Below are 68,854 nucleotides of genomic sequence, written 5' to 3'. Positions count from 1 at the left end.
CGACACATAGACTTTCATCGCTTCCGTGCCCGTGTGCATCCCTAGGTGATCCAGCTGGCGACTCCCTTCCCAACAACCCTTCGTTTGATGGTGCACAATACCCAACCTTCCAAACAGCGCCGAGAGCCGCTTCCGCGCCCTTTTGCAATCCTCCCGTGTAGAAGGGCGCCCATACCGACAAGGTGCTACCAAAAAGTCGTCGATATACGGCAGCACCCTGTAGCCCAATTTCTCCCGCATGTAGCGCACCAGAGGGCGGAACAACCTGGTGAACCACAGCACAGAGCGCCCCATCCAAAGGGGAGAGCGGCGCAACGGTAGAAACAACCCCCGTAGCCGAACACGAAGAGGTCGCGCATGTCCGGATGCACGTAGAAGTGCCGGTATCCACTCTGCACATCCCATTACATCAACATGTCGTTCTTCTGAATGTCCGCCGCGAACGAGGGATTTGTCTCCATCTTGATGCTCCCCTTCGGGCAGTGCTTGCTCTGCCGGTGGAAGTGGATGACAAACCTCCCCTTCCGTTCCGCTCCCTCCCCTTGCCACACAACAAACGCCGAAGAAACCATCTTTCCCGCGGCCAAAATTCCCTGCGCATCTTCCCACCCGATCTTCTCGTACACCCCTCGCAAACGTCCTTCCTCCAAGTCCTTCGTCGCAAATGCCGTGTCTTCTTCCGCCTCGGGGAGTTCCGACAGCATCAATCCATCCGTAAACGGCTTCCCGGGCATGTCCCGGATACCGTATCGTAATGCCCGGACGAGATAGTCCGACGCCTTGAGCTCCGATGACCATACGTCGGCCCTCGTAGACGTCCCTCGCCACAACAGTAGTCCCCCGGACACTTTGCTCCTGCTTTGCCCCTTAGGGCGCCCGTCACTCTGACTGGGCGGGCCATCGGGGCCCGCCCCCATCCCCATAGCCGCGTCCGCTCGCCCTCTCCAATCTTGCCTTGGCGAGCTGCTTTGCGGCCTCAATCTCCAACTTAGATGTGAGGGCCTCCCGTGCTGTACGGTAAGATTCGGAGAACACCGCCTCCTGTCCCTGTTCGACAAGACAGGACATCTGTCTTGCCATCTCAACTCCTTGATCCGTCAGATCCTGGAAGTACTGGGCGCGCATCGACAATACCTCCAACGCAGCCTTGAACGAGTTCTGCGCCAAAGCAAACCTCTTCCCGAGATCTTACAGGTCTCCATATTGTCCCTTAGCCACTTCCGACGCAGCCAGGCCAAGCTCCGTCCACACTCCTGCCGCGTTGACGTACTCCCATTCTTTCGCGGATCGTCGGTCCTTAGACCGCAGCTCGGAGAGGACTGCCTCTGTAGGGGGCTGAAATTACCCCATATGGGTTACCGACACGTGAGGCCCCCTTTCAAACACACTCCCCTCGCCAACCAACTTGAGAGAATTCAATTCCATGACGACCGCGCCGTAATCACGACGTTCCAGCTTTTCAGTCGCCCACGCGACCTGCACCGCCACCCCCGCCGTAAGCGGGTGCTTGCAGTCGTTGTTATCGGCCATGGGATTCTCTTTAGCACGCTGTGGGTGCTACGCAGAATGTGTCACCGCCCGAGAAGTGGAGGGGGAAATTCTCAGAAAGAGAAACAGACATGCCCCAGAACGGAGACGGTGGCCTCGGAGAAGGGCTTAAAAGTGGGACGACGACGGCGACGCTCGGCATACTGTCATTACACTGTCAAGGCCGCTCGCTACTCACCGGATGATTCTTCACCCGCTTAACATACTGCGTACACTGACGCAGTGATGACTTGCTATGTGGGACTGAACTTTCACTTCCTATTGATGATTTAGTATTGTTTGTATGAGAGTATAACGATCTTTTATGGTCGTATTGTAGTTCCTCGCAATTTGGTTTATGTGAGCGAACTGGGTTGGGGTAGTATAAAAGGGTAGGCTTCTGACTCGACTAGCGAAAAGAATGAAGAGCCCAGCGAAAAAGCAGATACACACAACACATCAAGGTCAGTAGCTTCCGTCCGTCGGAAGACCTGGATGATTAAAACACTGTTCGTCGGTGTCACCGTTTTTCTAATTACTGTATTTTCCAGCCTGATTTTTCAGTATTTCTACATTCGCGAATCAAGAAATCTGGGAATTATTCAGAGGGCAAGTTCGTGCCGCCAATTCTATTTATCCAATTTTGTGCAAAATCAATCAAAAATCAATTTCGTTACGTGGAATAACTGTGACTAAGGTTTCTCCAAACCACACAGCCGTCGCGTCGCCGCGCTGCTTCTGTCACATCGCCGCTGCGCCTCAATCACACCGCGCCGCGTCGCTGCGCCTCTGCTACCAATCCGCCGTCGCGCCTCAATCACACCGCCACCGCGTCGCCGCGCCGTTGCTGCCACACCGCCGCCGGGCTACCACCACACCACCGCCGGGTTTTTACCACACCGCCACCGCGTCGCCGCGCCGTTGCTGCCACACCGCCGCCGGGCTACCACCACACCACCGCCGGGTTTTTACCACACCGCCGCCGCGTCGCCACCAGTCCGCTGCGCCGCTGCCGTACTGCCGCCGCATCGCCGCGCGTCGCAACCCCACCGCCGCTATGCCATCTCCATATTACCGCTGCACCGCGCCGCAGCCGCAACTTCACTGTGTCGCCGTCTCACCGCCGGATTTTTTGGGACTGAAGGAGTTGTCATTGGTAACTGTTGGGATCGGAGACAAATAGAGTGTCGAACACTTTGCTCGAGAGCGGTAGACCCGGGAAACCGGTGACGCGAGCTGGCGACTTGAACCTGGTGTGCACTTCTCTGGCTGGAGCCCCACCGGTCCTTCGGGGCGGATAACGGTGTACGGTCGAAAGACCTGGTGTTTCCGGGCGTGGGAATTGAAGGGGGTGTCGTGCGCTGAGTAGTTGTTCTCGCTCTATTTTGTATCCGACGTCGCGCAAGTTTCCTGCAAGTGACCAGACAGCCCGAACCAGTTCGCTGGTTGCTGTGGACTTCACGTAAGGATCGTCGGGCCTGCTCCTCTAACGCGGGAGTTAGTAGACAGCTGAAGTCGTTAATCGTCCCGGACGATCTCCGGGCGCCGAAAGTCGGACTTTCTCTACCTGTTGGAGCTACAGGCACCGAGGGCTGTACCCTAACAAGAATACCCAAGGGTAGAGGACCCGAGAAGATTGAACAAACTTGTGCTTACCGGACAACGCCTTTGTGCTACTTGCGCAATACGTCATGACCAATCTAGCCAGTGACTCGTCATTCCTAGAAGGAGGAGAGGGCTCGGCAGATGCCTACGTCTTTATGCAAACACTATCCGCTTCAGCGTTCTCTGGTCTTTGTAGCATAAACACCCCCAGACGACTGGAGGTGTATGCGCAGTTCGACCTGTAGACCCCGGATCGGAGAAGGGGTGAAGCGGGTCAACCAGCTACGGAACCGGGCTCGGGCCCAGGTAGCGGTGGTAGAGCGGGAGCGAGCAGGGACGCGCGCACGCACGAGCGGATCGACGCCTCGACGCCCCGGAGCAGCACTGGGTGACGTACCAGTGCTGACGGGCGGAGGCGGTTCCGTGCTCGCTCGCGTGCTGCGCGTCCACTCCGGCTCGGCTCCGACTAAACGCGCGCGAAGAGCGAAGGCGACGTTTAGAATAAGCTGGGTGGACTGACCTTGGCGGTCGGTTGAGGACCAGCCCGTGCTTGTCCCTCCCCGCCGCCGTCGGTCCGCACCATATTTAATATACAAAACAATCTATCATAACACTACAGTACCGAGGTACTGTAGTGGACTACTGTAGTGCAGGTCGGCCTGCACTGTAATGCTGTCAGCTATGTCGAGGCTGACAGTACACGTATTACCCGTGGTGCGTGCGCGCTTCGTTCGCGCGTGGTACACGTGTGCACGTGTATGCGCGTGTCTCTTGTCCCCGTGGTGTACACGTGGACACGTGCGGTTGTACTGTAGAGCGTCGAGCTCTACAGTAGGGGATCCTGTTGTTGATCTAATCTAACTAAACAGGCCCCAGGGGGGGTTATACTACAGTCTTAATGAAATTCAAAGGGGATTCGTAACGTCTATGCGCCTCCTTGACGACTCTGGTCAGGAGGGTGTGACTTTACTTCGCTCTCTCGCAGACTTCTTTCCTCCTGCAGTGCTATTCAGCAAGGAACTTCGTGCACTCCCCTCAATTTATCCGGAGCTACGCAATTACTTAGACACTAAAGGTTGTAATTTAACCCAACATTCATCTCGTCGCATCATGATGACATTAGCCACTAATGTCTATGAGGAGCAGAAAGACAAGCAGGCTGCAGTTGATATAGTTCAAAGCGTCATGGAAGCAGGTCGTCGTAATAGAGAGAACGTCAACCATCCGCGCACTCCAATATCTGTCTCCCCTTCCGCAACCGAAGCCTCCAATTCTCGAGGAAGTTCTATCGACAAGTTCGCCCACAATGTCGCCATGCGCCTTAAGGAGAAAGACAGAAAAATTTCTGGAGCAATTGGTGAATGTTGGATGGAGTTCGTCGACGCATATAAGCAAATAACTCGTGATTATGGTCTCAGCCAAACAAACGTGATTATGGTCTCAGCCAAACTCAGAAGCTTCAATATATGCATAATCTACTAAGACAGGATCCGAAACGTTTTTACCTTGACAAGGTAGACGGATACGCGACCAGCTTTAACCAAGCTGTAGACATTATCGAGTCTGAATATAAGTCGAAGGTGCGCCAGACGAAGTTTAAGAATTACCTTAATACCTCACGACTTACCAAGTTTATCTCTGAGGGATTCGAGGTATCAGAGGCTTTGGATAAAGTCCATAATATCATCAACAATCTTGCCCGACCAGCCCCCGCCTCGCATCGAGGGGAAGCTCATAAGATAGAGTTCCTCCACAATGCTGTGGTGGGTTACGAATAGTCTAAAGATCCTCTCACTCCTATCGGCACAAACAGTCTTTCCTTCGAAGAGTTATATGAAAACTATATTTGAAAACGTCCTGCAGCTCGAGAAGGAATCCAAAGTTGCTAAGCTTCGCGACAAAGTCGCGGGTCACCAAAGTGATGCTGTAGCTAATGGTGAGGACATACATGGTATGTTGTATACAAGTCAGGGTCGCTATGGCCGCAAACCTCCGCAAGTTAACACACGCGGACGTCGAGCAGTTTCATCTGGAACTAATTCGAAGGTGCCAAAGTTCGATCCCCTGTCTGGTTCCAGATGCTTTAACTGTGGCAATCCCAACCATATGTTGAAAGACTGCCCCAATCCTTTGAATGTTGCTAAAGCAGCATCGAGCAAGCTTGAGAATTACGCGAAGAAAAAGAGGGCAATGTCCGCCAGCGTTCAACTGGTACTTGCAGAAGTATGTTACCAGAGGGATAATAGCCTCCAGGTGAACGACACCCACCACAACGACTCACCCGAGTCAGATGGATCCGAAGGCACCATTCCAGAAAAGGATTTATTTGAGAGAGTGCTTCATGATGTCAACGTTAACTTCTCGAGGACATCTCCGACTGGCCAAAGAGCAGCGAAGAAGGGCACTTGGAATTCCGCAACTGGATGTCGTGCACTGAGGGGGAAGGGTGGGATCCCCCTCTGGCAGAGCGCGCGCGTTCGGGGGGCGCGTGTAGGGGGGTTATCGGGAGACCACCCGTAAGGGACCGGTACGGGGCCGGGCGCGAAGCGCAGTAGGGAAAGTAAGGAAAAAAGTGGGAAAACAGAGCCTAGGAGGGGCGGAGCGGTAGAGACAGCTGTCGCGCGGAGAGTCGGGCTTGGCGGGACGACGCGCGCGGTAGAGACAGGAGGGAATCGGGACGTAGATGGCTCGCGGGGTACCGTCGTGGGACGGGGACCGACGCGAGGCTACGACTCCGTTCCAAAAACCCGAGTTCTAGACCCAAAGCTTCGTGCCGTCTTTACTTAGGGTCGAGCGTCGACTATATACTAGTCGACGTCGTAATAATAATAATAATTATTATTATTATTAATTAATTAATTAGAACACGGCAATAATTACCGGCGTACCAGCCTCAGCGCTGTACAGTACGCAATTCCCCCTGTATAGGGTTATGATACCCGCCTACACGTGGGAATCGACACGCCTAGACGTGGAGTGACAGACTGTCCGTACTTCGACAGGGCTTACACCCGGCCATGCCTGGGTGGGTAGTTACACGATTACACGTGGTACATGTACACGATCATACGTATGGTAACACGTGGGATGCGCACCCGGGAGGGTGGCATCCCGCGTAAGCCTCGCGATTGAGGGAGGCGTAACAGTGCACTACATAGCCCCCCTCTCAGAGTAGAGCGTCCCCGCGAACTGTATTCCCGGCGATTTCGCTAAGTATGCGTACAGTATCCCGGTCGATGACCGCCCTGATTTCCGCCTAGTGGGTACAGTATCTCGGGTGGATGCCCGAATTGATTTCCGCCAATTGGCGTACAGTATCTCGGGTCGATGCCCGAATCGATTTCCGCCAAGTGGCGTACAGCACCCCGGGCAGATGACCGAATCGATTTCCGCCAAGTGGCGTAAGTGTCCCGGGTCTAAGCTCGATATGACCCGTCGGCGGAGCGGAAGGTGTTCCGACTACGGGGTGGTCGAGTGTGTTCGTACGCCTCGCGAGTGTAGCCGGCGAGTATAGTCAGCTGGTGTCCGATGCAGGGCGCCATGTACGTGGGGATATACGCCCGAGATGGCGGAGTGTGGCCTCGACCGAGCGAGTTGTGGGGGCGAACCATGAGCGACGCCCCCCTCCTGTTCGAGAGGGCTCCCTTCCTCTCGGCGGAGGGTCTGCGAGATCCGGAGCTAGTCCGTGCGTACGCCACTGCGTCGGGCGAGCTCCCGGGTGACCTTAGTTTGCAAGCCGTGTTCTCCCGCGATTTTACCCACGGATTGGTCGTGGAGAGGGAATTATTGCGCCCCGAATGTCGGCGGACGGACGCCGAGTCGCGTGAAGCGTTCGTGAGTTTTCTCCGGCATCGCATTCGCCGTACGCCGTGTAATCGGTTGGTCCCGCGAGCGTGGGGCTCGACACGTGGGCGTACAGGTCGGAGGCGGACCGGGGTTATGTCGCTAATTTACGGCGGGTAATGGAGGGTCTCCGCGATAGGGAGGAGGTACCCTCAGTCTCGTTGATGGCCTGGGACACTCCGTTGATGCCCCCCGGCTATGACGTCGAATTGGAGAGGCGGCGAGATCCCGTGATGCATGGGGAGCTGAAATTCGAGCGTCGTATGAGAAACCGAATGGGGGTATTCATCGCCTATGAGTGGGTCGAGGTAACCTCGTTCGAGCGAGAGACGTTGCACACTCAGTACCCCGAGGTACCGACGTGGTTTGATCAGTATGAAGTCCCGGCGGACTTCATAGCTGAGCTCCCTCTGTGCCTACTGTACTATGGCCTCGGCATGATGGAAGATCCTCAGTCGCCAAAATGGATGGTGTTCCTGAGTGAGTGGATCGCGATTATAGCCAAGCGCTTCATCTGGTCCACGTATGATGGGCGCCTGTATGTCCTCCCTACGGCCGTGGTGGAGTGGTTGCGGAGGCTCGACCTGACGAGGGTACTGGGGTCGGCGGCGCTACAGGAGCGTCTACTCGCCCTGTTGGATATCCACGACAGTGTTGACTGGCCTCGGGTTCCGTATAACCAAGGGCACCATTATGACAATCATCGCGTGAGGAATCACTCCCCAGGTCGGAGGTATGATGCCGGCACCCCGCTAACGGGCAACTGGGTGCGTATCGCGGCCGGGACCTTGGACGTCACCCAGCCCGAGCTGATGCGCGGGCGACCGGAGCAGGCCACTGGGGGTGGTGTCGGAATCACGCGCGTACGAGTCCGGGAGGAGACTCCCGGGGGCGATCCCGAACGCGGGGCTCGAGAGCCCGTGCGGGTGAGGGCCAAGCACGGCGAGCGTAGAACTTCGGCGGATGTTGTGATGGCCGAAGGTGAGGCGACCGGGACGCGCGTAGGGGCCCCGGTCGGGGAGGGACGCCATCCGACGGAGTTGTCGGAGGCGGACTTGCGGGTGCTCCTGCGCAACCCGCGGATGGTGGCTGCGGTACGTCGCCTTGTGGCGGAGGGCGGCGCAGAAGAGGGCGCCGTGGCACCTCGGAGCGCGTCGCTCTCAGCGGCCGTCTCCCCGGCGAGGGAGACGCCCCTGCGCGTTGTGGCGGAGGGCAATTCCGACAGGGTCGTCGAGAAGGGAACCTCTGCTTCCCCTACAACGGAGAAGGACGGCGGTGTAACTCCTGGCGAGCCTCGCGAGGTGCTGCCGGAGGAGGAAGTCGGGGACTATGTGGAAGAGGTCTAGCCCGCGTACGCGTCGCTGTAGTCCTCCATATGCGAGTTACGCCCTCGAAAGTGCGAGTAATAGTCCCTCGATTGTCGAGTTACGCCCTCGAGAGTGCGAGTAATAGTCCCTCGATTGTCGAGTTACGCCCTCGAGAGTGCGAGTAATAGTCCCTCGATGGTCGAGTCATTTAGTGCCAGGCCTCGAACCTGCGAGGTAGTCTAACTCGCCCCACGGAAGTGGGGACCGAGATCCTGAATAAACCTCGTTACATGAGGGGAAGCCGCTAGATCCCGACGTGCGGACGAGCGCGCGGTACACCCTCTCAGCGCTGTACACGTGGCGTAGAGGGAAATCCGCCTTGAGTTGGCGAGTTCGGCTTCTCATCGGGTGGAAGAATCACAACCTCGAATTGACGAAGGGGGGTCCCTCGTTCAACGAGGTAATAAGTTGTTACCGCCGTAACCGCGGGTCATGCCTCGATCGAGCGAGTATTAGCCCCTCGGCTACGAGTTAGGCATTCGGCATCCTCTTTCACCGCGAGTCATGACCCTGGTATATGTGCGAGTTCCCTCCTTGGTACGGGAGGCGGCCTTTCCCTTCGACACTTCGAACTGACGAATCCCGTCCTTCTGGCTTCTGCGAGGTCACCGTCCTCGTTGTACGAGATGTTATCCGCGGCCTCTTCTGCCGGGGCTAATGCTGCATACCGACGCTGTCGGGCCGGTCCCATAGTGACCGAGCGGGTACCCGCAGGTGCTTGCGTCAACAGTAACGTACGACAGTATTGTAGTCAACGTGGTGGGCTGGTTCCCAGGTGTCGTCGTCCGTAGAATAGCCATACCAGTGAACGCGAAACACCGGAATTCCGTCCGAGCCGGCGGCATGCCCGGAGAGGGATTCTACGACGTACTCGGTGGGTAACACTCCCGGGGAGGTCGGAGAACGCGGCGGAGGTGGGGCCGGCGACGGTGGTAGGCCAGCGCCGCTGATGTTAAAGGCACACCTCGCGGCAAGGGCCGGTATGGCCTCCGACAGGGCCTGTTGGACGGCTCGCCTCGCGGGTGTCGGTGCGGAAGGTTCGCGTGTCTCTCGCAAGGGAGCAAGCGTGGCCCGATCGTGTAAGCTGCCCTTCGCCCATCTTGGCGGGACGCCATTTCTCCCTCGGGCGCGACACGTGTCATTGGAGGTCGCGGCTCGGGGGCGTGTACGCGCATTCCCGGGCGCCCCCGGCGCACTGCGGGGTGCCCGTTTTTCTCTCGCCGATGCAGTAGCCGTAGCCCTTGGGTTCGACGATAGAACCTCCTTTACCTGGGGGGGGGGTGGGAGCGAGTCGAGATATAACCCGCTCCGGGGTTTCGCTGGTCAGGGCATCCATCAGTCCCGGAGCGTGCGCGGGGGAAGGCGCCGGGGTGGCGGTGTCCTCCGCCGCCTCGAGGTCGTCAAGCGGTAGATTACCCAACTGTCCCTCAATGCCTCTCCCTCGGATGGGAGTCGTGTCCGACGACGGGGGTTCCCCATCATCGCGCTGATCCGCCAACGAGGGCGCAGCGCCCCCTACCGCATTTCATAGCGGGGGGGCCTTGACGACTTTATCTCGAGAGATTCTGTCCTTCAACCCGGTGCCTCGAAGGACGGTGACAGTATGGTCATCCACCTTTACCACGGGGAACGGTCCCTCAGTGCGCGGTGCGAGTTTGTTTTTCACCCGATCCTTGTCGGTTCGCTCCTCTGAGCGTAATGCCGCTTCTCGGTTAACGAGGACTTGGTCCCCTACTTGATATTCCGGCGTAGGGAGTCGAATCCGCTTGTCAAAGTCGTTCTTATAGCGTTCCTGTCCGGCGCGTAGGTTCTTGTCAGCCGTGGCCATGAGGCCGCGCAACCACGCGAGGAAGCGGAACTTGAAATGCGCCCGTGAGGCGGAGGGTTCCAACAGCGGAGTTTGCTGTAGGGACAGCGGACTCGGCGTTCGGGATAACACCAGCTCAAATGGCCTCATGCCGATCATGCGGTTGACCGTGCAGTTGTAGCCGTAGGTGAGGGCATCCGTGTACTGGTCCTAGTCACGTTGGTTATCGGCCAGATAGTGCCGTAGAGTTGAGACCAACGTTCTGTTGAATCTTTCCACCTGCCCATTAGTCTGGGGGTGATATGCGGTTGTGAACACACTTTCAATAGAGAGGATTTTGCACACTGCGAGGAAGAACCTCGAAGTGAATTGACTCCCGTTGTCGGAGAGGAGCTTCACTGGGGCTCCGTAAACGAAGACCCAGTGTGAAATGAACTCCTGAGCTACTGTCTCGGCGGTGATTTTCCGTAAGGGTACGGTTCGGGTTAACTTGGAGTAACGGTCCGTCATCACCAAGAGGTAACGATGTCCTCTTGGGGTTCGGGGTAGTTCTCCAAGGATATCAATTGCGATGTACTCCAGGGGGCCTGATGGAGGGAACGTCTTCAATTCTGAGTTGTGTTTACGCAATTTGGTGCTGGCCTTGGCGCAGTCGGGACACATCCGGACTGTGGAATAGGCATCGACCGACATGCTTGGCCAGTAATACCGCTGCCGGAGCGTGTAGAATAAACGCCGACCTCCAGGGTGACCTGAGGTGGCGGGATAATGCGATAAATACAACACCCTGTCACGGAGGGTTGTTGGGACGACAATTTGTTCGACACCATCCAGGTGGGCTTTCCGACAGATTAAACCTTCTGTGTTGATGAAGAACCGTGACAAACGGAGTTGGGCGGAACCCTCCCCCTTCGCAAGACGGGAAGCCACCTCCTTACACAGGGGATCGGAGAGTTGCTCCCGCGAAAAATCGTCGTGCGTCAGCGCGGCCTTTGATGCCGGGGGTTCCAAGGCATAACAGCCGGATGTCACGTCGACCTCAGGGTCGTCATCATTTTCCTCTGTGAACAGAGGATCGTCCTCAAGGTTCAAAGCTGAGTAACAAGGTATCTCCTCGTCCACCGGGACGGTAGTACCCCCCGTGGAGGGTATACGACTTAAAGCGTCGGCAAGGCAATTCTTGATTCCCTTCACGTAGGTAACGTCGAAGTCATATTCGGCAAGGCGCAAGCGCCACCGGGCAAGTCGACCACTCGCATCGACGAGGTTCATGAGCCACCTGAGAGAATGGTGATCGGTGTTGACCGTAAACCGCTCGCGTTCCAGGTAGGGCCGCAGCGTTTGAATCGCCCATACGATGGCGAGGCATTCTTTCTCGGTCGTCGAGTAATTGCGTTCCGCTGTAGATAGCGTGCGGGACCAATACCCAACCGGGTATCAGTGCCCATCCTCATGGGTTTGTAGCAAGGTACAACCCAGTTGAGCGTCTGACGCATCGGTATCGAGCGAGTAGGGTAACCCGAGGCGAGGAAGCTTCAACACCGGGGGGGATATTAGACACTCCTTCAACGTGTTGAAGGCCGTGGTTTGGACCTCCGCAAAGGTGGGAAGGAGATCTGGTTCTCCCTTGCGGAGCATAGCCGTCAGAGGCGCGGCAATGTTAGCGAAGTGGGCGACAAATCGTCGGTATACATTACACATTCCCAAAAAGGAGCGGAGCTCCGTTTGGGTCCGTGGGGTGGTCGCTTCGGAGAGCGCTTTGACATTCTTCGGGTGAACTTGCAGTTCCCCCGGTCGAATGATATGTCCCAAGTACTCTACCGAGTCTTGGAAAAACTTACACTTTTTGAGCTTAAGTGATAAACCCTCCTGTTGTAGGGCTTGGAGTATAACCTCCACATCCTTGAGATGGGAGTCGTGATCCTTGGAGAAAATAATTATGTCGTCCAAGTAAATCAAGCAACTCTTCCATCGGTAGCCGGAGAGGAGAATATCCAACATTCTTTGAAATGTAGCCGGGGCGTTCATCAGGCCGAAGGGCATTCGGTTGAACTGAAACGTCCCAGCATGGCACGTAAACGTGGTTTTTGCTCTATCCTCCTTGGCTACTGGAATTTGCCAGTAGCCGGAGTTACAATCCAAGGTGGTGAACACCTTGGCCTCCCCGAGGGAGTCCAGACACTCGTCCATGCGAGGAATGGGGTACGTGTCTCGCACGGTGAGAGCGTTTAGTCGACGGTAGTCGACACAAAAACGGGGGCTTCCATCCTGCTTGGGGATGAGGACGACAGGCGACGCCCATTCGGATTTCGACCGGGTGATCACCCCGTTAGCCAACATCTCGTCAACCGAGGCTTGTTCCGCGTCTCGGGCGCGTGGTCCTGCCCGATACGGTTGGCAACGGAACGGCCTAGCGCCGGGGGTGAGCTCAATGCGGTGGTTTGTCGCGCGAACCTCGCCCAGAGTCCCGTTCCACATGCCCGCGTATGGCGTGAGCATGGTGCTGACCTGCCTACGCTGGTGCGGCGGCAGATGGTCGAGGGGGACGACATCCTTGGGATGGGAGTCCGACTCCGGGGTTGAGGAGGTTGGCCAAGGGGAGTCGTCGTTCTGTACCGGCGGGCCCCCCTCGTGAAATTCCGCGGCAAGAACTGTGTCTAACGGCATCGCCGTGCGGATCATCGCGCGGGGATGGGGGGATACGAAACCCACTACTTGGTTCTTCGATAATCTCTTGGTGGCCGCTGAGAAGTTGGCCACCAAGATCCGAAACTCCTGCAACGGGGAGAGGTGAACCACTCCGTTGGAGATGGAGACTCTGTGCTTCGCATATAATTGCGGGTTCGGCTCTACGACCGAGAGTCCACTCCTTCCGTTGGTGACGTAAACCCACGTTTGGGTACCGGCGGGGATATCCACTGCACGGGCGACCTTAAGCTTGGGGGAAATACGCCCTGCTGTGGGGGAATACTCCTGCTCCGAGGGGAGCGGAGGGTGGTCCGCGGCACGACGAGCCGGTTTCCGAACGATGGGTACCTTCGTACCGTCATCCAACTCCACGAGCTTGCGTCGGGGGTAGATGGCTTCGACAAATCGGTCGTTAAATTCGCAACCCAGAATAACGGGGGCGGCCAATCGCTCACAGACGATGAATGTGCACTTCATGGTGCGGTCTCCTAACCGCACCACCAGTGGTATTTGACCGCTGGTACGCAAGGGCCGTCCATTTGCGTCTGCAATCGTCGGGACTTCGCCCGGGATGAGGAGAGACTCCCATCCTGTGGGTAACGTGTCAGCCCTGACAAAATTAGATCCCGCTCCCGTGTCGAGGATGGTGAGTTGCCTCAGCAATATAGCTGGTGTTAGTCCAAGGTCAGCGTAGACCTTGTAATTTCTCCGAGACAGGGTCATTACTGTCTCGGAGGTCGGAACACCTGGGGCAAGCACTGGGATGTTCCTCCGCCATGGCCGGCGTAGAGTACCGAGTCCTTCGGGATCGGGGTTATCCTGGCTAGTACCAGTATAGTTGCGGCCGAGAATTCGGAACCGCCTCTCCACCTTTGGAGGTGAGTCTTCGTCCGCCAGCTTGGGAGACTGATCCGGGGCGGAGCCCGGGTTTACCTCAGCTGCTGCGGGCTGAGGTTCTCCTAGTTTTTTGGAGGTTGTCGAACGCCGTCAGGGGGCGGGGCAGTCTTCGTCCCCGTGCCTAAATGCGGCGGGGGGTCGGCCGCGGTAGCGGGATTAGTTACCCGGTTGGCCTCATAACTGAGGAGAGCAACGGCGCGGAGGTACGCGTCCGAGGGGACCCGGCCTTTCTGTGCCGTACTCAGCTTCTCGTACTGATGGGGTACGAGGGAGACATCCTTCACCTTTAAGTCACAGTCAGGGGCTATATGGTCCCCGACCTTGTAACAGGCGAAGCAGATGATCTGCGGGGACGGGGGTCCCCGTAGGTCCTTCTGGATGTTACGGGAGGGCCGCCCGAAGGCGGGCCCGTGGGGGCTCCCCGTACGCTCCGCAGCGGGTTGGTACGGCTTGTGCCGCTCGCCGTAGAAGAGCGAATCTCCATCGTTGAAGGAGGAGTCCTCCGTTGGCAGGGAAGGCATCCCGCCAGCGTTGTCCCCTTCCGTGGCGAAGTAATTCTCGGCACCCGCCGCCGTTTGGTAGCTGGCGGTGGGACCGGTCGTGGAGGACGGAACGCTATCAAGAGCGGCAAGGACCTGCTTACCAGGGCGGGGCCTAGCAAATTCCACCCGGCGACTCGAGGCTTGCCGAGCTCGGAGGGCCTCTCTATTCGAGCGCGCGTGAGCCACCGTATCCCCGAACGAGGATCGCGGTCGATCCTCGCGGGTTTGCAGAACTAACGGCTTGATCGCCGGCGTGAGACCCTCGATGAACAGGGTAGTCCTCTCGTAGGGCGAGTGTACGTCGCCACATCTCCCGAGGGCGTTCAGCATCCGAGTGGCGTACTCGGTTTCCAGTTCGCCCGGTTTTTGGCGTAATTCTCTCAGCGCAGTGAGGGCGCGCTCAATTTCGAGGTTGGTGGCGTAAGTGCGCAGCAACCAGTTTACGGCTGCCGCCCAGTTCGCAATCCCTTGGGATTTGCGGTGTAACCCTCTCTGGGACTCATACGCCTCTTTTGCCGGCGGGGATAACAGGTGGGGGAGAGCCATCAGGGCCATCGCCTCAGTCATATTGGCGTTATCAAAGTTCTCCTTGCAACGCGCAAGGAAACTTATGACTCTGATTGGGTCCACCTCGCTGAACTTGTAATCTCCCATCACCATGAGGAGGTACTGTACCCTCTTACGGGTCGAGGCGTAGACCTTGTCATCCACGGTCTGCCTCGTGTTCTCGAGGCGATACGCTCGGTAATTACATACGCCCCGGAAGCGGTGGTTCGTCGGCTTCCAGACGGAGACGTGCTTCTATCTGTGGCCGAACGTCGGCTGTGGGGCCGTGAGTGACTCTGACTCGGAATCCGATTCCGAGTCAGAGGGCGAAGACGAGGCTGAGCTCGAGTACGAGGAGGAGGGTCCCTCCGATGGCGGGTAGGCACTCTTGCCCCCCTTCCGACGTCGAGAGTCGCGTTTCTTCCGGCTTGGCTTGGACTTTTTTCGTCGTCCCTCGCCATCGCCGTCGGAGCTTCCCCCCGAGTCGGGGTTTCCTCCCGGGGGATTCCGGGAGGGTAATTCACCCTCACGGGGGTCCTGACCGGCGGGGGCGTCCCCTGGGAACGCCCTCGCGGGGACCATTGACGCCGTCGGGTCGGCAAATAGTTGGGGACCGGTCCCCACGGAGGGGACGGGTATCCCCGCGGCCTGTAACGCCGGGATCGTGACGTTGGACAAGAGTAAGTTCTCGTCCAACGGAGGTAACTCCCGTCTCCGGGAGGTGACTGGCACTTCGCCCGAGGGCTGAGTTGTGGTAACTCCGCCAATGGCCGGAGGCTTAACAGCAGCAATGGCTGGGGTGGGCGCCACCGATCCGTCTTGAGTAACAGGCGCCGGATCGGGGCGGTACGTCTTGAGGACGGATATTTCCTGACGGAGGGACTTGACTTCCTCCGTTACAGTAGCGATCTCCGTTTTCAGAGGGAGGATCGCCTCCTCGACCCTGGCCTCGATGTCTCCTTGCCAGGCCTTCGTCAATACGCCTTCCAGGGCGGAGAGGCGATCGCGCTCGCCCGCGGATTGTACATCCGCCTGCATGGCGACGGTTTCCTCCACGAAGGAGTTGAGGTTCTCTCGTAGCGCCGACGAGTGCGCTGCGAGTTTCTCCGCCACCGTTGTGAGCGTAAACCTTTCGGCTTCTCGGAGCGCCTCACGGCAGCTCCGAGTTATCCACGCCGCTACGGGCGCAGGAACGTCTCGGGGACGGGTTTCTCGGGAACTCTCCGACCCGGACACCATGTCTTGAAACACCTGTGAACGGTGGTAAGCACCCTCAAAAGAAACAATTAGAAAAGAGAAAGGGGTTAGAGACTACGCAGAATTCTAGGTCGGGAGACCAAAATGTCGTGCACTGAGGGGGAAGGGTGGGATCCCCCTCTGGCAGAGCGCGCGCGTTCGGGGGGCGCGTGTAGGGGGGTTATCGGGAGACCACCCGTAAGGGACCGGTACGGGGCCGGGCGCGAAGCGCAGTAGGGAAAGTAAGGAAAAAAGTGGGAAAACAGAGCCTAGGAGGGGCGGAGCGGTAGAGACAGCTGTCGCGCGGAGAGTCGGGCTTGGCGGGACGACGCGCGCGGTAGAGACAGGAGGGAATCGGGACGTAGATGGCTCGCGGGGTACCGTCGTGGGACGGGGACCGACGCGAGGCTACGACTCCGTTCCAGAAACCCGAGTTCTAGACCCAAAGCTTCGTGCCGTCTTTACTTAGGGTCGAGCGTCGACTATGTACTAGTCGACGTCGTAATAATAATAATAATTATTATTATTAATTAATTAATTAGAACACGGCAATAATTACCGGCGTACCAGCCTCAGCGCTGTACAGTACGCAATTCCCCCTGTATAGGGTTATGATACCCGCCTACACGTGGGAATCGACACGCCTAGACGTGGAGTGACAGACTGTCCGTACTTCGACAGGGCTTACACCCGGCCATGCCTGGGTGGGTAGTTACACGATTACACGTGGTACATGTACACGATCATACGTGGGTAACACGTGGGGTGCGCACCCGGGAGGGTGGCATCCCGCGTATGCCTCGCGATTGAGGGAGGCGTAACAGTGCACTACACTGAACATCTCCTCTACACCAAGTTGAGCGCGTTCGACGAACACAACGATACAGTCATTGCGATGAACGATACAGAATGCAGAGCTGTTGGAGAATTCCTCGGAGCATGGATCGACACCGGTGCACAGCGATCTGTCATTGGAAAGCCGCAAGCCACAGCATACTGCAATTTCATGGGCGCGGCCTTACGTCTCAAAAGGCTAAGTAATCCTCGTGTGTATAAATTTGGTGAAAAGAGATACAAAGGACTTGGCTCGATGTACATTCGTATTCCAATAACTGAGAGTCAGTTTATTTTCACTGCAGTTGAAGTTGCAGACCTCAACGTATCCTTACTGTTGGGACTTGACTTCCTTGAGCTGTACGGCATGAAGGTCGATGTGCACCGAAACCTGCTTACGTCCGAAAGTAGAGGATGGGAGTTGCCCATCGTTAGGAAACAAGGACATCTCTACCTAGAATGGCCAACAAACATGCTCTACACTACCGAAGAGTTATGGAAAATGCATCACCACTTCTTCCATCCCAAATCTGATAGGCTTTATGCTGTCATGAAGCGTGCCGATCCTGGGAAATGTTCTCGTCAAGACTTGCAGGAACTGGAGGATATAACAGCTCAATGCGATGTCTGTCAAAGACTAAGTCGTGCTCCAAGTCGCTTCCGTGTGTCGTTGCCACACAAAGACATTGTTTTCAACCGCGTACTCTCCATAGACATCATGTTCCTGGACCAGAGACCTGTCCTTCACTGTGTGGATAAGGATAGTAAGTTCAACAGTGCCGCATTTCTTTCTGGCGAAACTGTTGATAAACTATGGACTACTTACTTGGACATCTGGTCCTTGCCTTATGTGGGGCACCCAGAGCATATGCACGCTGACCAAGGGCCCCAATTTCGGTCAAGGCGTTGGGAAGGACTTTGTCACATGGCCGGAATTGAGCTAACATTGTCAGGAGTGGAACATCACAATGCTCTTGGAGGAGGCGAAAGGTATCATGCGTATCTCCGACAAGTTTATAACAAAGTCAGGGCGAACTTCCCGAACATAGGGGAGGAATACGCGCTCAAGAATGCTGTTAAAGCCGTCAATGACACCTCCGGACCAAAGGGGCTATTGCCGACCTTGCTAGTGTTTGGAGTCATGCCGCGAACAGTCCTGGCACCATCAGACCTTCCAAAACAGAAGGAACGTATGCAAGCAATGGAATCTGCAAGCATTGAGATGGCCAAATTCGTTTCGCAGCGTCGCATAGATACCGCACTTCGGTCTAATATACCCGCAGCTACTTCATCCGATATAGCCATTGGCTCCGAAGTCTTGATCTACAGAGAACCACCGGTTGACAAGTGGGTCGGTCCGCACAAACTACGTGATAGCTTCGGTAAGCACGTATTTGTGGAGTCAAATGGGAGACTGGCGAAGTTCTCGATGGATAAAATCAAACTGTACAGACGAGATGAGAACACTGAGGGGGAAACTAGGGCTGTTCTATCCCAACTCCCACAGACTAGCGCTGTACAGAGTTCTGAGGTCCCTCGACCTGCTTTATCTAAGGAGTTTGATAACTTAGTGGCAGCGCTCGGTCGAGATGTCGGAGCCCTCAAGCTTGCTGCCGATGAACCTATCCGAAATGATGAGTTTTGTGTTTGGGAAGTAGGAGACATATTTGTCGTGCCCTATAGCTACGGGTGGCGGGCTGTAAGCAAAGCGACGCGCGTTCGAACCCGTAAGGGAATAGCGGGAGACCACCCGGTGGAGGACCGGAACCGGGGTCCGGGCGCGGCTTGCGCGGTAGAAAAGTGGCACGATAGTCAGCAATAAAAGGGGTAGAATTAAGGGAAAACAGCGCTAAGGGAACGGGTTGCACAGTAGTTAAGTTAAGTCTCGCGCAGGGAGGATCGACGCGCGCGGGAAAGGCAGGTGCGAATCTAGGGAGGTAGATGGCTCGGTCGGTATGGGCGAGCCAGTACCGAGTCGAGGCTACAACCTAGAATGCAGAAACCAAGGTAAAAGAACCGAGGCTTCGCGCCTCTTTACTTTGATGATCGGGTTGAATATATAGTCCCCGTCGCCGTAATGGCGAAGCTAAATTATACTGTAAATTAGAATATCTAGAATATAACGGGTGTAGCCCCGAGGGGACCAAGTAGAGCCCCTATAGGGGAGGAAGGGACGACCCGTGTTCACTGGCGCAGTCCGGCGGCTAGATAGGGGAAGTCACGTGTATCCACGGTACACGTGGTGGCGGTGCGCGCGAATTTGGCGGGTTAGGGACAGCTGTCCCGCCATAGTGTACAGTGCACTACAATATTACTGTACTAACCAAGATATTGTCGCCAAGTGACCCTAATCGTGATTCGGATTACTTTCGGAATGCGAAAGCTAGCGAAGTAGACGGACTTGCAAGAAGGGGCACATTTGTCGCTGCCAAGGAAAATGATTTACCACGAGGCGCTAACACCCTTGGTGGACGGTATGTGTTGACTATAATGGGGTTTGGGACTGACGACGAGAAACCCAAAGGTCGTTTCGTTGTTCAGGGTCACATGGATAAGGACAAGGAATTTTTGGTACACAATACAACCAACCTCCGATAACGCTCCGTTCGAGTCATGGTTTCATTTGCAGCCGTCATGGGACATCGCATTTTCAGCTACGACGTAAAACAGGCCTATCTTCAAAATGGTGAAGAGCTTTCTCGCAAGGTATACATCTTACCGAAACGGAAAAACTTGAAGTTCTTCAACATTACAGAAGAAGAAGCACTTGATCTTCGCAAGCCGCTCTACGGGAACGGGGACAATGGTGATTATTGGGGTGTCACTTTTGATCGCCATGCCAGGCAAGACTTGCACATGACTCCTACTGCTGGAGACCCTTCTCTGTACACCATTGTACCGACAAATGCAACCCTACAGAAGTTTGAGTCCCGCAAAGGAGTTTGGGATAAATCCGAGTTCTTTGGCTGTGAACTCAAACAATTTCTCCCGGAGAATTTATGATTAGTCAACGTGATTACATTTCAAAAATAGGCATATTACTAAACGATGCGGGTTTTGAGCTCTACCAGAGTCGTCGGGCAAGGTTGCATGGGCCCACACGCGCCCGGACATGTGTTACTCAGCTAATCGCGCGGCCCAAGTTACAATGGAAGAAGGAGGAACAGTCGGTTTGATGCACATCAAACTTCTCAACAGTGGCTATGAAGGCTACGCCTGAGTTAGGTTTGAAGTACAGCAGACTTGATGAAGACACCTTAAGCCTTCGGGTGTACACAAACGCATCTTTCGGAAGCAATGAAGACTTCTCATCTCAACTTGGCTTCGCTGTGCTTATATGTATTGCTTCAAATCGTTGTCACGTCTTGGAATTTTCGAGTAAGAAGTCAGAACGTATTGTTCGTTCAATATTCGGCGGGGAGGTGTATGCCTTTTCAGAGGGATTTGATTGCGCATACTTGCTTAAGCATGATTTGGAAGCTCTTTATCGCAAGAAGATGCCAATTCAGATGAGTACCGATTCGAAGCAGATGTTCGATGTGATTACCAAAGCTTCTTCGACATCTGACCGTCGACTTATGATAGACATTTCTTCCGCTCGACAGGCGTACAACGAGAACGAAATATCGAACGTAGGACTTGTGCGCTCCGAGCACAATATTGCAGACGGTTTAACCAAGCCCAAGTTTTGCAGGTCCCTTGACGAGTTGATGCGTACTGGTTTAGATTTGAAGCTTGTTGAACAATGGATTATTCGCTCTCCAAATGGCTCGTATTTTTAAGTGGTGGGAGTGTGAATGTGCGTGTTGTCCTATGAAACAAATGATGTGGGACCGGGTGTATTCTTCCTCATAATGATTTGCTGTGTGGGACTGGGCGTTTACTTCGTAATGATGACTTGCTATGTGGGACTGAACTTTCACTTCCTATTGATGATTTACTATTGTTTGTATGAGAGTATAACGATCTTTTATGGCCGTATTATAGTTCCTCGCAATTTGGTTTATGTGAGCGAACTGGGTTGGGGTAGTATAAAAGGGTAGGCTTCTGACTCGACTAGCGAAAAGAATGAAGAGCCCAGCGAAAAAAGCAGATACACACAACACATCAAGGTCAGTAGCTTCCGTCCGTCGGAAGACCTGGATGAGTAAAACAGCGTTCGTCGGTGTGACCGTTTTTTTCCAATTCCTCAGTCGGTGACGTGATGTAAGGAAATCCAGCCATTCCGCAATCTGTGATTCCGGCATTTTTGGAGGGGTTGAAAATATGATCAAATTTAACCATTTCAACGACACCTCCCATGATGTGTAACGTTCAGTTCCGTTTCTTCATGCATCCATACCCATCGTCTCGACACACGATTCCAGGCTCGCTCTAGAAATCGAACCTCTCTCCTTATGATTCTGTTCGTTGCCAGATCTTTTCTTTTGCTTGAAAGACACAATCACGTACTGCGCTTATTTCATGCAGACCTTGAAGACCCCCCTCAGCTATTTCGGCTAGTGTGACATTACGAAAGTCACAAACCCCGCATCCATACGACGCGCATTTCACAATCTCCGCAGTTGCCATCACAGCATGCAAAACGACGTTGACCATATTTATGCCTTCGTTGGGACATACAGTTTGGTTTTGCAGCGTGCTGGGGCTGCCGCGGCATTTCGGAAGCCCCTATTTCACTTTCAATCCCCTGTTCTCCCCGTTCCGGCCACAAAATTGTTCTACCCACAGAGCATCCTCTTATTAAAGTCTGGCTTGTCAACAGACGTACCGAGAGTATTCTAAGACTGTTCTACGTCCTCAGCATTCCTGTCACACATGACACACAAACACGAGAAGTTGTGATATCACATTATTCTTCTATCAGGCTTCATGCACGCTTTGCTGGTTCAAGGGGGATATCATCAGTCGCAGAATCTAATTTGTTATCATTAATTGTGCCAAATGCTACTGCGCTACAGACTGCGTCAATAGCAAGCTCTGTTGTCCCTGACGCAGTAGACAAAGATTCAACTGCGTATCATTCATCAGATATCTGTGCACTACCTCGACAAAACAGCAAGCCATTCTTGTGTGTGCTTTACGAAAAAGTGAAACGTAAGGTTCAAGATAAAAGCTTCTACGACTCATGGACTGTGACACCCGACTTGTATTCATTATAGTTTTGCACATGTGCTATAAGTACGGAGATGTTTGCAGACGCTATGAATGAGAGCGGCGTTCTTAAGAATTACTGCAGCCTAGATGTACATGACTCTGAATTTTCTGCTCTCGGAACGTGGCATTCCGTTGAGATGGAGTTGGAAGGGGCGGGAGGAAATCCTCCCTTTGACCCTGTGCTCATTTCTAACATGTTAAATGCTTTAGAGATGGGCGTGCAGAGAGAAACACCATACTGCAGATGTGTATTACTTCCGCTTGAAAAGAGATATGGAGTTGTGGAGCATACCAAAACTGTTTCAAGTGAGGGAATTATGTTGGTGTCGCTGGAGAGGGGCGCCCTACCATTTCGTAGTCAAAATCATGTATATTCTGTTCAAGCTGCAAAGCCGAAGAGTTACTCATACCAAAAACTAGGGCTTTTCATTTGGAGAAACCGTCAATACTTGTTGAAGAATCGAGTACCGCGTGATGTCGAGGTCGCTTATATGAAGTGGACTTGTAGGGTCCTTCTTGATCCCTTCAAGGCTCATTTGGATTTTCGCAGTTTAAAAGGGCATTTCCAGATGAATTTAGGGGAGAAAAGACAGCAGCTCATCTGTTTCAATTAGAAGAGCACGGTACCTTGGTCACATGACCAATGACTCCAATTAAGTCGATATCTCGATCCAATTTACCTGCTGTACTCCAAACGCCTGAAACATCTTCTGTATTGTAACTTGTTCTCTACAGAATCTCGTCTCCATCAGCTTCAAAACCTTTTGGGTTGCAATAATATGACTCAAAGGAGCTGGTATATTCTTCGCTTGCAGTTTTGCTTTGCTCCTCGCCACATTCTTTATCCTCATCGCAAATGCGAAACTGTAGAGGACTGTGACTTCTGTTTCCCACGTTGTCTCCCCCCGTTGTACATTCCGTATTTTGCAGCTCCCGTTCTTCCTGCGCTGTGCTCTCAGAGGGTTGACCTTTATTTGTACAAAACTGAGCAGCACACTGGCATCCAACGCATCTTTGGACTTTTCTTCGGCATCCACATCGCTGCGTTCGACATTCTCCCTTACAAGAACAAAGCGTGAACACGTTGCGGATGGACGCTTTTAACCTTTTCACGTCGACCTTCTGCTCTATCAAAAATTCGCCTCCTCCGTCATATCCGTGATTCGAAGTGCAACCACCGACCATGTACGGCCGAAGGTCCCGCAACGCCGAGCGAAACCAGTACTTGTGAACAATGAAACTGGCTCGTGCCGCCTGTAGACCTATATGCGGTTTGGGGGGTATGAGGTCGCACAATGTATATGCAGCACCTCAGGCCGGAATGCCGTCTCGAACCTCGTAGCCAGGTTTCCACGCACGCAAGTACTTCACGATATTGTGTTTTCCTGTTCGTTTGGAATTACAGATAGATCCCCATCCAGTTTTCTTCCAACGACATGATGTGCAAAGTAAAATGGAAGTTTCTGTGCTGGAATCTAGAGTAACAAAGGGGTTAGTACAGTTCCCGGTGTCCACATTCGCACGTGCACGTATTTGGTTGGGTGTTAAAAGGACAATGAGGGAAGGTTTGCGCGGATCGGAGGTCTTGCAAGCGAAGCATACTGGCATTACCAGTCGGAGATCTGGAACGACATCGCCACACACCTTGACTCCTCGGGTCCCTGCACTTGCCATTATTGAGCTTGGAGGGCTGAAACTCAGTACAATTACTCTTGGATGTAAGACGCATTGAATGGATGCTGTGCAGGGTCCGCCGCGAAGAGGAACGGGGAGAAACAAAGCAGATAATGAAGACGGAATTGTGGGGAGGATAAAAAATGTGTGTACGAGGTGCCCATGGTGGGATTCTGGACCAGCCGTAGGTGGCTTCAAATTTTAGATTTCTTATCATAACGAACCCAATTGTGGAATACAACGCACCTTGTCACCGACTGTACTGTATTTTCCAGCCTGATTTTTCAGTATTTCTACAGTCAGAGGGGCCAGCTACTACAAGACTCTTTGTGTCGTTGGGACGCAAGTTCCGAGGCCAAGCTACTACAAGACTCTTTGTGTCGTTGGGACGCAAGGTCCGAGGCCGGATGAAAGAGACAAACATTGAGGGCAAGGCATTGAAGCTACGTAAGATGTGTGAGAGACGTGTGCACATCTAAACGCTGCAGAAAAGTCTTGCGGCACAGTAAGCAACTTCACGGAGAGCAGACACTGGTGCAGTGCTGCGTCCCTCGGAAGCATATGAATGATGCGTGGTGTTTGTGCCTGACCAAAACTTCGCTCTCTGCTCCAAAGCAAGCTCGAGGTTCTGAGATGGGTGCTCAAATAGGTCCCGCCTCTCTCACAATAAGATACAAGTCTTGTATATTTTTTTTCTATGGGACATGCAGATTCTAAGAAGATGGGGCTAAATCCTCAGGGTGTCCAGCATCTTCACAATCCTCGAGACTGCCCGTGCGATTTAAAATGCATTCACGACGCCGTGGTCGTGTCTTAAATGACGAAACAATATATCTGTAGTGCTTTTCCTGCAGCAAGCTGACAGAAAAGCTGGCACTGCGTGACGGAACTCCAGTGCTGCATAGCTTCACCTTCCATTGAGACAGTGCCAGAGATAACCTTGCCGGGAAAAGGAGTATTTGAAAGACCAACAACTGGTCTCTACGCATGGCCAACTGCATAATCAGCCGTTGCCCTCATGATCAAAATATTTTGCCCAAGGCTCAGAGGAAAAAAAAGGCACATATATCATTTCAGCTGGGTACCTTCGACAGAAAGTACAGCGGTTGAGGCTCAAGATATACCTCGGCAGCTTTATTGAACCACATATCTTTCGGTGGAGGGCACCGCCAGAGACAAACGTTCAATACAGGGGTCAGCAACCCCTTCAGGCACAGGAGCAGCCTCTCATCATGATGCAGAAACGGTATGCATCTTTCGGCGAGGGCAAACCTCTGCATACGCCCCCCCGGGGCTCTCTCCCAACGCGGCCATATTCAAGCCCCGAAATCTCGAGTTTTGTGCTGCGTCCAAGACTGTATGGCCTGATGGCTAGAAGCCTAATTTTGCGCATGCGTAGACAAGCACGCATGCTTCCCTGGACGCATCCGTGAGACCGGTGGACAAGACGTCTCGAGACTCATGGAATGAAGTTGAACTTTACTGTACTGTGGCTTCATGAAACATCTGAATTAAATGGCGCCTCTCTCCCCCATTCCTTCACCATTTACTTCAACGTTCATGTGCGCATGGCCGCCAAAGTTTTCTCCACGATGTTGGAATGGGGTGTCTCATGCCCTATGCGCGTCTGGATTCTACAAATACTCCTGTCGGATATCTTCCCTTCGCCCGGCATACATACCATACGACTGCAGCCCCGTCAGTTGATGGCGGTAGAGCGTTGCTTACCACGGTTTCAACGTCTTGGTATCTCTATCTGTTCTTGTCGTCCATTGCTTTGCCCTTAGTTGTAATCAGTTTTCCAACACGCGGGTCGCGTAATAATATATAATGATAGTACGGCACGTTGCTGGCTCCGCTCTTCCGTCCTTTATGGTGCGCTGAGACACTTCTACCGCTTGTTTGCTTGGCGTTTGAGAAATGTTTCGTCAGACTGGCTTACCATGCTACCTGAGTATTGTGCTTCCGTCACAAGTAATAGAAACCTGCTGCCTGGTGTCAGATACACTAGGTACGAACGGCACGGAGTAAGCAACGCATGTGGACAGACGAGCGTTGAGTGCCGAACGCAAGAAGGTTGCTCTGCATAGCGGCCCCTTGCCGTTCGTACGGTACTGGGCTTCCTAGTCGTTTCCCAACCGTGTCAATCATACATATACAAAATCAAATTCAAAATATCAAAATTCAAACAAATTTTCGTCGCAAACAATTCGTACTCAAGAGATGAATACCCTGTACAAAAGCTAACCCTTCTACTGTACTACTGCGTTGTGCAAGCTACACTATGCTATACCACTATCTTATGTCCTTCTGTCGGCCACCTGGCAGTGCTCATCTTAATGAGTTGTTGGCCCATTCCCATTCCTTTTTACTTTTTCGTCGAAATCCCATGAATTTGTCTTGAATGTCTATTCAAGCTCGACCTCTGCCCAAAGCAGGCATTACAAATCGTGCAACGATGCGGCCTCTGCTTCTCATGAACAGTAGAAATATGCTGCGATAAATGCAATTTGAAGTGAAAGCGAAAACCACAGGTCGGGCAGGGATATGGTCTTGATCCCTCATGCACGGTCCGGCAATGCTTGAGAACTGCTGCTCTTTCAGCAAACGTCTGTCCACAACGGTCACAAGCAAAATCCCTTCTTTTCAAATGCACAGTTCTGAAGTGTCGATATTTGGAGCTGACATGTCCGAACGCAGCGGGGCATTGCTCGCATTGAAAGGGCTTCAACTTCTCGTGAATGGTGCGAATGTGTAGACGTAAATGACTGCTGCGCGCAAACGAGGAACCGCAGGCCGAGCAAGTGTGTGGGCGTGCAGGAGACATCATGGATGAATGTTGCTGCGTCTTCCGAATAGCGGAAGAGACAGCCAGTGGAATGGGCTTGATGGCGGAGTGAACTGGGCTCACATACGGAGGGGATAAGCGAGGGTGAGCCGAGGATGAGTCGGTAAAGTTAGAGATGGGGGAACTAACGACAGCAGGAAGATCTCGAACATGAGATGCGGCGTCATAGGACGGAGTTTGGGGCACAGGAGGATGGCGATGCGGCACAGCGTCTGATAGGGATGAAGTGTTGAGCGAGGAAGTTGGGGAAGAGTCTGCGAGCACGGTGTCCCAGAAGGTGCGCGGACGCTTCGCGGTCGGGGTGAGTGGAGGTGAGAGGGAGACAATGGTGCGCTTTGGTGAAAATCGAGCAGAAGAATGAGAAGGTGGTGTGATGAGAGAGGCCATGGTGAAGAAGTGGTGCTGTGCAGGGATGCGTGATCGATTGACACGAATAGAGTGATGGTAGTGGAAGGAGGAGGGGAGGGTAGGGGGGGGGGGGGGGGGGGGGGGGGGGGGGGGGAGGGGTTTAAGTAAGAAAGCAACGCAGAGCGAGAGAAGTGAAGCAACCGGTGGGTAAGGGTGGCCATATCACTGTCACCACCATGGAAGTCATATTTTTGAATGTGGAGTTGAAAATGAGATAGAATGGTGAATAAATTTTTGGGAAGGCGAATTCAAGGAGAAATCACGGGGATGCGCCGTGTTGCTGTCGATGCGCCGAGTTCCTTTTTGTGTGTATGATAGAGGTGTTTAAATGTCCACCGCGCCGTCCACAAGTACGCAACGACCTGTCTTTTTCTTGGTTTTGAATTTATTCGCCATCTCCAGAACATATTTACACTCGCTCATAGATTTTACCCTTTTTATACTTTGATCACTCATCCTCTTGAATTGCGTCGACAGCTACAACGTACGTGTACTGCCCCCGTACTGTACATGTCAGTCAATTCCCTTCCTACTACCCGTCGCCATGCCCATCACCAACCTCCCAACTGCCATCGCCCCATCCTGTCTGTGTTCATGCGAGTACTGCCTCATGGAGTCAATTTGTCATCACCCGCTCGACCCATACACGAAACGGCAGCACAGTCATGCCCCCCACTACATCGTCCTTGCCCGAATTCCTCCCTAACCCGAAACCCTCAAACCAGTGCGTCTGAAGTCACTCCCTCTCACTAACCCAATAATCCAGTCTCGTTCTGATTTGAACGCCCCAAAGCCGTACCCTCCCCCCACGGGGGTGCTGCGCCTTCGTGGCAGCCAACCCTTCGTTCTGCGTTTTATTTTTTTTTCCCGCCCCCAGCGCTGGTGCGTTCTCGCCGTAGACGCTTTTTTCTCGTTTGCATTCAGCATCTACACGTTGCTTTCATTGCATTTTCTTACATGTTTCCACGCAATCTCATCAGTGAAACTATTCTTCTACACCCTCAGCTGGCACCAATGTTGGTTTACTTTCCTCCTCGACGGCAGAGCCACCTCCAACTGCAACTTGCACGACATTTGTTGCAACTATTGTTTCCTCAGCGTCAACAGTAGTTTTCTGCAGTAGTTATTGCCACCTAGATCTATCCCAAACTGTTGGACTTCTTATTCTATTCTGCTACGCAAACATCGTGATACTGGTGTTTTCACGAACGTATTACGATGTCATCACTTTGTTGCAACCTCTTGTTATGTTGGTTACGATAATCCGCCTGACCACTGTACGAGCTTCAACCGTCCAATGCGTGACAAAAGAGTGCTTTGCAATATAGAAGTACAGTAAACTGGGCGTATGTTTTAATCAGCGTAGCGCACCATTACATTATCTCACACCATGCACTCCGCCATCTTCGCATGTACCCCTCCGTCTGTTCTCTGGTACTGTAGCAGGGAGCGTCGCTGCTCCTTTCTCGTGCTAGCATGCTAATTCACTGCTTCTCTCGCCTTACATAGACCCTCGTGAGGCCTCGGCACCTAGAACGGGGTGCCTGGCTCTTTAGATAGAAACCATTATTTTAAACTTGACCTAAGAATTCAGTTTTTGATCGCCAGCCATCATTACAGCTGGCATAGTCTGGTCCACGATACTATTTCTTAAATTATCGCACAGTCCAATACAATCATTTACCATTCATCCTTCATGCCATGACGCATCCGCCGTGGACGCAACGTGCGCCAGTTGCTACCCTTATCAATAATATATTAACACTCGTTCTCTCCCTCGATCCCATCTGCCACACAGTTCTCCTCTCACATCCTCGGTCCTCCTCGTCGGCTCTCTTAATTACATTGAAGTCCATCTCGATCCATTTGAGATTCTCCTCAAAATCAATAAAATCAATGAAGCTAGGTACGAGTGTAAAGCGTTCCATACCTAGCCCAACCCTCGACCCCCGCAACCTTTCTCAACACGACAACGCATCGCTTGTTACTTGGTTTCTCTTAGTTATCGTTTGCAGTGCAGGCAGGCAGTGCACGGCCTCTACTGTACAATTCCATTCTTGCCAAATCTTGCAGATCCTATAATAGCCCTCTCTCTTTCCTCACAAACCACATTCCACACTCACGTGCACCTCTTTGCACTATCATCCTTCATACACTTCCCTTCTTCCAAAAACAACATGTGCATGGAGACGATTATGCCGCGTTGTGTACCTGCCCAACTGCGTGTATTGTTCACAGCCACCTTTCTGTCAGTGCGCAAATCCCAGCTGTCAACTTCATACCCGACATTGTCTGCATTTCCCCACTTCCGCCAGTGCCTGACGTAGCATACCCACCACTCCGTCTGTCAAAATAGAAACCTTGCTTCCCTTGTTACTTTCCCATGTTTCGTCGCTTCAATTTCGTCGTCCATGTTTCCTACTCTCCAACGGCTGGCGCCACTGTGTCCCATGGAGAAACGTTTGCAAGGTCTCCGTGTATGGTAGTACGCGCCGCATGCTTGTCCTCCGTATCGTCTCTGCTCACATGCCTTAATACACAACCCCCAACTTTCCTGCGGACTCTGTACAGGGAAACATCTTGATATAATCTTGATTGTCGTTTGATTTGCTTCTGCGTTTTTGCTGCACAGCACTATTCGCAGCACTGAAAGTGTTGCAACTGGTGCGAACAACTCGGGGTGGAACGAGGTTTGTTGTTCTCCAAGGATAATGTTGTATGTCTGAAGCAGTTTCACTGCTATGTGTCGAAGTACTGTTGCATTCTGCGGACGTGTGCAACTGTTTGACTTGCATTTCTGGCTTGATATTTTGTGTCACTTTTCTCTTGTATTGTGCGATTGGTCTTCGTCCTGAAGCATAGAGCGATACAGACGTGTCAACCTATCTGAGTTTGAAGGATTGCGAAGTACGTTTGCATGCGACGTCAGCAGCACAAGGCAAAAGAAAGAACTGAAGTACGGTACTGTACATATTACGACGAATATAGGGTAACAAGGCAGAAAGATCATAGCAGTGCATCAGTGCACGCATTCATGTATACTTTCGGAGCGGTGCTTAGTTGATGGCTGCACAGTTTAGAACTCCAGGTCAAAGATCAGTCTCGGTAAGTGCAGTAGTGCGTGGCAAGACTACAAGATTCTACAGCACAGTTGCGCAGCGTCAGGCGCAATTCGTTCCACAGTGCCTTGAGCTCTATAAAAAAATGTACTTTTCAGCACTACTCGTTCTGCCAAGATAACCTGCTGCCTTTACCGCTGTCATGGTTGCAGCCACCAGCTTATAGACCACGGCTTGCGCCGCTACTTCAGCAACTCATCGACAACATATCGCATCGCTGCCGACCCTCTGTCGCAAGTTATGGAGACCTCTCTTTCCAAGTCAGCCAACGTGTGACGTTACATGCAACTGCTGTATCGATGGAACTCTCATACTCTGTACTTGGAACACAGCATTCCGACATCGGTATCCGATACGCGCCTACCACACACCAAAACAGCACAGAACCCTCCCCTGTCAAGCTAAACAGAATTGTCCCGGAATATTATCACTGCGGTATTCACAGACCGTTTGGTCCAAAGAATTCATCAGATGGTTTGGGTGCGAACATGGAACGGTTGTTGGCGGCATTTTGCCACCAGATATATTCTTTGCAATGGATGCAAGAACATTTCATTATAGTATGCACACAACTAAGCAATATCGACACGCACCTCCTTCTCATGCAATGAGTTTTTTTCTTTCTTTTTCAAACACGGTATTTGAACAATTCAGGTTAGCTGTACCACTCGGATACACGTATTCAAATCTCACCTTAGCCTGCTTGTATGCATACAATGTCAAAACGAAGTGCTCGTGACGGGAAATTCATATAATGCCAGAACCAATCTATATCATTCCATATCATTGTGTTTGGAAGATCAGTGAGAAAAAGACATGCCTTAACGTAAAAGTCCATATAACTGCTGTACCACACAGAGGTGTAAATGGACCAGTTTTTTTAAATTGTATCCTTGTTACAGAGCAGAGTTCAAACCTGGATTCGGGAGAAAGAACTCCGTCAGAGGAGAATGCTCACAACAAATCTAGAAACAGGAATGCTCCTTTCCTGTTTCTAGATTCGTTGTTCTTCCGTACTGAAAAACAACGTGTAATTTGCAAAAATGCGACGAAGACAAATTACTTGACACTATCAAGCAAGCAGTTCTTAAAAAATCACATAGAAAATGTGATACTTTGAAATCAATGTGCATGTCCGATTGTCGCGGAATAGGATTTCTTGTTTTGAGTACTGACGAAGACCATTTTCAATGGGTTCATCTAAGGGTATCAACCGCAAACAACGTTATTATTCTGGTCATCTTGGCTGTGAAAAAGGGAAGATGTACCTCGGCGAAGAAATCTGCCGAGAAGGGTAATGAAGCTCCACGGAACAAGAAATTTCTATCAATACCAAGAACTTTCACAGCGAGAAATGGAGTAATCGCTATCAGAGGAAAACGAAAAGCGTGTAATTTTTTCTGGTTCCAACAGGAAGGTGTTTTCTTCAAGACGTTTTTCGGTCCAAAATCCGATGGCGTCTTGTCCCTCGGGAGAGACTGATGACGTCGTAAAATTATCCTGAGGGAAGAAGGAGGATCATCGTTCGCCACTTTTGACAGCTTGAACGAATGTCGCTTTGCCCACAGCTCACATTGGGACTCTTCTTCGCTGAGAACATAAGGGTTTTCGACTAACAAGATGTGAACAAATATGAATTGTTGTAAACAAGAGGCCTCTATGAAGTTGTGTAAAGCATCATCGCCAACGTAGGCCATGCAGCAGGTGGCATTTGCAATGAAAAGCGAGACCGTCATTCTACAATCGATTAGATTTGGTAGGCGTTATGCCTTCTTTCCTCAGCTTCGTACAGTTCCTACTTCTATGTGTGGCCCTACGTTGCTGATCCGAAAGGAACTACATAGTACGCAACGCGGCCCCTCACAATGCTGTCTTTCCACAGCATCGTCCCGGCAACACAGAAATATGCCCGAAGTGCTCGGCAAATGCGACAGAGATCAATATCTCTGAAAGAAAAGTACGATGGTAAGGCGTGTGCATACATTTACTGAATTTGAGTCTAAGGATAACGACTGCACCAAGAAATCACTATCATCTCCACCAGAACCATCCAAACCTTTCTTTTTCTTCACCTATTGCACGGTTGTCTACTTGAAATCGTTTTCTGCTGAAGATTCGTGCTTTGCACTTCTGCTGGAAAAAATCAAGGTGAAGAAAGCATACGTGGAAGTCCGGTTCAGAATCAACATGCGGGCTCAAATGTCTTCCGCGCTTGTAAATATCACTATATCACCTCTCACGCAACAAACTTCATCCAAGCATAAGTTCTGCATTCACCTGTCTCGCAATTGGAAATAAACTTGATTCTAGGATTTTGCGCTGTCCTAAGTTGACGCGCGGAACAAAACATGTCAGTATGCATGAAGCCCGTACGTACCCTTACTAAACAGCACTGTATAAATCGCATGTCGTTTCTGTCGTTCGCTGTCGGATTAGAATTCATGGATTCCAATGGGGGAGCCAGCGAAATCTACATCAAATCTCACTAGGCTGGTCAGGCGGACGTCGAGACCCTGACATAACGAATTGTATGTGTTATCCTCTTCGGATACCAGGAAACATACACGAAGACAGCAAAGGAACATTAAAACACTGACATGGCACCAAGTGTTGGAAGTTATTCTCCAAAGAGCAAGAAAACAGTGATGCATTTGCGGCGTTTTTCAGAGTCTTTTAAATTCCATTTTGCAAAATAACTTCCCAAGAGCCGCGCAACTCTTTCAGGAGTCTAGGGAGCCAAGCTGCAAGGGCCACAAAAGATCAATTCCCAAAAAACTAAACGCGTGCCGAACATAGAGAATCACATTCACAGACTTGAAAAGACTTGAAAAGGGAAGCGGCTTTGATCGGCAGACTAGAAAAGGAATATGATTCTCTCTATACAATAAAGGGAACCAGTAAATTTAGTACTTCCCTATGGCTTCACAAATTTGACACATCGATGAATATGCGAGCCTGCAATAAGGAAGTATGATTTCGTTAGTCTGGATTGAGAGTTAGGGAGTAACAGAGGTTGTCCCTTACGGCCTCTTCAACAAAACTGCCCGTTTCTGAATAATCGTTCGGCGATAAAGCGCTTCTACTGATGGACTTGCAGCGCACTCTGGGAACTATCACTTGATATTTGCACAGTACACAACGACTGTTGTGAAAGACTGTTCTCTAAAGCATGCCATACTGCACTACAGTTTCTCGGTTCTCTGGCAGTCCACAGTTTGCAAATGGCCTCCAGGCGTCTATCATTGAATCGAAGTCCATGTGCGATTCTTTTTCCTGTCCATCACCAGTGAGACTTTCTCTCCATACGTATATTAATGGATTTCTTTGTTTGCGGCTTGCTGTTCCATGTTTTTCTACAGGTTTTCTAAGTAACTCCCCAACCCTCAAATTTCGACTTGTTTTGGATGGTCTAAACTACCCGACAGTTGCATACGTCCCAACTACCAAGGAAGACTTTGGCCCGTTCAACAATAATGTATATTGGCCCTAGCTCCGTCTTATTTCGCTCCCTCGTCCGTATTTGTGAGCTGTATTTATTACACTTCGCTCTGTTGCTTGAACTAAGATATTCTCAATGGCATATTTTTCATCTCAGTGCGAAAGGTTTTCGTTTTTATGTTGTTTTATTGTCACGGACGCATATTTTTCTGTTGCCAAAGTGCTGAGGGACACTAGCTTTTCATCTTAGCGCATGACCGTTAATTACAAAGCAATCGCAGATAGAACTATTGAAGGGATTTCATGCGCAGCTCAATCGCATCTTCCATCAGTTTTGCGATAATCGACAAGTGCCCGTCACAATCACTTATCTGTCACTTCTTTTCTACGAGGAAGATGCTGAAAACGATATACCCAACAATTTTCGAGAGAATGGAGCAATCGGGATCACATATCCTCATGGGCCCCATACCAAGAAAATCCGCGAAACCCTGGCGTGGTACGAGCTAGAGAACAATCAGAAATTTGCGCCGTTGTTTGGGAATCAAAGCCTCTTTGGTGGAAATGATACTAACGACATTGATTGGTAGAAAAGTATTTCATTGACTTGGGAACAGTTGAGGTCAAGAACAGAAGGTACAGTACAAGTATGGAGAATGCATGCGCAGTCGCCGTGAAATGTGCCTTCATACCGAGTTGATATGCGTGCAAAATCTAGCAATACCAGCAGAACAAATATCAACCACGGAGGCTACGGAACAAAAATAGCTGACCTAAGAGGCACGGAGACGGCACGAAAATGATGACGAACTGTGATGTCAACGATTCGCGATTCGGACGGGGAACAGATCAATTGAAGCTTTTCAACAATGCACGGTGCCCATAAACGAGAAACAGAACAAAAAGCGTATCAATGAGCTTGGGTGCGGCGTATGTGTGCCTGTTGGCATCTGCATGATCTAAAGCTACTCTGCGAAATATCGCGCGAAGTAGCATGAAGAACTCGCAGAACGGGCAGCACTATTGTCATTTAGAAAGACAGCGCCATACGGATGCGGGCCATTCTTGCAGTGCCGGCGTTTGCGCAATATGGTTGTGTCACTCTGTACTGCCTTGTCTATGTACACTGAGGCAAGGCATGCAAAAGTGGAAGGGACGCCCATTCGTTGAGGGCGGTTTCGCTTGCTCCGATGCTGTTGAAAAATAGGAGCGCATGCTAGAGACGGTTGATATTTTCGGGCTGCCAGGACAAAACCGTACCATTGGCTACATACTCTGCTGCATTGGCGTGATTCATCATCACAAAATAATGGTTTAACTGTCCCCAAGCGCATTCAGGAATATCTGAAGTCACTGCTTTTTGGTGGTGGATCGCCGGGTTGCTGGCAAGAACACGGTGGAATGTTCTCAACGACACATCTTAGACAGTAGTATCCAGCGTGGTGCAGTATTCTATATGATTGGACAGAGTGACTGTCACTTCCGAAACTACGGTATGTGAAATTGCCGGAATGCATGTCTAGACTAGGGAGCCTGTTCATCAGTAGGGAGATATCCATTGTTGTACTTACCCTGCGGAGCAAGCGTCCTTTCTGGGGTACCTGTTTGGATGTGACCGGGCTGTTTCCGTTTCATTTTGCTTGCATGTATACTCTCCCTGTTCCTATTTTCAGGCCACTTTTAAAAGTGCAAAACAGACCGTCCTATGTCTCACTGGCGAAGAAGCTATATGCACACAAGTTTGGTGTCTTCTACCACGGGTGTATACCCCGGGTCTGCTTTGGTGTTTGGTTCAGTGGGGAATAATTTTTACATCCGTTAGAGAGGCGAAGCAAAAAAAAAAGCGCGTCCTTCTGAGATCGACATTCAAGTTGTCCTCACTGGGAAAACAATCCCCTTGTCCGTTCAATGCGCAGTGAGGTTCAAATTGCGACTGGCACAAAGTCATGAGATGGACAATGTGCTCTCATATGCGCGCTGTCTTTTTACAGGAAGTGATGCATGGTCTCGAATGAATGTTGTTCTTGAAAAGCAATATAGGAAGTAGTTTCATTACCGAAAAGAGTGTTCATAATTCTCCGACATTTGCTCATTTTAGATAGGAAGATGCATGAAGCTGTCTTCGCGCTTTTATTAGACAGCAGACATTACTGGAAGAGACATAATGTTGTTTTTAGATGTGCGTGCGGTGCGGAGACACAAGCGTGGTGGTAACTGTAGACCCAAACCCAAAGAGTTTGCGGTTTGGTGAAGTCACGTGCCGTAGAATATGTAGGCAGTACGTAGGACGTACGCAGTGCGTGCGTCCTACGTACTGCCTACATACTACGCAGCACGTAGAACGTGCGCACTCACCAAATGGTCCTGTACCAATGACGTATGAGAGAGGAAGACTGCGGAAGAGTGCAAGCTGTTGCGAGATTGATATGTTTTGATTGTGGGGAGGACAATAATGGCAGAGCCGAGGGTCCCAGGCAGTGCGCTCGATGCAGGATAGTTGAATACGTGGAGGCGAAGGCTCAAGGGCCCGAGCTGCAAAAAGAAACGAATGCAAAAACTGTGATCTTGAGTTGGTGGAAGGGGAGGGGCGGTGGAGACCGACAATGCTTTGTCTACTGTCTCCGCTGTGCATGTGGAAGATGGAAGCTAGCAGGTAAGTCAAAACGTACGACGTCAGCAGCAAGGGTCGTGACTCGAGAGCGGTGCCTGCTTGCGCGCTCGCAAGGTTTCAGGCCTAAAAACGGAATACTGCATCCGCAAATCTAGATTGTTTATTGGGCTGCTGTATGTCGTTCAATTCAATTTGCAGAAATTCGCAATATAGGATTGAGAACGGCTCGCAAGACGGATGGCATTCACAGGGCGAGGAAGCTTTGATTAAGAAAAGGCAGTAAGCAAAGAGCAGTGGTGTCAGGAAAGCGATGATCGCACTCATTTAGAGAAGCAAACACCACAAAGACAGGAACAGTTGCACACACTTTCTTGAAAACTGGGAGCAATTTGAGGGATTTGGAGGTCGTTGATCAGGGGAATAGGCTCGAAGTGACGGCAGTCTGGCCTAAGTCCTTGGCGAATGCGATTGAATGAACTGGGGGTCTGAGAAGCGTGCCAGGATGCAAGTTTGCAATTCTCGCAAGTCACCGTAAGATAGTCTGTGTACGGACAGAGGCGTGGTTGCGAGTAATGAAAGGCTGCGATGCCAGAAACATCCAGAGAGGCGAGGACTTTTGAGTATGAGGGGTGGAGGCCTCGCCCCCCGGGAACACGAGAGAACGAATGCGGAGATCATTACCTAAAATAATAAAAAATTAATATGCCTTCGTTTTTAGAATCAATTCAATTATTTCAAGGGAGCTGAATTGTCTTTTAAGTAAATAGTTTGCAGCTGTTGAGGAATGCAGTACCAACGGTACACAAATATCTTACGTGACCTGAATTAACCAACGGGGGGTTGTGGCCGGTTGCGTTTTCCGGTGCTCTACGTACAGTACCCTTGGGTACCGGTGGTACAGTAGTCGCTGTTAAAAGGAGACTTGAGCTTTTGACAATGTCAGAATGACGTTTTTTTTAAATTCTTTCTTGCGAGTGCGACGAGGTTTACGTTCGGTCCGGCCGTTGTGCCACGGCTTTGACGTTTCCGTGGGATTGTAAGCCCGATAAACATTACTAGGCTGTTGATCTCCTCTTGACTACATTGCTTGTACAGTACGACCACGGTTTGGTGAGATATTTCACAGCGTGTCTGACCGACCTGTGAGCAGTACAGCGTTCCGTACATCCACACGTCGCCGAGAAAACGACTGACGTGGGTGCTCAGAGCGAAGTGGCTTTAAAACTTGCCTTGAGCTCCGCTGTTTGGAAAAAGCGGACGGCTGACCTGTGAGTCTTAGATACACCCTCGGAAAATACAAGTGAGGACGAACGAGGATGTTTACATTTTGCCCTCTTCCAAGAACAACTGACTGCAGTTTGCCTGAAAAGAAGGAACCTGAAAAGAAGGAACCTGAAAAGAAGGAACCTGAAAAGAAGGAACCTGGTCCACGACATGCAGCGCTTTCAGTGGAAAGTGTTCACACATGCAGGCGTTGCGGACACACGGCTAGGTAGGTTATTGCACGAGTCGAACAGTGTATGGAGACGGTAATTACTGTATACTGCGGTTGCCTCACTTATCGATTTGGTCTTTCTTTTCTATCCTTTAAGCTTTCGCCCGTCTCGAGAGAACAGCAGCACCCTTCGACTGTTCATGCTTCGCGTTGCAGGCCGCGTCCGAGCCCCTAAACGCACGGTAAGGCATTGTAGGCTTCTCTCTCCGATGAGCTGTTAGTCCGTGAAAGACACGGGCCCAGTGTACAGTAGGTGCCAATTCTTCCTGCGCAAGGTCACGTCGGGGAAGGTACCCATGTGCTGTACGTGTCTCTCGTTCGATGACAGACTGCTGAAGCGAGGGCCTTCGAGCTTCGCTCCCTACATGACTCCACCGAAGAGCATTACGCGTTGAATGTCGTTGGTTGAGCAGTGTCTCCCCGTACCGTCCACTCGTGTGGGTAACGAGAAGCCAACATACGGTAGGGGCTATAAGGGCACGCAATCAGAGTGCACGGTGCCAAGCCGGCAACCGTGCTGCTCATGGAATGCAGCTACCCTTCGAAGGGTATTTCCTGTCCCCCTAGCTCCGGTCGCGGCGCTGGGCCGACCAGATCGCGGCACCACGGCTGTCTGGAGCGGGAGAACACTTGTGCATTCACCATTGGGCAGGCGAGAATCAAACGCTGCGAGGACAGAAAAAGTGGCGTCAATCAGTGGCAACTGACAGTTGGAATAAAAACATGCGGCATCATTTTCATTCAGGGCAGCGCGCCTTGCCGGGGATCACAATTCAGTTATGTAACCACGGTGACGCCGTGCTATTTTTCGGCTTAAAATCATTAAATCATGCAAACCTGTTTTTGACGCGCTTCGCGCACCCCGTCCCACGTCGTGATTGGCGCCGCCCCACGGCAAGAAAACAATGCTCGTTGCGGAATCAAACTGTCTCGCATGGGCCGTACCGCAGCATTGCACCACATTGTAATTTGCTGCGTGTCGAGTACCGTCTATGACTGTGTACCCCCAGAAAAGTGAGCACTCTGTCAACAGATACGCTTTTCAGGGCACGGATTGTGCCCCATCCTTCTGTCGACAACTGTAATGACAGATGATTTGCCCCCTTATCCCCCCATGAGTAGTAAGGGTACAGTACTCGTATGTTGTCACCAGCGGAAGCTGGGTTGCTGTCGAAATGAAAAGATTTATTAAGAGGCGCCAGAGGCGCCTCGGTGTTCGGTGTCCTTAGTTTTGAGCCCTTGTGGACTGAAGTGAGCGCACGACACGATGGGTAACTACTTCTGTAACTAGTACTCTGCGCATTTCCCGCGGCCAATCTTCACTAGTCCCCTCACCATTAACCGGTGTCCGAAATCAACGAAGGTTAAGCACGACATCCGCAGGTATGTACAGTAGGGCTGTGCAGTGTTTCGCCATGCCAAGCACCGTCATCCCGCTGGGCCCGGGATACACACGCCCTCAGGGCGTATCTCATCTAGCCTCATCTAGCTAGGCTCGGCTACTTGCGAAACTGACGCAGTTGAGCATGAGAGTCAGGAGCCCTGTCATACTACACTGTACCGCTTGAGCTTGCTATAAATATCCTAACGGAACGCTTGTGCACACGTCATTGTTGGAACAGTGCGGTAACAGTAATCATTTTGACTCGGCCAGGTTCTGTACACGTGTCTTCGGACAATATACTGCGCATGACACTGGATTCTCCGAGAAAAGGGCCAGTGCGTTCTCCCAGGGAGTTTCGGGGCGCCACGTGGTCACACTAATTTATAGAATTCCGCCTGCCGAATCGAAACCTGACACGGAAGGGAGCACCGAGTGCACACCAGAGACCTTGGGGAACCCCTCCTCTGTCTCGGCCATACAGCTCAATGCACTTGTCCACGTGTAAGAAGGCATCCCTCCTCTGTAAACATTTTATGAACTGATAACCCTCAGACAGCATGCACAGCTGTTCGACGGACGGTCGTCCCTCCTGGCTCTCTCACCGACTAATTTAATGCATCACAATTCCATTCTATGCGAAACGTCGAAATTCATGCTCCCATCGACACCCGTGCGTCAAACTTGTGTCTCCCAGTGCCGAGAGATACCAACGAAGATATCATGCGTCTTGCTGTCGTAAGAAATGAGCTGAAATGCACCTTTATCTACACGAGGCCAGACAAAACTGCGCATCCCACTGGTCACGTTATTGCCGGCAACACTAATTACTTACACAGTGCTGTTCCTTCCTTGCTGCAACCCGAAATTCCGCTCCCCGTCCTACTTACAGTGCTGTTCCTTCGCGTTGCAGCAGCCCGAACCTCCCCTCCCCATCCTTACACACCCTACTTCTCTCCACCCGGCCACTCACCGTCGGGCCTGCTTCTCTCACGACCGCACTCCCAATCTTAACTCCAGTTCAGCTTGCATCATCGCAATTATCCCATCCAGTCGCATTCGTCTAGTCGCAGCACACCCCAGAACAAAACTAGTCTCTCGACACCGTTTACAAATACAATAAAAAAGGTTGTATACAAGCCGGAAGACCTACTTGTCTGTACCTTCCGACATAGCCAGTTGCCCCCCCAACCAACCCGTCATACCTCTTCGCCTTGTGGACTTGCTTTCCTCAGTTTCTCGTTTCATCTCGCCTGTGCTCGAAACAGTTCCCCAATGCGCAGCGGCAATCTTGCTAATCTTTCTCTCCACAGTACCATAACGTTACAGATACTGACACCTCGGGTGTTCTCCCTTCATCTCCACGGCCTAAAAACATAATTATCATCCTTCTGCAAATACTACACTTCCCCACCGACCAAGCCTACCGCTTACGCATGCGTCCCCAAAGCCCACCCCCGCCTTTGAGGGTCCCTAGTTGCTTTATTGTTTCCCGTCCGCGGTTTTGAATCACTTGGTTTCCTCGATGAGCAACCATCGCAGCTTTGACAGCCTTGTCACACTTGATTTTCCTCATTCGCCTTCCGAGAACCTCTCCTTCTGCAGTATTTTCCATTTGGAACAACGTATACAAGCTCTTAAAGCACTCCACTACAAGCGAGATATTCACCTCCCCAATCGTCCCGAATCTTTCTACCGCAAGCACAATCGATTCTGCACCTCCGGCATGAACCAGTCGCCGTCGCGCTTGATCACCAGTAGCCTCGATCAATAGAGTTAGCACTCGACACCCTTCCTTTTGCATAGTTTCTGACATCCGAAACCGTTCCATCGCCGCTACAATGTCATCAACACCTTTAGCTTCCACAATTTGGATACCATTGGCTTGATACGCACAGAAATCTGCTAGCGTTGATAACCCTTTCTCGATAAAGTCAGCATCCAGTCGAAAGATCCGCATTGCACGAATTATCATCGAACTACCTTTGGACCCCGCCAGCTTCCGGTTCTCCGCATTGCATAACAAATCAATAAACGCTTTGCATACCAGCCGCATTTCACTTCGCTTTCCGCCATCTACACGGGAATACCTTCGAAACCTTTCAAAAGCCGTCACCAAGAATTTCAGTGCGTCCTTTCTTCCCGCATAAAACGCGTTGTCTGGGCTAGAGGAGCACATAGCTCCCAATCCTGCACATGCTTGTTTCGTTACGGCGTCATTCGGAGATTCTCGCTCAACCCCTGACAATGCCTCAATCACTATGTCCAATGCACCCGCTTCTTCGAATATACTTTTCGATTTCGGCGGATAGGCAGCCCCGACACATGCCAGTGCGTAGCACCCCTTTTCTTGGACACCTGCGTTTCCAATATGCGATTGCATCACCTGTGTCACTTGAACAACTCCGTGAGAACTTCGGAATTGCTTGTGCGCCTCCAAATCCCATGCTGTTAAGTTGCCAATCGCAAGTAGTGCATACGACAATGTAGTTGGATGACGATGCCGAGGAGGGTGCATTGCCTGCAATAGAGCCTCAACACCTTGATTGCCCTTGAGATACTTTCGGATAGTCAGCTGTTCTTTGGCAGAGATTTCCTCACTACTGTTCTTCGATGGTGTGGAGCACCTTGGCACAGTCAACCGATGAAGGATAGCGCACGCATTTCGAAGCACCTCCTCCTCACTGCGGTGTCGTTGACTGATTAGAGAAGCATGCGCCAAAGCCGCGAGCCGTAGAGGTATCATTTTCTGCGAGAAGAGTCGAATTAATCCTGCCTTATCTAGCCCACCAACCGTTGCTCCAAAGTTTTCTTTCGGAGTTGCGCCAATCTGCATTACGGTATAATCCCTCTTTTCCTCGTCTTCACTCGCGACGCGATCTGACGCAAGTGACATCAGCGCTTTGGATGATGGCGGGTTCAGTGACGAACGCTTATTTTCAACTGCTGTTGCGCTGGAGCTCCTCGCCATTCGCCGACTGGACTCGGTAGATCGCATACGGCGAATGAATGCACGTTTGCCTGTGCTCTCTGTTGTCCCAGTGTTGGGTTGCACAACACCAGACGAAGAGGATACGAGTTGTGGCGCTCGGTTATTCTGTGCGTTGGTTTGAGCTGATGCAGACATTGTCCGTGCGAGCCGCCGCTGCACTTCTCTGCCGCCTCTTACTGGTGTTGCTGTATCCGAAGTCCTTTTGCCTCCCACCACCACTTTCGGTGATGCCTCATCTTCCTGCACCTTGCTTTTAGTGGCACCCGTATTCACGTGGCGTCCGACAGCAGGGGACATTGGGCGTCGAACCACAGGCGACTTCGTCTGTGGCGTGCCTCGATTCATTGAGGAAGAGCGCTGAGTCAGCGGAGGAGGTCGTCCAACCACATTGGCGTGTCGTGCAGCGCTCACTTGAACCGGTGCGGGCACCGGCGCCGGGGAAGGCGAAGATGACGCTGCTATAGCCTCCTCCGCTGCCGCTCGCTCGGGGTCGAAATCTTGAGCCTCCTCATCCGAGTTGTCGTAGAAAACTGCTCGATCTTTAGCTGCTGCTCTTTGCCAAGTCTCACCCGGAGTGTGCAAAGAATGCATACTGGTATCTCCAACGGCAGCTGGATGCACACCTGCTGGCGTCACTGGGCGAGTAACCCTGGTCGTTGGGCCGCGGTTTCCTCGCACGTCATCACGTTTTCTCTCGCGGTCCTTGGCTGCCGCAATCGCAGCGGCTGTGGCCGCTACCGCAGTTGCATTCGCATTCGATTTGCCCGAAACGTTGTGATTCGTGGATTGAGAGTGCGCAAGTCCTGATCCGCCAGAATGAGCGCGTGGCATGTTGCTCTCAGCTGCTTCTGTAGAGTATCGGGGTCGAGCTACACTTTTGGATAAGAACGACGGGTCGTTGCTGTCTCCGGTATCAGCAGGGTGCCCGGTGTTGTGTGCACTCTTGTTACCAAAAGATCTATTCGATGTAACACCGTGGTATGCAGCGTAACTCGTAGGGTGGTGACCATTGCTGGATGTGTGAACCATTCTGGACGCGGCAAGAGCTCCTTGTCTTCCTATTGTGTTTCCTTGTCCATCTGCGTCATTAATCCACGCGTCATCGTCAAAATGGCTTGGGATGTCATCTACAGCACGATCTGTGTCTCTCGCATCGCTTGCCTCGAAGCCATTCGTAGATTGAGTCTTCGAACCTTTTGTATGAGTTGTATAAACAGTTGACGCGGACGGCATCTTCTGACAAGACAAGAGGGAGTCCACTGGGGTCTGTCCCTGATGCAAATCTCTTTGATCATTTGGGAGATCCTTGAGTGGATCTGCATGCAGATCTGGCAAGTTGTTTCCAGAAATGACAAGAACTTGAGCTGGCGCTTGCCCAGAGACCATGGAGACTGCCTCAACTGCGGCAGCGGCCGCACTCGCTTTCTTGCTCTTCTTCGAGGTCATACTGGTGGGATCCGCAGCCATGCCGATCTTCACAGCGATCTTCTCGAGCTTGGCAGCAATGGACTTCGCTGAAGGTCTTCTCGCTGGGTTTTGCGCCCAACATCGTTCGACAAGCCTACGGACGCTCTTAGACACTCTGGCATCATCTAGAGCGGGCCCCGGGCGATCCGACCTTACGCAAACGCGAACATAGACGTCTGGTAGAGATACACCGGCCCAAGGAATCTGTCCCATAAGCATTTCCCAAAACAATACGCCTAAAGCGTAAATATCTCGCTTCTTCGCCATCTCATCGTACCTACCGTCATCATCGTCGGACTCATCATTTCGCGAGATGGCGTTTGTCTTATCGCCGCCAAATGCTTCTGGAGCAAGATAGGCGTAGGTGGCTTCGAGGCGGCCTGGTTCCATGATGCTCTGCATAACAGTACCACCGCCGGTGGCCTTGTCAATGTACTTGCTCAGACCAAAATCAGCAATCTTGGCGCGAACGTGGTCCGAAAAGCGTGTGGAGCCCTTTCCGAGTCTCTCCGTGAGCAAAATGTTTGCGCTCTTAATGTCGCGATGAGCCAGCCCCTCGGCGTGCAAATACTCTATGCCTTTTGTGATCTGGAGGCCGATGCGAACAAAACTCTCCAAGGAGAGCCCCGTCTCTGCTTTGAGCGTATTCAAGCTTTCTCTCAGATTGCCGCCTGCCATGAGCTCGGTGACGAGGAGGACGTTCCGCGGCGAGTTGGGCCCCGCCTCGTGATCCCACGCCGCGCCGCGAAACTCGACGATATGTGGATTTCTCAGCCTGGAGGCGTTTCGCAGCTCGCGGCGCAAGCGATCTTCGGTGGCGAACGAGTCGCTCATGGTCCTAATACACTTGACGGCGACCGGCTGGGACGCATACTTACCGCGATACACAACGGCACTCGCGCCGACGCCGATTTCATTGGCCGGAGAGCGGTTGAAGTGAATGTCCGCACGGCGAATGACGAGATCGCCGTGGACGACAGTGGTAAGATCCGGGCCTTCCGACTGTCTGTGCTGGATGGCAGGCGATTGGGCGGCGGGATCGGCGCGCGCTGCGGCCTCCAGAGCGGCGAGGGCGTCGAAGTTTTTCACAAAGCCCGCCAGCGGTTTCGCGCAGACTGGGCAAGCGCGAAGGTCAAGGTCGTCGTGCTCAGCGTCTGAGGAGGAAGTGGAGATTGAGGCGGCGTCATCGTCGTCTTCTAGGGGAGCGCGGTGGGCGCTGCGTGGGTGGATGCATAGCGAGCAGAGCGAGTGGCCGCAGACGACAGAGACCATGGGGATGCGATTCTCATGGTCGAAGCGGTCCGAGCAGGCAGGACACTCGCCGGCGCGGGCCATGGCGGGAGCCGGCCGGGTGGCGCGGGAGTGCGCGGGGCAGAGGAGAAGGGGCGGGAGTGAATGCTAGAGAGGATGGTGAAGGGCTGGGGAGTGAATTCGTCGGAGGGAAGGGGAGGGGGGTTCGAGAGGAAGAGTCTGTGCGGAGAAAGGAGAGGGGGAAGCGGGGGTGGGGGGACACGGATGTGTGCTCGAACAGGCGGGGAAGCACAGATGGGGGTGTCCAGAAGGGGGGGGTGAGAGAGGAGGGGGTGTGAGAAGAGGGGGCAGGTGTTAGGAAGGTGCGGCAAGGCAGGTTGACTTTGGCTAGCGCGACGGGCGGGCCACGCCGCAAGACCAGTCATGAAGGGACAAGTGGCGAGGACAACCGGGAAGATGGGCTCAAAGACGTGTAACGGATGTATCCCGATTGGCTGACACGGCTTACAGCAACGGTGCTCACCGACCTCCATGCGTATTCGTGGAAGTGGGGGCCAACCACAGCAGTACAAGTACGGGTTGACCTGGGCGTGATCGCGTGCAGGCAATGGCGGCGGGGGCCGCCCGCTTGTTCAAGTGGTTCGCTTCGTTTGCGTGGCGCGTTTTCGGCTGATGCGCGCCCGCCAATCGCACGAACAAGCGTGCACGAGCCAACCCCGCATCGCTGCACAGTTTCACCGAAACCTCAGAGACAGAGACAAACTACAGCGTACTTTACTCCAATCACCCCCCCACTCGACGCGTCGGCCCCCCCCCCCCTCCCCCCCGTTCCACTCTCCGCTTTCAGCAACACCGCTCACCACCATTCACCCCGCTTCCAGCTGCATTACCGCACCACGCAGCCCACCCTCGCTGCACCGCCGCCGGCATCCTCAGCTCCCTTTCGCTTGATCCCCGACACACGCTTCCCCCCCCCGAATATTCCCAAATCCGACATCCTTTCCCTCTGCGCTGTCCCCTCTCGCACATGCGCCCACATTGCTCACATGCCTTCCCTCAATTGTGCTACCACCTACCCTCCCTCCTCTCGAAATTCTCCTCTCCACCCTCTCCTTTCAAGCCCCGCCGCGCCTCTCCTCTCGCAACGCCCCATGTTAAAATCCCCATCGCGCTTTATTCCCACGTTAACGTTACAGCGGACGCCCCGCGCCAACTCAATACATTTTCTTGCATCTACATCTCGCAAACCCATGTCCTCGTCGTATACAACTCGGACACGCGCCAGGTCCGACTCAATGAATACTACACAGATCAGTGATTCCATGACCTCTCGTTACCTTGTTGACGCCCATAGTCTCGTGCACCCTCACACGCAACGGAGAAACGTGTCTGTTCCCGACGTTGCACCCATTCTCGCCTCGCTTCGTCCTCTGTAGTGCGCTTTGCGTATGGTCCCTTCAATACAAACGCGCCACCGAGCCACCTTCCCACCATGCCTCCCCTCCCCAATCCAACCCTCCTGCCTACACGCGAACATCAATCGCCTCCAACGCCTCCCTCTCGCACACCTCAACAGTTCTCACCAGCCGGAAATCAGGACGCACGATATAGGGATCCCTTCTTACCTTGCCGCTGCTTGTGTCGCGGGTTCTCGGTGCACAGCACGTACACCTTCTTCCCACGATGTACGATCCGGCAGTCGCGACACCGCCGCTTCAGGGCGGACACCACCTTGAAGAAACGCGTAGGGGCCGTGGCGAGGGAGAGAGAGGGTGGCGGCGTGCGGGCAGAGCGGAGGAGGGACCACATCGCAAGGTAGGTGCGTGTGAACGATGCCGAGATGCAAGATCGGGGGGATGGGCTGTTGTGGTGCTGCTGAGACCGGATCGGCGCGGAAGTAATTAAATGCGAAATGGCGCACGGTATGATGAAGCAATTACTAGAGAAATTACAAAAGAAAGTATGACTTCTTTTTATTATCAAGCGAAGTTCCAGCACGTCTCCATGCACAGCTGCCCGCCTGCACACACCCCTCACGGTCGCCAGCAATTCTTCCTCCGATTGCCAACCCCTCCCAGATTCACTTCAGTCAGCCGCCTTCCGCTTCCGAACGCGGCACCACGAAGCTAAGCATCTGAGAAGCCGCTCACACGAACCGTCCCCGAGACCCTTGAATCGCGAACCAGCAACCCCCGCTACCAACACCATGGCGGCCGCAGCTCTCAACTCTGTAGCGACCGAGCTCATGGCGGACGGCGACCTCGATCAGGAAATTCTCGACATGCCCACCGACGACATTCTCAGCCGCGTTCGTCTGCTTGACATGGAGGTCTCGGCTATGCAAACCCAAATCCAGCGTCTGTCGCATCAAAAGGGTGACCTTTCTAAGAAGATCAAGGACAACACCGAAAAGGTGAAGGTCAACAAGCAGCTCCCGTATCTAGTCGGGAACATCGTCGAGATTTTAGACATCGAGGAGGAGGAGGAGGAGGATGGCGCTAACGTCGATCTCGACTCCCAGCGCAAGGGGAAGGCCGTCGTGCTCAAGACCTCCACCAGGCAGACTATCTTTCTTCCGGTTATTGGACTCGTCCCGGCAGAGGAACTCAAGCCAGCGGACCTTGTCGGGGTGAACAAGGACTCGTACTTGATTCTCGAAAAGCTCCCCGCAGAATACGATTCGCGCGTCAAGGCGATGGAGGTCGATGAGAAGCCTACGGAGACGTATGCCGAAGTTGGTGGTCTGGACAAGCAGATTCAGGAACTTATTGAAGCTGTCGTCCTGCCCCTCACACATAAGGAACGCTTCGACGCCGTCGGTATTCGCCCTCCCAAGGGCGTGCTTATGTATGGACCTCCTGGTGTCGGTAAAACGCTTCTCGCGCGAGCATGCGCGGCTCAAACGAACGCCACTTTTCTCAAGCTTGCCGGTCCGCAACTTGTGCAGATGTTTATCGGAGACGGAGCAAAGCTTGTCCGCGATGCGTTTGCGCTCGCAAAGGAGAAGGGCCCAACCATCATCTTTATCGACGAACTGGATGCCATTGGGACAAAGCGTTTCGACTCGGAACTTAGCGGCGATCGCGAAGTGCAACGTACTATGCTCGAGCTGCTGAACCAGCTGGATGGCTTCTCATCGGACGATGAGATCAAGGTGATAGCGGCGACCAACCGTGTTGATATTTTGGATCCCGCGCTGCTGAGATCTGGGCGTATCGATCGCAAAATCGAATTTGTATTGCCGGATGAGACGGCTAGAACACGAATTTTGCAGATCCACTCGAGAAAAATGAATGTGAATAAGGACGTCAACTTTAGTGAGGTCTCTGCACAGTGTCAACAGTTCAACTCGGCTCAGTTGAAGGCGGTCACCGTTGAAGCTGGCATGCTTGCACTACGTAATGAACGATCGGAAATTGTGCATGAAGATTTTGTCGAGGGCGTGTTGGCGGTGCAGGCTAAGAAGAAGGGGTCTTTGCATTACTACTCGTAACCGTAAACTAAAAGTTAACGTCTGTATCTTTTTCTTGTTTATGCTTTGATTCCCGATAGTGCATGAGCATGGACAGAAAGATGTCTGTTTGGTAGCGGTTTACACTATGAAGCTGCGGTCATTCGATAACGTTCAGCCCTGGTCACTCTCCATAGGGGCTACACGTTCATGCACATAGGAGGGATCCCTATGGCTGAGGTGCTTTGTGCTTGGCAAATTCATATTGTACACTGATCTGATCCTGCCTTCTGGTCCCAGGGTCGCTCTCTGTGGACGATGTAACTGAAGAAGTGGATTGATCCGGTACTGTACCAAGAGTACAGTACCGGTACATTTGTCTTGATGTCAAAACTGCAACTTTTATTGCGCTCTGTATGTATCATACGTAGAAAGGGTCGTTGTACTGTACTTCAGGCAAAATCGCAGCCTGTATTTCGAAGGAATTAATTTACACAACTTTTGACAGTCCTGCGGCACATCGCCATGTCATGTTGAAATTCATCGCTGGCAGCAGCAGCAATCACTCCTTACACAACTTCTTCCCCCTTAAAACTGATGCTCTGGAGCAAACTCTAGGCTTAGACGACGTCAACATTGTGAGGGCACCTGCGCGGTCTATGGTTATGGGGAATCTTTTCAAGTTGTCTATGCTGCGATAGCTTGGTTTGTCCAAAGTAATTTGAAACGCGAATTCCCACGATAGGCATGCTGCTGTATGCACTGTTCGGTTGGTTTGCGGAGTTGGTGGCCGTTTTCTTTGTGCTTAGGTACATGATCAAGCAGAGGAAGAAGAAACTGCGCACCGAGACATCTAATGAGAGTCAAGCAACGCCCTCCTTCGGGTTTCTGCACCCTCACTCACTCTCTGGCGGCGGTGGAGAACGCGTTCTATGGTGTGCGGTGATTGCAACCCGCAAAGTGTTCCCGGACTCGCCACTCGTCATCTACAGCGCGTGGGCAGATGCAGGCGTCAAGCTCGAAGAGGCAGTAGACAGGTCAAGGCTAAAAGTCCGCGAGCAATTTGGACTCGATTTAGCGGACGTTTCATTCGTTCCTGTGGACATCAAGTGCGCTCACTTAATTGATCCGTCGCAGTACCCACGCCTGACGTTGCTTCTTCAAGCACTTGGGGCGTGCTTTATGGGTTTCCACGCCTTCTGGGAGCAACCAGTGGATGTCTTCGTCGATACTGCCAACCTCACTTTCTCGCTTGTGACTCCGAAAGCATTTGGTGCGCAAACTGTTTCCTACGTGCATTACCCGACCGTGTCGACGGATATGCTCACTGTTGTGCGGACGAGAAGAGCGCGATTTAACAACAGTTCCGCCATTGCTCGTTCTGCCGGACTGTCGTTCGCGAAGCTAATGTACTACCATGCTTTTGCGCATCTCTACGCATTCGCTGCTCTTTGCTGTGACATTCCGATGGCAAACTCATCATGGACGAGAAATCATTTGAACTCGGTATGGTGGAAAAGAACGAGTGTCGAAACTGTATTTCCACCCTGCCCGACTTTTTGCGAAGAGGCCACCGTCGCTTTCCCTCGAAACGAATCTTTGATTGTATCTGTTGGACAGTTTAGGCCGGAGAAAAACCATGCTCTTCAGCTTGACATGATGGAAAAGCTGGCCGAGCACGACCACCTCAAGGCTACGCTTCTCATGATTGGAGGGGTGCGAAACGCATCGGATGCAGCTCGCGCAGAGACGCTGCGCAAGCAAGCGGAAGAGCGCGGGCTCGCGGTGAAGGTAGCAGTGAACATAAGTCGCGAAGCATTGCGAACTGCATTGCGACGCGCCTCTGTTGGGGTACATACTATGCGCGACGAGCACTTTGGTATATCAGTGGTCGAACTGCAAGCCTACGGGTTGATAACTGTAGGTCATCGCAGCGGGGGTGTAGAGCTCGATATTATCGACGACGGCGTCACAGGGTTGCTCGCTGGGGACACAGCAGAGGAATATGCTGAAAAAGTGAATCATGCTCTTCGCGGCATGAGCAAGGAGAAGCGCGAGGCTATGAGGGAGGCAGGGATGGAAAGCGCGAGACGCTTTTCAGAGGAAGCTTTTCAAGAAAAATTTGGGAGCGTGCTTGTGAAAAGAATTGCGAGTCATTAGGCGCTTGCAGCGCCGGACGCTGCATGCAATCAACAGTTGATGGCACGTCAGTGCGCTGAAGAGAGCTAGATATGTTGTGGCGTTTCATCCGAAAGACATTGCGAGGCTTTTTTGTTGGCTTCGCTGTATGGTTTTAACGCGGTCTCGTTCGGTATGCTCATTGGATGGACATTTCCGAAGTGCACTGTGGTAGTGCTGCCGTTGATGTGAATTGGAAAAATGTGAACCAGTGCGAACACAAATTGCGGCGTATGTGGTGGACAATGCAGATGCTGAGGGCGTGATGGGCATTGCTCTCTCACTGGTTGCACACAACGTGCCGTACTTGTATCGCAGGATGATGGGCGGAACCCAACAAACGCATTCTATGGCGTCCCGTCCGCTCCTCGCGTGAAAGCCACAGTGGTGCGCGAAGAAGATACATGAAAGGATGAAGAGCAACAGGCACACGGCAGTCAAGGGATGGAGAAAACAAGGAGTGAGTAGGTGCGATCGGTGGCGAGGATGCAAATTTCGTCAGCTGATTCACACAGGGCGCAATTTCCGTAAAATATCGACCTAGCGCAAGGCCCTTCCAGGAGGACATACCGAACCGTATATCAAGGTCACGTGTACCAGAGTGTACGCACTGTACCCCCCGTCAGGACCCGTGGCACCAACCTCATTGGCGGCAACCTCATTGGCGGCAACCTCGTTCACTTGCTCTACCAAACCCCGGAGGCACACCGGCCAAGACGTTACGACGAAGCGCGAAGCAAACTGTCGTCCGCTTCGCTTGATATACTCCCCCAACATCGTCAGGTGCCCGCTGTCACAACGGCCCACGCACTCACTCTTATTGAGGCCCCCGTGCGGTTAAGACTTCATCCACGACTCCGTGTCTCCGCCATTACTCATTTCACCTTCCTTTGGAGCAAACAGGTCTCTGAGCTTCATTTCGAAAGCCACCGCAGCATTCCCATCAGCGTCCCTCCTCCGCCTTTCGAAAATCACCCTTCGCAACGAAATCGCCGCAGCAGGTCCTCCCACCTACACCTGCCACAACCACCCCCTCCATGTCGCCGCACGCTCAATATACTCGTGATTGGAACCTTCCCGTCTCGACACCTCTCTAAACCTCCCACATGACTGCCGCACTGACCCCACCGCCATGGGAAGACGTAGGTCTTCTTCTCAGCCGGGGCGTCTATGTGTACATCGGCCTCGTTATCCTGGCATTTTCTTGTCACTCCATCACTCGTTCTCCGTTATTGCGACGTCTGTCCAAGCCGAAAGCCGCCCTTTACTCCATCCACAACTCTCCGTCTATCATCGCTGTCAATGAGGTGCTGGCTAGATATGGATTTCACATCGCCGTAATGCGCATGGTCACTTCAACCGGCGTCTGTGTCGCCTACGTCTATAACACTTACATGGGAAGTATTGATACACTTCTGCTATATGTCCAACGGTTTCTTGCTGTTACTCTCATAATTCAATTTATTGGCAATTTGTTCTCCTCCCTTCGCCCACTCCAATTCGTCTTTCATGGCGAGTCCATCATGGAAGTCCTTTCCTTGGCTTCTCTTATCATGGCCAAATCAACCGATTGGTTGAATTTTTCCTTTCTTCAGGCCTACATTGTACTTTCCCGATACTTTCAGATTGAGCTTGCACTGGAAAATGTGTTCATGGAGAAGACAAGCCCATTTCATCGTCAACTCACCCGCTTAACCCTGGAGTTTATCGTCTTCATCTATGTGTTTGCATGTGGCCTTCAACTTTTCGAGAGGCTTGGTGACCCATGGCAAACTCTAACTACCACTACTTTTGAACTTACGCTCGCCAACTCATTTTATTTTACTGTCGTCACCATCTTTACCGTCGGCTATGGTGACTTTGTACCGTACACCCTCATGGGCCGTATCTGGATTATCTGCATCATTGTCTTTGGGGCGTATCTAGTTACACGCAAGATCGGCCAAGTCGTCGATGTCGTATCCGGTCTGAGAAGAGGATTGGGGTCGTTCGTCAAAGCAGAAGATGTCGATCACTGCGTCATCTGTGGTAACGTCAAGTGGGAATATCTTAAGTCGTTCGTACAGGAGTTTTACGGTGATGGCAGAAATGCCACGAAGAAACTTGTCGTGATATGCGACAATCCCAATTGGACTGAAGAAACATGGAACAAGTTCTTCACTGCGCATCCGCCGTTTAGGAATCACGTCACTTATCTCGAGGGGTCATGCGTCTCCCGTGATGATCTTGACCGCGCTCAGGTAGATGATGCGAAGGCTGTCTTTGTTCTCAACAACCAGCACAATCCGGACCCTTACGCAGAAGACTCGGAAACTCTAAAGCGAATTCTCACAATCCGCTCATACGCACCCAACCTCCCGATATATTCGATGTGCGCCCTAAGGGATTCAATGCTACAAATAACATATGCTCTGGAACATGTGAGTGAATCTGAGGCAGAAGAAGGGCTGTCAAGGAGAGGCTCATTGTCAGCGGGCTTGAGCACAATCGCTCAAGAAGGTAGACGATCCCAAAATGATATTCTGGATGATGGAGCTCTCCGGGTCGGTTCCAGTCTGGGTCGCACACTTGCGTATGGAGACTACGAGGAAGACGACGATGATGATAGCGGGGACGACGATGGGTTATTTGTGCCAAACTACGACGGGTCCTCCGATTTGAAGTCAGAGGCCATTTGTATGCAGGAAGTCGAGATGTCTCTATTGGCGGAAAACGTCTTCTGCAATGGACTCTCCACCCTTCTCGCAAATCTTATTCTTCGTGTCAATCCTCAAACTAAGGAATCAGACCAGCCATGGTCGATCGAATATAAGATAGGATCTGAATGCCGTTTCGAATACGTCAAACTACCCATGGCCCTCCATGACAAGAAGTTTGCCGATATTGCCATGATCATGTACGATTTCGGGGTTCTTCTCATCGCAACAAAGCGCTTCATGGACAAGAAGTGGAGAGCGATTACTCCAGACACAACTATCCATCTGAGCACTATCGGCTTGATCATCACCTTTCACTCAGCCACTTTTCTGGATCGTATCATGCAACACATCGCTAAACTTGTGAGCGAGCTTTACAACGACGATGAAATCAACGAGGCAAACTCTCAAGATGTTCCTTCAATCGAAGAGGAATTTTCGGACGAAGGCGTTTCTAGGCACAATTTGGCTGGGGATCTTCTAACGGGGGATGCGTCCCTTGCGTATGAATCCCCAAATGACAACTTTGACACAACACTTCCTCAGGTGCGATCTGCTGAGGTGTCGTGGAGCGCAACTAGAATCTTAGAGGGACCTGCGGAATCCTCATCGAACGAGCCCTTTAGCGATCCTAGATCGTTGCCTGAATCATCCATGCCATCCAGCCCATTGGGCCGACGGCAAACACAAGATCAAGCCAAGCCGCTGATTTTTACCAGGACTACGCTTCCCGATGTCAGTGTCGCAAGTGAGGGAACTGCAGTAGGTGAGGGTGTTAACGTCGAAAGAACATTGCCAAAGCCGGCCTCCAGCTCAAGGGGTCCAAGGCTGAATGTTCCTGGAATTGAAGAATCTTTGCGGCAAATGGAAAGATTGGAAGAGAAGGAAGACTCGAGCGGCTCTAGCGAAAATCCGAACATTGCATCTGCGAGCACTGCGTCGAAGGCACCAGCCGGCCAGACTGGGCTTTCCAATTTGCCATCCGATGCCGTTGGTGGAGAAAGATGTCACCCCACTGAAGTAGACCAGCTGCTGGACTCTGAAGAAACTCCAAGAACTGCGAAGCGCACGTCTTTCCGTTCTACCCCAAAACGGGCAACAACCAAAATGAAACAACACGTCTCATTCAATGCCGGAGAGCCGGCAAAGCAAAGGCGAAGAAGACCGAAATTCATCATGGAGAACGCTGACAAGGACCAACAGTTAGTCTTTTTCGGCAACGACGAACTGCCAGTTGTCTTGAAAGGCCATATTATTGTCTGTGCCATCGGGCAAATGGCCATGATGAATCTAAAGCTGTTTCTTGATCGAGTATGGATTGCTCGTGGCCCTTTCTCAAGAAATACACCAGTTGTGGCAATATGCCCGCGAATTACGGATGAAGACGAAGCCGATTTGGCTGGCTATGAATCCGGACAATTGTTTCTAATCCAAGGTAATTCGCTCAGCGTGAAAACGTTGAAACGCGCCCAATTTCAGAAAGCGAAGGCTATCATTATACTTGCTTGTGAAGACAAAAACGATATTGACGATATGGATGCCAAGGCTATTTTCACCATCATGACACTTGACTATTTACTCGGGGAGCGCTCTGAGACATTTGTCTGCACCATGTTGGATGCTGAAGAGTCAATGCAGCTTTTAAGAGCACCTGGCAATCCTCGTCGGCGTGGAGCCAATCTTGCACAGGACTCTGAACCGTACCTAGACTACGCTCTGTCGCCAGCCAATGTGCGTTCCGGGTTTTCTCGCTTGCGAAGCTCTCAGTCAAATAGTTTTCGCTACCGAGGGCTAAGCCTCAGCCGGTTCGACTCAAAACGTTCCATAGAGGGTCGGACTCTTAGCTTTGGAGCTATGAGCATGGCGGGGAATCTCCCGAGATCGATGTCATTTGTTGGCTACCGGAGTCGCACATACACAAACCGGAAAAGAGCAATTGAGAGAAGCCTAGGGATTAAAGACCCGAACCAATACGCAACAGGGAGAAGACCCACGTTGCATTCACATGGTACATACGGGCACGTGGTCAATGACGATGAAGACATCATGAACAACGCCTCCATGGGTGGCACTTCAGCGCTCAATTTCCTCCTCAACCCATCCACTATCACAATGGGTGGTGTAGGCCCGCAATTCAGCCTAGCAGACACCATCATGGGGAGAGGACGCGGAGTGCAAGGAGTTGTGATGAACCGAGCCAGAGACGAATCCTTTGAAAAGCAGCGATACGCGTCCGGTGAGATGATGATTTCGTCGACATATATGTCTCTTCTCATTCGCGAGTATGCTATGCCTGGGCTCATGGCTGTAGTGCGCAAAATCTTCGGAGCCGGTATCGGAAGCAATGCGAAGTCAAAACGGTGTTGGATCCGAACCGTGCGAATCCCGCAGAAGTGGATAGAGGCAGGCGAAGGAGGGCACCGAATTTATCGAGAAGTGGTCGAAGCGCTGCTTGAACACAGTGCGGTCGCGGTTGGCCTGTATCGATCTGGAGATGTCATGGTGCGTGTACAGCTTGAAGTGGATCAAGAGCGTCACTCGGACAGGGGCTCTGTAAATCCTTTGGACAGTGAGAGCTTCGACAACGACATGACTTCAACAACGCCTGCTGACGAGTTCGACTCTGCCAACATGTCTGATGTGGGCAGTCCTGGCCTCGAGCTTGGAGGTGATTCAGTACCGCCGTTGAGATCGAGCCGTTCTTTTGAGCGTACTGCGATCCTTCAAAACCTGCCGTCTTACGGAGCAATTCGAGATCCATCGCAAAGTCCATCCCCCTACAATAATTTCCCCGCAGATTCTGGTGAAGAGACAGAAAATACACCGGCGCGAGTGACGATTCCTCCCTCAATGATGTTCGATATGGCTGAAGACGTGCGAGCGGCACAACAAAGCTCCGATAGCGGCTTGTCAGAACGAGATCTTTACAAATCGTATACATGTCCGTCATCTGGGAGGACGGCTTTATTTAAGGAGGTGCCAGGTGGAGAGAACGTGTTGCCATATGTATACACGAATCCAGAAGCATACACTCTAGTCTCAGAGCACGACGCTGTGTATGTGCTCGTCTCACCGCAAGTATCCATTCCTGAGGATTGGACATCAAGCAAGCAAGCGCAAAAGTAGCGATGTCTACGGTTAAGGTTTGTTGCAATAACGCAGTTGGGAGAAAAACTAAGAACAGGTCACTGGTGTGTGGTAAGGTGGGTGTGGTTGAAGGTGAGTGTAGAGCATTTCGGACTTTGTAGTGAGTTTGCCTCAAGTCTTGAAAATTGCGACTTTGTATAAAGATGCCCACGCATCACGATGGCGGCCTGACTTTGACGTACTTTGACGTACTTCAATCATGTTGCTTTGAACGCAGCGTTCGACAGCTATCTGCATAGATAGACTACCGATAAGGCACCGGCGCCTTTAACTCACAGTGGACCGTGGTGTCCGACAGCGAGCCCGGCTACAAGAATGCCAATGACCAAGAAGGGCTGAGCACTCGCCTGATACTTGACGTCATACTTGACGGGATCCTTCAAAAAGTACTTCTGCTGCAAAAACATTTGCGGGGCGACGAGTGCCACAATTGCGGCGGCGTACCCCTTCTCCCCAACGCCAAACAAAATCCCGGCTACAAGCAACTGGAAAATGTCAATCATTCCCACGCAAATCCACTTGGCCGTGTCAATGCCAAACATGACCGGCAGGCTCTGCATCCCCGTCGCACGGTCCCCCTCGACGCTCTTAAAGTCATTGATGATGGCAATGCCCAGTCCCGCAAACGAGTAAAACAAGGTGAGAACCATGGTCTTCCAATCTAAGGTACCAAAGAGGGCCTGCCCTGCCCACCACGGGAGTGAAATATAACTCGCGCCTAAGGCGTAACTCCCCGTCCACCCATTTTGTTTGAGCTTCAAGGGCGGAGCAGAATAAATATAGGCGACAAAGACGCCGAATACAGTGAGGGTAAAGTTAACAGGCCACTCATGCGCCGCCCACACATCCAAGCCGGCTGCGAGCGCCAAGCCCGCCGCCAAGAGCACTCCGATCTGGGTCTTGACTTCATTCTCCGTGACAAGACCCGCCGGAATCGGGCGGTACGGCTCGTTGATGGCATCAATCTCGCGGTCATACCAGTCATTGATGACTTGCGTGTAACCCGTGAGCAGCGGCCCCGCCAAAAACATACAAGCCAGAGACTTTTCGATATCGACAGGGTCGTTCCAGTGAAAATTGCCTGACGCGGCTGCGCCGCACGTGACGCCCCAGATAAGCGGTACCCACGTGACGGGCTTCATGAGCTGCAAGCGAATGCGCCACTTGGACGTCGACTCGGACGCGCCCTTGATCCCCAGCAGCTGGCGCACATCTGAGCTGTCGTTGGCGGGAGAATCGCCCTTCACGGCGGGCGAATCGGCCTCCGTCGGAGGCGGTTGGGGCGCCCCACTACCCGACATGCGCAGACGCGCGCGGCGGCGCACCACGGACGCATGCGATGTGACAGCGCGGCGCGACGTGCCGGGCAGGGAGAGGGGGAGCGTGGGGACGAAGGCAACCATGGTGAGATAGCGGCGGCTTGGAGAGGCGCGGAGATAGAGATGGCGTCGGATCTGCATGTCCCAGGGGGGGGGGGGGGGGGGCGCCGGCGAAGGGTTTCATGAGAGCCGTGGACGGCGACTGTTGGAGGCGGAAACGGCACGGATGTGCTCTCCGAGATCAAGCCCTCCGCGAACCGTCGTCTTTCGATGGCATTACAGAGACGCGGTGTAAGAAGTTGCAGAAAGTGTAATTAAATGTAATGGCAGTAAGCCGTTTCGAAGGTGAGAAGACGGGACACACCGGAACCGCGCCTTCTTTTTTTAGGCTCTACCTTCCCCCACGCCTTCCCAAACCTAACCATCCCTTCCTTCCCCTTCCCTTCCCCGCCGCGCATTTCCTCTTGCAAGTCGCAACCGACCATGGCCGGCCCCAACCCCACCCCTCTGTCGGACCCCTACCAAGAACTCTCGCTCCCACCGTCCGCCACGCCGGACCAGATCCGGCGCGCGTACAAGGCCGCCTGCCTGCGCTGGCACCCCGACAAGCACCCGTCTGGCTCCCCGCGCGAAGCCGCAGAGGTTCGCTTTAAGGCCGTCGTTCGTGCCTACAACATTCTCACGGATCCGGAGGCACGCGCGTCCTATGATGCGAGGAGACGAGAGCAACATGACCCGTTCGCAGACCCGATCTATCGTAGGCAGTTTGCCGACGGCTTTGCCCAACAGTTCGCGAGGGAAGGACACTCGGTCGATGCTGACAGCTTGTTCGAAAGCCTCTTCGGGCAAGGGGAGAGAGAAAAGTTTGATGAACAGGCAAGGAGATGGCAGACAATGGATCGATGTGAGGATAGAGAGATCGAGCTCCCACTTACTTTGGAGGAGCTTTACGTGGGCTGCATGAAGAAAAAGCGCTTGAAGAAGCCGGATGGCGACACCTCTGCAGTCTTGAGTATTGTAATTCGTCCGGGCTATCGTCAAGGGGATAAGATCAGGTTCAAGGATGCTGCCGTCGAAGATGGACACCTACCAGGCGATGTCGTGTTCGTTCTCACGCAACGCTCGCATCCCAGGTTTGAGGTTGATGCAGATGACCTTACCATGCTTATGCAAGTCAAGCTGGTCGACGCTCTTGCGGGCGCCGTTCTGGTTGTCAAGGGCTTGGATGGCAAGGATGTCAAAATTCGCGTGGATAATGTCATTCATCCGGGCTACGTCCATGTCGTTAAGGGGAGGGGCTTACCTAGGAGAGAATCCCCACACGAACGTGGCGACCTGAGAATTACCTTTGACATTGCCTTTCCGACTAGGGTCGAGGCTGAAGACCGCACGGCTGTCCGAGATCTCTTCAGTAAGATAGAGGCCCATACCAGTTGTAAGATGTCTATTCGGAGGTCGTCTAGCTTGTTTATGAATAGGGGGAGTGGTGGTCATGGGCTACTCAACACGCGCCGCAGTTCTATTGGCATGCAGGGAGTGGGGAAGCCGCCCGCTTTTCGGCATAGGGAGGCTAGTGAGAATGTACCTAGTCCGGAGGGTGGTGCAAGCAAGGAGGACGCTGCCTCTGCTGCGGGGCAGGGAAGCGCTGCTCCACCGCGTGGGATGCAGCCCAGCAAGTCGCGCATGTACAAATCCAGGCTTCGCTTTCCGTCCATTTTCAGGTAGGACGAAACGTATGGTGCCTCTCGCGCTTGTGGCATGCTGCGCCATTTTCGGCATCATGTATGTATAGTTTTCAAACCTGGCCAGAGTTGGTGCCCCGCTGACATTCGTGTGGTGGCAGGATGGTGTGGTGGCCTGGGTGAAGTTATTGAGGTTGGCGGAATCAGCTGCATGCAACAGATTGACCTCAGCTGAGGTGCGTTGGTGGGCCCTCATTCGTTCGGTCGATTTTGCTTTTTTTGACTTTTTCATTTGGGCACCGTCCTTCCCATCCAGTTGGAATCGTCTATCGCACCTGCGCAGTGCCACGGGTGTCAACCGTGACTTATGACCGTAAGCTCGCAACCGTCAGAGCTTGCCTCTGCTGTCGAGAGGGATGTACATTTTCTCATAATATCCCGTCTTCAATAGGCCGACCGACCTGTCTTCCGCAAGAAAGATCGTTGTACATGTATTGACACAAGAATAAAGGAAGCATTCTACACGTACAACACCCGACAGTGCGTCCGAGGTACTGTGTTTCCGAAGAGTGAGTGTCAAGGCGACAGAACACACAGTCAACGCGCCTTCTCACTGTCCTTTCAAAGTATAAGAGGCCCCGCGGTGAAGTACCCCCGTCGATTCGAGCCCTCTCGTGCTGACAAAATAATAAAAAGTGTGTAGAAAACAACTGCGACCACCGCTTCCAGCTTGCTACTTCTATTCCCAAAGATCGCACAAAACATTGCAGGATTCTGTTCAATCCCTTTCGTGTTCTCCTTTGAAGTCTATGTAGGCTTCTTAAAGAAAAAGCCTTATTTAATTCACCCTCTCGACATTTTTGTAGCAAGAACCTTGACCGACCTCTATGAATCTTGCGAATTCCAATGATCGAGCGAGAGGGAGGTTGCAGAGAGATGATAGTATGAACACATCACAATCGATGTACTTCGACGCGTTAGGACCCGAGGGCGCAGAGTTGGATCACGAAACACCTGATGGGCTTCTCCAGGATCAGCTCGCACACCTGGCCAGTGATGGAGCTGTTAACAGCACATTTCTGTATGGTGCCAAACCAGTATGGGGTTGGGACTATGTGCTTTCATTTAAGATTAAAGACGCTCTCTTTACTGCGAATATTGACAGCCCTACCCAAGACGATTCGAGTGGGAACAGAGGAAGAAGAAGCGATTCGGTTAAAGATCTTCGCGATTCGGAATATGCATACGGTGACGCTGATGTCGAATCTGATGAAATAAATGTTGGCGACGAGCGAGAGCAGGCAAAGAGAAAGAAATTCGAGGAACTAACTCGTGCACGTGTCGAAATTCTTGCTCGGCTCAAGTCTGCAGGCTTCGTATTTTCGCAATTGTTCATTCCCTCGGAGGGCGTCATACTAGTCCGAGTATCGCTCTCGGAGAAACGCATGAAGGAAAAGGCGATGGAGCTAGGAATGGAGCTGCAGTTAAAAGAAGAGTACGGCGGTGGATATCTTGCATTCTCATTCGAACGCCAAGAGGCGTTCGTCAATCATGACCAACAACGAGAAAGAAACTCATATTTCTGCCCAGCTGACCGAGCAATGATAGTCGTGAACGTTTTGCAATCAAAAGAAGATTGGGGGTGTGGCTTAAATATTGAATTGCTTCTCTACGAAAAGACTTTAGTCCAGGCGTTTGCCATCCACTCAGAACTTGAAAGAAGAACTTTGATAGCAGATACGGTATGGAAGCGCATCTGGGACCCTACGTATCTTCCTCCCTTTAATGCTTTGAAAGACTACCTGGGCGGTAAGTATCTCTTGCTTTGCATTGTGTTGCGATTTTATGATGTATCGTTCCCCTTAATAACCAGTAGCTGCTTTTTGTGGGTTTGTCCTGCTTCCCTAATTTCCCTGCAGCACGTGTATCCTTCTATTTCGTGTTTGTGAGCTTCTACGCGAGAAGACTACTATTGATTGCTCTCCTCTCTGTCCCCATCTACACAATATATAGGGTGTTGCGAAATGCAACCGTCATAGCGATTCTGCGTTGGGTATTCAGCATCGGAATTGTGTTATGGACCACCGTTTTTCTGGAGAATTGGAAACGTCGCAACGCATCTATCAATATTGAGTGGGGCCTCGATGACTACAAAGAAGATACAGCTGACGACACGCGAGTGCAGTACACCGGTGATATCAGGCTCGGTTTCTATTGCAATGGTGGGTTCGTATCTCTTGCAGACCTTGTCGAAGAAATGCCAGAAGAAGGACAAAATCCCCTCGGGTCTGTCGAAGAGGGAAGAAAGCCTGTTGATAGGAATCTTCTGGTGCCCAATATCCCCAAGCAACCCTACCATGACCCCAAGGAGGCGAGAAAGATGCGCATACAATCGTTCTTTGTCACAACTTTCTTTGCCATTCTCGTCGGTTCTTTGACGTTTCTTCTACTTTGGTTTCGCAGCGAAATCATAGACTTCTTTGCGGGGGAAACCGATAATCCAGGGTCCTTCCCAAAAGCTATGCCAGGTATTCTGAATGGAATTCTTATTACGGTGTTTGACTCGATATGGTCGTGCGTTTCATTGATATTGACTCAACGGGAGAATCACAGAACCAACCAAGAGTTCGAAAACAGTCTAATATTCAAACGCTTCGCGTTTCAGTTTGTGTCGAATTGTAAGCTAAAACCGACTTTTGGGCAAAGCACAGCACCAAAGCTTACTTCGAGGACTAACCTTTTCTATGCTCGGCAATCATGGACCCATGTACATCAATTTGATAGATATTTCCCTGTACTACATCGCTTTTGTAATGCCGCGGTTGTCCAACAACACATGCCGCCAGGGCTTTCTTAGGGACGGCCCGGACTGCATGGTGGAGCTAGAGTTTCAAATGATGTCGCTAGTGATAACCAAGGCAACGATCGGCCAAATCACAGAAATAGGCATTCCTTTTGTGACCAGCCGTGTGAAGCTATGGCTTTCGCGTCGTCGTTCAGCAAACATTGAGGAATTAGCGCGGGGCACCCAAACAGGCTTCTCCTCGTCGCACAATAGGTATATCAAGGAGGCACATCTGGGATCGTACACAACAACCATGGAAGACTATGGGGAGCTCGTAGTCCAATTCGGCTACTTGGTCCTATTCGGGCTCGCTTTTCCACCGGCAGCAGTGGTTGCCTTGGTGAACAACCTGATCGAGGGCCGCACAGATGCGTTTAAGATACTTTCCCTCAGCCAACGCGTGAATGCTGACGACGCGGCTGACATTGGGGCATGGTACGAGATCCTAGAGATCTTAAACGTGCTCTCCGTGCTGACGAACGCTGGGTTAGTGGTCTTCACCGCTAAGGCGGCGCAAGTGATATTTGGGTTTGATGACACTGCGGACGGATGGCGACTGCTGCTGTACAACACAGTTGCTTTTTTTGTGATGGAGCACGTGCTGCTCGCGGTGAAGCTGGCGGCGGCAGTACTGATTCCGGACGTGCCGGGAAGGACGAAGAGGAAGAAGGCGCGACAAAGCTATGATATTGCAAGATTCTTTGGTGTGGGGTGGCAGAACGCGTATAGGGGGAACGCAATGCTGGAAGTGGACGAGAGGCAAGTGGAGCTGTGTCAGAAATATGCAGACCTTTTTGATGTGGCGTCAGAGGACGAAGGATGAATGAAACATGTGACATAGGAGGACAAATGGAATGCTTGTTCCGGAAGATATATATCCAGTAGTAGTAAAGTTTTGGTCTTCACTTATGACTCTCGAGCTCGATAGAGGCGGTAGAAGGATGGATTCTGTTTCGGCCAACTATGGAGAGGACAATATAAGGAGACACCGGATTTGACAAGAGAAACTGACACTGGGCAGCACGAAAGTAGTTGGCTCTCTTCTAGAGGAAAGCAGAGAATGCTTTGTGAAGGAGTGGCCAAGCGCGATACTGAGATTGTTTCGAGATTTCAGGTTCGCTTATATTTTTTAATTTTGAAGTCACGCTCTACAGTAGACTCGAGAGCATGCGGTTGAATTCGAGACGTCAGGTAGCGTTTGCCTGAAATCTTTGTCCCGGGTGGCAGCCGTTCCTGTAGCGGTGGTGCGTGCGGGGGGTGTCGTTGCAGCAATCATCTCTAATCGTACCCGCCCAGAGTCTCACCCTGTCGAGCTCTGAGGTGCGAAAGCTTTAAGTCTCCTCTTGTTTAGTGTCCAGAGGCCCCAATCTTTTCCCGTATGAGGCCATGCTTTTGACTTTATGAGGCCAACTCTTTGTTCTGGCAAGAACATATAACTTAACTGGGCTTGTTAGAAATAATTGTATTGAGACCATTTCTAGACCGTACTTGCGTTTGTCAGCAACATTTTGCATAAGCTCGAGACAGCATTTCTGAAAGTACTTGTAATAAATGGAAAGTCCAAGAGCTGAGTGAGGTTCAAACTATGTTTAAAGAAGGTGTGACAAAAGAAACAAGGATTATCCGGAAAAGGACTGGGAAGGATGGGAAGGTGTCACAGGGGTGTGGTCGCACCGTTCCCCGTTTCGATTACAGGTACTGTGCAGTAGGAGAAGGAGAAGGAGGAGAAGGAGAAGGGGAAGGAAGTTGAGAAGTGACCACAACTGCAGCTTTTTGCCACCCAGACAAAAGCAGGGCTTCTACCAGTTATGACCAGGCTGAGGAAGCAGACGGGCATTTGTCCAATCAGGACTGCGGATCTCGACTTACAACGCAGATGAACCTCCCGTTCTAAAATTTCCGTTAAAATTTGGCCGAAGACGAAGGGGCCGGTACGAGTAGTGAGTAGGAGCATGCGCCACGGCGCACCATGCTCATACTCCCTTCTCCGTCCTCCCATTGGCGGCTAAGTGGCACCGTTATGAGCGTCTGCGTAACGGCCAACACCATGACATGCGCAACAGACCTCCAGCTAATTTTACTCCACCCCCCCAGCATCGCCCACCACCTCCTCTAAAAGCCCTTCCTCGCCTATGCCCGACTCGCCTCGCCACTTTCCATCCATCCCTCCCCGACCTCCACGCACGCTCTTCTCCACTCTCACACGGTCGCCGCCGAGTCTTCTCGCCGCGACTCAACTCCATCAACCCCCTTCCAAACCCCCTCCTACTCCTCATCTACGCTTTCGTACAAGCGGCGCGCCCATCGACTTCGCTTTCCACAGCTCCGCTTGTCACTTTCTCGAGGTGCCTCCCGCGTCCGTCATGGATCTGTCACTGCTCGACTCCTTCGCCGATGCCACGGGGCTACTACTAGAGGATGCCTCTCAGTCCTCCGACCCCTTCCTCACAGGCTCGGACCCATATGTATCCGAAGGTAGCCCCTCCCCCGACAACTACCTCTTCCTGTCTCCAGACCCGTTTCTCAACGACCCGCCCCTGGCCCCGGAGCCCCAGCCCCACGCAAAGAACGAGCTCATCCTACACCCGTTCGACATCCCGGCCATGCCTCTTTCCGCATCAGGCCCTGGCCCGCTCGTGCCTTCGCACGCCGTCGCAGCTCCCCTCTCCAGTGATGGCCAGGAGAATCGCGCACGCGTCAGTAACGGCACCGAGAAGAGGGACCGCCCGAGGACCGGTGGAGTCAAGAAAGGCGTCATGAAAAAGACCGTGGCGACGTCGGCGTCTCCAAAAAGGGCCGTAAAGGCAGAGGATGTGGATGTCAATATAGTCAAGGACAAGCTGGCTAAGAGGAAGTTGCGTAACAAAGAGAGCGCTAGGCGGTACAGGGAAAAGCAGGTTGCACGGAGACGGCAGCTCGAGAACTATACAAGAAGCTTGACGGAGCAGAACAGAGAGTTAGAGAATTTGCATGATCGCTTGTTGACCCTCACCTGTGAAAGACGGATGAGAGGGCTCGAGGTCCCTTTCGCCCAGGTCGCGGATGCTATCCCGCCGGGTGTCCTATAGGACTGCGTCTACTTTCTTTAACTCGCGAATCTATATTTGTTCGTTTTTGTGCGTTTTAGCTGACTTAACTGTATGGTATCTAGCTAGAAATGGTGACATCACTGTATACCTAGTTGATTTTTGGGAGCTGTTTGTAGGGAAGGTCCTCACATAAATACTTCGATTTCTGCCCTCGATGCTTTGGCTCTTGTCTCTTTGGAAAAGCGAAAACCCTGAGTTCAACAAAGCAATGCCGATGATTCTTTGTCCACAGACAACACAGCTGCTGTGTCCAAGTGTGTAAACAGCTCACGCTTTGCATCAAGAAGAGGTACAGTTTAGTGAGTGTACTGTACTTGCCATGCTTGCTTTGCGCAGATGCAAACTACAATAAATATGATCTGCTCACCAGTCATTCCTACTGACCCTGAGAGGCACTGTACGAAATGTCCTGGGACTCAAACCGACTATCATGGACTGATTTCTTCCAACAGAGTTGGAATAGACTCGTGCTTCGAAGGTAGTCGGCACTGACGGGGCCCCATCTGACTTCTTTCGCGGCAGCGCAGGAAAGTTGCTGATGCTGGCATGTCCGTGGTATATACTGTACTAGAGGAGGAAGGTCCACAACGAAGGAGTATCTTCGGCGGGTGTGGATACACAACTGCTAATACAGCGTATCTGTATCTTTCCATGTTTAATATATCCTGTGCATTCTCAAATGTAGATTGAAGCGTTCTATTTCGGACTATAATTGACTCGCCTGTATCAGGGATCCTGCCACCATCAGTATTCACATGCCACCATCAGTATTCACATGCTATCCTACCGAGGCGCGCATATCGTAGATTGGGGTTTCGCCTTCTCCCTGGACAGCAAAGGCTTATACCATTACACAAGTACTCTGTTCTTGGCCTGACCATTCTGTCGCCATTTTGTATCTGTAAGAGCCGTTATTGCACTGATCGTCTTCGCAATGATACAGAGCAAAACGATCTACATTGAATTGCGTCGAACGACCGCACATTCTCAGAGTGTAGATTCTCCCTGCCTCGAGGTGGCGAGTGACAATATCGTGCCCGTTGAAGTCTTCATTCTTTCCACCCCAATTCCATTTGAGATGGCCTTCATTCTGATATACCTTAAACCAGTTTTTGGGGTCAACCCAAGCTCCCCAGTCCATGTTTTGGTTGAGAGGCCAGGCAAGATTATATAAAACGCCGTTTTGGCGCTTGAGGGCACCGGATTCCGGGAGGCTCATGAAGATATCGTTGTGCTCCGTGCCATGTGGCGCGGCAGACTTCATCACAACACGATACATACCAGGACGGTTGACCTTGAAACTGTAAGTCTTAATGCGTGCGTCGTTCATGTTTGTGGGAGCCGCTTCAGCACCTCCAAAGCTTGAGTCGGGCTTGTAGACAAGATAGCCAGATCCTTGGTACCCGGCGAGGGAATTCTGAAACTCCCATCCACCGCCAGGACCCCTCTGTTCGGTATCCATGACAATGATGTCGTCCATGTTCGGCACGTAAACATGGCACTCCTGCGCAAACGCTTCAAGCGTGAGGAGTACGCAAATGGTGATAACTGCCTTCATGATAGCTCGTTTCGATATGTTTTCGTCGTAAAAGATAGGGATGGTGTCGTTCAGCGACTTCAGTGCCATGTACCAGAGCTACGAACCTATTTGCTTATAAGACGCAAATGGCTGTTGAAGCATCTTCGAAAAACGTAACGGGTTAATTTTTTCCCGGTGTGGGTGGGCCGATTTAGAATAAGGTTTTGCTCAGCACCCCCCCGGTTGGAACGCCATTCCTGGCCAGCCCTGAGAGAACGACTTGCTATGTGGGACAAGAATGCATACCCCAGCCCGCATGAATTAATTGCACACACAAATGTGGCCAACCTCCCAGAGTATCCACCTTGACCGCGAGCAGAAGCCATATTATTCTATCTCGAAGCCGGCCCGATTTATAGCGGCCGGTTTGGGATATACTGTACTTGCCCAGTTCAGCCGTAGTCATAGCCACGCTAGTCTTCTATTCGATGGCCCTTGCAAAGAAGGTCTTTTGGCTATAAGTATGAGTGGTACCCAAGGGTACCACATCCGGTTGACCGCACAGCCTCTACTGTCGAAGTTTGCCTTTTTTTCCCGGGGTATTTTGATTTTATTGCACCAGGACTTTCACGCTCTCCTGACTCGCACAATGACCCTCACAAATTGCAAACCTCCGATGGGCAAGGACGGACCACCTGCTTGTCTCATGTCCCCTTCATGTCTTGGGCTACTTCCGAGCCAGCCTTCAAATCCTGCCACGTACATTGTATGAACAGGTGCGGCATGATGCCCCGACCTTCCATCCATCTTTGATACTACTGTGCGGTTGAATATACTGTACAACGCCTCGGCCAGGGCCCTTGGCCCAGAGCACAAAGGCCAAGCCCCTAGTTTAGAAAACTCTAGACGAGGTGGCTACTCATGGCTTGGTCGACGTGAATGTGCCAGATGGGAAGTGACGAGCGTGGACTACAGGTGTCTTCAGCACCAGGGCCGTTCCCCGTGTGCGCCTCGGTTTGTACTAGCGCATGTGTGCTGTACACTATGTATTTCACAAGAACGGTCTTGTAAAACGGGCTCGTAGTTGTTGAGCACAGCGTGTGGTCTTTTCAGTGACTAGGGCAACTTGACACGAAGGCAGACGCACGGTACATTTAAACGGAGCGTCACAACATCTCGCATGCATCGGCGCGTGTCCTCCCATTCCCATCACCGGCACTCCAGGCCCACTTCAGCATGAAACCCTCCCTGCGATGCGAATTACAACAAAAAGGCAAATATCAAGGCAATCGAAACCAACTCGAAACCCATCTTTACAAACACTTGGCACGACTCTAAACTAGCCGGCAGCATCATCCAAGCTCACGTGAGTATGTGAGGCGCGCGCGTATCACCCATGTGGTGCGCAGTCGCCGACGACGTGATGTGAGAACGGCAATCTGATGCGCACGGTGTCCTCTAACTTTTCTTCGCAATCATGCCGGTCTGTCTAGCATACTCGAAAATGCCGCCCGCATCAATAACAGGCTGCACATCCCCGAGCGGCCTTAGCGCGAAGCTCTCTCCCGAAGTAGTGTTCCGAATCTCCCTCTTCTCAAAGTCAATCACGGCCTGATCGCCGGTCTTGAACACATCGACGAGCCTGTCTTCACTTTCCCACGGATAAAGTTCGCCCGTCGCGGAGCAATTTCGAAAGAAGATCCTAGCGTAGCTCTGCGCGACTACGGCGCACCCTCCGGCGGCGCCGATGGCCACGGGCGCGTGCTCACGCGAGCTTCCGCAGCCGAAGTTCTCTCCGCCGACGATGATGGGGAACTCGGTGTCGTACGCGCCCTCCGCGACGTACGGCGTGGCGTACATGTCGGGCGGCAGGCCGCACATGGCGAACGAGCCCAGCGTGCGGTACTCGTCCGGGTTCGACGGCACGAGCGTCAGGTGCTCCGCGGGGATGATCTGGTCCGTGTCGATGTTGTCGCGCACCACAAACACCTTGCCGCGGATCTCGTTGCCGGAGCGCTTCGGGCGCAGCGCGCAGACCGGCGGCGCGCGCGGGCACGCGCGGCCGGACGGCGGCAGCGGGCGGCGGGCGGGGCGCACCAGGCGCGCGGGCGCGGCGAGGAAGGCCATGGATGCGTGGGGCGGGCGCGCGCGGCGGGGGCGGACTCACGGTCGAGGTCGGGGGTGGCGGGCGTGGA

General features: G+C 52.3%; 12 protein-coding genes; 5 read left to right on the top strand and 7 right to left on the bottom strand.

The window, feature by feature from the left end:
• Positions 1-25,900: 25,900 nt before the first annotated feature.
• CHC_T00000793001 (hypothetical protein) lies at positions 25,901-27,140 on the bottom strand. XM_005718072.1 is given in 2 exon segments: positions 25,901-26,630; positions 26,631-27,140. The coding sequence occupies 1 exon segment, from the start codon at positions 27,138-27,140 to the stop codon at positions 26,631-26,633; it is 510 nt and encodes a 169-aa protein (XP_005718129.1). The 3' UTR covers positions 25,901-26,630.
• Positions 27,141-40,105: 12,965 nt separating this feature from the next.
• CHC_T00008623001 (Serine/threonine protein kinase) lies at positions 40,106-44,754 on the bottom strand. XM_005718071.1 is given in 2 exon segments: positions 40,106-40,446; positions 40,447-44,754. 1 exon segment carries the CDS (start codon positions 44,752-44,754, stop codon positions 40,447-40,449), a length of 4,308 nt encoding a protein of 1,435 aa, XP_005718128.1. The 3' UTR covers positions 40,106-40,446.
• Positions 44,755-46,818: 2,064 nt separating this feature from the next.
• On the bottom strand, positions 46,819-46,980 carry CHC_T00000792001 (hypothetical protein). The gene has a single exon (XM_005718070.1). The coding sequence runs from the start codon at positions 46,978-46,980 to the stop codon at positions 46,819-46,821; it is 162 nt and encodes a 53-aa protein (XP_005718127.1).
• A 34-nt stretch (positions 46,981-47,014) lies between these two features.
• On the top strand, positions 47,015-48,349 carry CHC_T00008728001 (26S proteasome subunit). XM_005718069.1 is given in 2 exon segments: positions 47,015-48,226; positions 48,227-48,349. 1 exon segment carries the CDS (start codon positions 47,015-47,017, stop codon positions 48,224-48,226), a length of 1,212 nt encoding a protein of 403 aa, XP_005718126.1. The 3' UTR covers positions 48,227-48,349.
• Positions 48,350-48,931: 582 nt separating this feature from the next.
• CHC_T00000791001 (hypothetical protein) lies at positions 48,932-50,344 on the top strand. The gene has a single exon (XM_005718068.1). It carries the CDS (start codon positions 48,932-48,934, stop codon positions 50,342-50,344), a length of 1,413 nt encoding a protein of 470 aa, XP_005718125.1.
• An 84-nt stretch (positions 50,345-50,428) lies between these two features.
• On the bottom strand, positions 50,429-50,635 carry CHC_T00000790001 (hypothetical protein). The gene has a single exon (XM_005718067.1). The coding sequence runs from the start codon at positions 50,633-50,635 to the stop codon at positions 50,429-50,431; it is 207 nt and encodes a 68-aa protein (XP_005718124.1).
• A 7-nt stretch (positions 50,636-50,642) lies between these two features.
• Positions 50,643-50,768, bottom strand: CHC_T00000789001 (hypothetical protein). The gene has a single exon (XM_005718066.1). It carries the CDS (start codon positions 50,766-50,768, stop codon positions 50,643-50,645), a length of 126 nt encoding a protein of 41 aa, XP_005718123.1.
• Positions 50,769-52,239: 1,471 nt separating this feature from the next.
• Positions 52,240-56,374, top strand: CHC_T00000788001 (hypothetical protein). XM_005718065.1 is given in 2 exon segments: positions 52,240-56,184; positions 56,185-56,374. 1 exon segment carries the CDS (start codon positions 52,240-52,242, stop codon positions 56,182-56,184), a length of 3,945 nt encoding a protein of 1,314 aa, XP_005718122.1. The 3' UTR covers positions 56,185-56,374.
• Positions 56,375-56,477: 103 nt separating this feature from the next.
• On the bottom strand, positions 56,478-57,506 carry CHC_T00008377001 (chlorophyll a synthase). The gene has a single exon (XM_005718064.1). It carries the CDS (start codon positions 57,504-57,506, stop codon positions 56,478-56,480), a length of 1,029 nt encoding a protein of 342 aa, XP_005718121.1.
• A 501-nt stretch (positions 57,507-58,007) lies between these two features.
• CHC_T00000787001 (hypothetical protein) lies at positions 58,008-59,249 on the top strand. Its single transcript, XM_005718063.1, has one exon. It carries the CDS (start codon positions 58,008-58,010, stop codon positions 59,247-59,249), a length of 1,242 nt encoding a protein of 413 aa, XP_005718120.1.
• A 4,934-nt stretch (positions 59,250-64,183) lies between these two features.
• CHC_T00000786001 (hypothetical protein) lies at positions 64,184-65,292 on the top strand. XM_005718062.1 is given in 2 exon segments: positions 64,184-65,119; positions 65,120-65,292. The coding sequence occupies 1 exon segment, from the start codon at positions 64,184-64,186 to the stop codon at positions 65,117-65,119; it is 936 nt and encodes a 311-aa protein (XP_005718119.1). The 3' UTR covers positions 65,120-65,292.
• Positions 65,293-67,926: 2,634 nt separating this feature from the next.
• CHC_T00009087001 (3-isopropylmalate dehydratase small subunit) lies at positions 67,927-68,786 on the bottom strand. XM_005718061.1 is given in 2 exon segments: positions 67,927-68,117; positions 68,118-68,786. The coding sequence occupies 1 exon segment, from the start codon at positions 68,784-68,786 to the stop codon at positions 68,118-68,120; it is 669 nt and encodes a 222-aa protein (XP_005718118.1). The 3' UTR covers positions 67,927-68,117.
• Between the last annotated feature and the right edge of the window lie 68 nt (positions 68,787-68,854).

The sequence above is a fragment of the Chondrus crispus genome, genomic scaffold (genome assembly GCF_000350225.1).
Source record: "Chondrus crispus Stackhouse genomic scaffold, scaffold_365, whole genome shotgun sequence".
Lineage (NCBI taxonomy): Eukaryota > Rhodophyta > Florideophyceae > Gigartinales > Gigartinaceae > Chondrus > Chondrus crispus.
This window is presented reverse-complemented; position numbering and strand designations above follow the sequence as displayed.

Bases quoted from the DNA above. Each gene is read 5' to 3' on its own strand.
- CHC_T00008728001 (XM_005718069.1), top strand. From the start codon at position 47,015: ATGCCCACCGACGACATTCTCAGCCGCGTTCGTCTGCTTGACATGGAG.
- CHC_T00000788001 (XM_005718065.1), top strand. From the start codon at position 52,240: ATGGGCCGTATCTGGATTATCTGCATCATTGTCTTTGGGGCGTATCTA.
- CHC_T00000787001 (XM_005718063.1), top strand. From the start codon at position 58,008: ATGGCCGGCCCCAACCCCACCCCTCTGTCGGACCCCTACCAAGAACTC.
- CHC_T00000789001 (XM_005718066.1), bottom strand. From the start codon at position 50,768: ATGTATCTTCTTCGCGCACCACTGTGGCTTTCACGCGAGGAGCGGACG.
- CHC_T00000790001 (XM_005718067.1), bottom strand. From the start codon at position 50,635: ATGCCCATCACGCCCTCAGCATCTGCATTGTCCACCACATACGCCGCA.
- CHC_T00000791001 (XM_005718068.1), top strand. From the start codon at position 48,932: ATGCTGCTGTATGCACTGTTCGGTTGGTTTGCGGAGTTGGTGGCCGTT.
- CHC_T00000786001 (XM_005718062.1), top strand. From the start codon at position 64,184: ATGCCCGACTCGCCTCGCCACTTTCCATCCATCCCTCCCCGACCTCCA.
- CHC_T00008377001 (XM_005718064.1), bottom strand. From the start codon at position 57,506: ATGTCGGGTAGTGGGGCGCCCCAACCGCCTCCGACGGAGGCCGATTCG.
- CHC_T00000792001 (XM_005718070.1), bottom strand. From the start codon at position 46,980: ATGAGCTCGGTCGCTACAGAGTTGAGAGCTGCGGCCGCCATGGTGTTG.
- CHC_T00008623001 (XM_005718071.1), bottom strand. From the start codon at position 44,754: ATGGTCTCTGTCGTCTGCGGCCACTCGCTCTGCTCGCTATGCATCCAC.
- CHC_T00000793001 (XM_005718072.1), bottom strand. From the start codon at position 27,140: ATGGCCACCCTTACCCACCGGTTGCTTCACTTCTCTCGCTCTGCGTTG.
- CHC_T00009087001 (XM_005718061.1), bottom strand. From the start codon at position 68,786: ATGGCCTTCCTCGCCGCGCCCGCGCGCCTGGTGCGCCCCGCCCGCCGC.